General features: G+C 33.8%; 2 protein-coding genes across 2 annotated transcripts; one reads left to right on the top strand and one right to left on the bottom strand.

Annotated features, from left to right (window-relative positions):
- The first annotated feature begins 31,102 nt into the window (after window positions 1-31,102).
- On the top strand, window positions 31,103-32,119 carry LOC121224974 (uncharacterized mitochondrial protein AtMg00810-like). Its single transcript, XM_041108631.1, has one exon. It carries the CDS (start codon window positions 31,103-31,105, stop codon window positions 32,117-32,119), a length of 1,017 nt encoding a protein of 338 aa, XP_040964565.1.
- Window positions 32,120-65,258: 33,139 nt separating this feature from the next.
- On the bottom strand, window positions 65,259-69,481 carry LOC121225069 (protein HIGH ARSENIC CONTENT 1, mitochondrial). The gene is made up of 6 exons (XM_041108874.1): window positions 69,300-69,481; window positions 69,138-69,221; window positions 68,796-68,869; window positions 68,195-68,265; window positions 66,928-66,981; window positions 65,259-66,823 (listed from the first exon to the last, which is right to left on the bottom strand). The coding sequence occupies exons 1-6, from the start codon at window positions 69,314-69,316 to the stop codon at window positions 66,704-66,706; spliced, it is 420 nt and encodes a 139-aa protein (XP_040964808.1). The 5' UTR covers window positions 69,317-69,481; the 3' UTR covers window positions 65,259-66,703.
- Window positions 69,482-72,089: the final 2,608 nt, after the last annotated feature.

Below are 72,089 nucleotides of genomic sequence, written 5' to 3' on the forward strand. Positions count from 1 at the left end.
AATTAAAAAGCAACACGGAAATATTAAAAGGTGGATATCAATCTTTAAACTGTTTTTTTTCTTTTTTCTATTTTTTTTGCTTATTTTTTATTTTTTATTTTAGTGTATTTCATTTTACCCTTTTTTTTCTTTTTTCTTTTGCATTCAAAATAAAAAATATATAAGAAAAGAGAAGAATGAGAAACTCACCTCCCCGTGGTTGCTTGCCGTCGGCCACCGATACGTTACAGAACATGGAGAAGAAACAAAACGAGAGTTTCAGGCAGTACGCCCAACGATGGAGAGAGGTGGCAACGCAAGTCCAGCCACCCCTTTTAGAAAAAGAGGTCACCATGCTTTTTATCAATACTTTGAAAGCCCCATTCATCAACCACATGTTGGGGAGTGCTACCAAGAGCTTCTCGGATATGGTAATGTCTGGTGAAATGATTGAAAATGTAATAAAAAGCGGTAAAATAGACGCGAGGGAAAGCTCCAAAAGACCAGCCCCAAGGAAAAAGGAAAGCGAGGTGAACAACATAAGCACATATAGCAAGAGTTATTCGAAACCGATCACTGTTGGCCCTCCAAAAAGGTAGCCACTAGACACCAAGGCCCTCAAGGCAAGAGCCCAACACAAGGCCTAACACAGAGAGACTTCAATTCACACCCATTCCAATAACATACAAGGAACTGTATCAGAATCTATTCGATGCACACTGGTGTCTCCATTTTATCTGAAACCCATGCAACCTCCGTACCCCAAATGGTACGACGTGAATGCCCAATGTGAATACCATACAGGGATAATGGGGCACTCGATTAAGAACTGCACTGCGTTTAAGAAGGTGGTTGAAAGACTCATTAAGATGGGGATTGTAAAGCTTGACGACCCATCAGGACCAAACGTAGCAGGAAATCTATTACCCAATCATTCTGATAAAGGGGTAAACGCGATAATTGAGAGTGGGGAAAGGAGAATCAAAGATGACATACGGAGGTAAAGACCCCACTGAAATGGGTTTGGAAACAAATGATAAATGGAGGTTTAATCAAGCAAGAATCAAAGGAAAGACCCGAAGGAGCAAGAAAATATTGCGAGTTCCATGCCAACAAGGGCCATGATATTCAAAACTGCACTGAGTTCAGGGCCATGGTACAAAATCTGATGAACAACAAAGAGTTGGAGTTTTATGAAGAGATCAAAGGATTAAAGGAGGGAGAAGTTTATGCCTCGAATGTAGGATTTACTAGAAAAGCCCAAAAGGTTAATCACCCGGTGGTGATTATTTCGCGGCTAAGGAACACAGAAGCTGGAATACAAATGGCGCCGAGAGTCATAATCCAAAAACCTGTATCCTTTCCATACAGTGATAACAAAAGGGTTCCTTGGAATTATGACTGCAACGTGACGATCCCGGGAGAGGAGAACCTGGTAAACGCTTCAAACGAGGGAAATGATGTAGGCTTCTATACACGTAGTGGAAAACGCTATGATCCAGCAAATACAGGAGTGGAACCCATAAAAGGAAAAGCCTTGGCGGTTGAGCAAGAAAAAACAAAGACATCCAGAACTAAATCGCATGTTAACAAACCGGTGACTGAAAGCGAGGCTAGAGAATTCTTAAAATTCTTAAAGCATAGCGAGTATAGCGTGGTGGAACAACTGCATAAGCAACTGACTGACATCTCAGTGCTCGAGTTACTTTTAAGTTCGGAGACACCGTAATGCGTTGATAAAAGTGCTAAATGAGACTTATGTTGTTAACGATATCTCAGTGAACAAGTTGGATCGCCTAGTTAACAATATAAGTGCTGACAATTTCATCTTCTTTAGTGATGATGAAATACCGCCGAGGGGAAGAGGAGCCACCAAAGCTCTACATATCACCACTCGCTGCAAGGGATACACGTTGCCAGGGGTGTTAATCGATAATGGATCGGCTTTGAATGTCTTACCCTTATCCACCTTAAATAGGTTGCCAGTGGATGACTCTAACATGAAATCATGCCAGAATATAGTGAGAGCATTTGACGGCACTGAAATGACGGTAATGGAAAGAATAGAAATACCCCTTTTGATTGGCCCAAATACGTACGAGGTAGATTTCTTGGTGATGGATATCAAGCCTTCATATAATTGCTTGTTGGGAAGACCCTAGATTCATTCAGCAAGAGCGGTGCCTTCATCATTGCACCAAAAGTTGAAATTGGTGACTGAAGGTGGGCTGGTTACGATAAGCGCTGAAGAAGACATCATTGCGTCGGTAACCAGCGATGCGCCATATTTAGCAACGGACGATGAAACAATCGAATGTTCCTTTCGATCTTTGGAATTCGTAAATGCAACTTTTGTTGTTGAAGGGAATAAGATCCCAAGGCCCAACATATCCAAAACCACGAGGATGAGACTGCAAATGACAATTGGGAGAGGAGTCTTACTTGGGAAATGACTCGGAAGGTGCCTTCAAGGAAGGGTAGAGACACCAATAATGAAGGATAAACGAGACCGCTTTGGCTTAGGGTTTAAGCCAAATGCAAATCAAAGAAGAAAAGAGTTGGAAATGAGGCAATAAAAGAGAAGGGTGCGTCTGAGCGGAAGAAAAATTGATTGGAAACCTATGACCTTTCCCCACATATCCAGAACCTTCGTATTAGGGGGAACCATTTATCTTGAATGAAGGACACCAAAAAGAAATACTGCAGAAGAAATGTTAGAAAACCTGAACATCAATGCCATATTCAAAGAAGAACTCGAAGAAGAAAGTATGTTAGGCATCCGCCCTTACGAGCCTAGAAGTGTTCTAGATAACTGGACTATAGAAGAGATCCCTGTAACATTTAGAACTAATTCAGAGTAATATTTAAAACTCACTTATTGCTCTAAGCCTGAGGGCAACAAGAATCTTATGTAAAAGGCACATGTCTAAAATCTTATTTCAATGAAAACATATCATTCAGTCTCACTTTGAGCAAATATTCTTTCATTCTTTTCATTCCATTTATAATCATACTGTGCATACAACTATTCTTAGATTCTTCTTTCTTTGGACCTCCATTCGTCCTAATAACAGGTCTTCAGATATCAATGATGTAAGCGACGCTGTTACTAACTCAGGGTCCCTATTTGAACAAGACATGAGTACGGATGATCCTTAGGATTTTGAAGATGACCAAGACAGTGTTTTATCTACTAATTTGTTAAGAATGGTAGAGCAAGAAGAAAAACAAATCTTACCTTATAAGGAATCAGTAGAAGTCGTGAGCTTAGGAGAGGGAAGAGAGGTAAAAATTAGCGTTTGCATTGCCGAGGAAACAAGGCGAGACCTCGTTGGGTTGCTTCAAGAGTTTAAAGATGTCTTCGCATGGTCCTATCAAGACATGCCCGGCCTAAGTACCGAAATTATGGTACATCGACTACCCATAAAGGAAGAATGTAAACCAGTCCAACAAAAGCTCCGAAGGATGAGGCCTGATGTCTTGCTAAAAATAAAAGAAGAAGTTAAGAAGCAGTTTGATGATGGGTTCTTACAGGTGGTCAAGTATTCAGAATAGGTAGCCAACATAGTCCTTTATAATACCCCGAAAATTTCTACAGTAAGGAAAGTAAGATAATATCTCTGATATAGTAAAATAAGGAAATAAAGTGCTAAAAAGGGGTAATTTTGAGTTATGGCAATATTGGGAAGTATATTATAACATATTAATTCAAGAAAGGATTAAATTGCAAAAATGAGAAAAGTTTTGTTACCCAAGAGTAAATACTCAAAAGTTGAGGGGTTAAAGTATAAATATGAAAAAGTTGAAAGACTAATGATGTAAATATTTTAAGGGTGGAATAATCTAGAAAGTAAGAAAAATGGATGGATTGGGACCAAATTGAAAAAGGTGAAGAAGTTTGAGGGACTAAATCACAATTTTACCAAATTAAGTGATGACTTAAGGATGGAATTTTAAAAGATCATAAAGGGCAAAATGGTCAATTAGAAGAGAGAGAAATCTAGAAGATAATGATGATGTTGGAGATATTTTAGATTAATAAATAAATAAATATTAGTTTATTAATATTTTATTTTGATTTTTTTTGTAATAATAGACTAATTATTAATTATTATCACTGCTTACAATAAAGAAGCTGAGGAGCCTCTAACACAAAGGCAAAAGAAAACGACAAACAATAGCTGTCCAACATAAAACAAAGACATAGAGAGTATCGACCGAATAAACAGAAAAGCAAAATGAAACGCCTTAAAGCAGCAGCAGTGACTCTTCATCCTCCATAACCAGCCATATTGCTCTCCTCAAAATTTGTATCAAAATAAGTAAAAGAGGGAGCAAAGCTTTGAAAAATCCAGAGATTACAAAGAACCTTCTCCAAAAATCAAAGCACCAACATCAACATACTTAAGCCCTCTGTTCCCAGGCAAATCGATCCTTCCACACCATCAAACGAACTAACTCCGGTACGTCGGTAAACTCCCGCAACCACCTCTTCGCCGACCTTCCATCGCCAGAACGTGCGCTGCCTCATTAACCGCACGAGGCACAAAGGAATATGTAACCTCTGCAAAAAAAACCTGTCCATTTGTTAGATATGGCAGATAATCAGTCTCAGAACCGATTTATCCGCTTCTTTTTTCCTGACGGTTTTGATGACAGTTAAAGCATCACCTTCCACAATCAGCCGCTAAAGACGCAATTTCCTCGCGAAGATTAAAGCTCATTCACAAGCTCGTGCCTCTGCCACAAAAGAATCTGCAACGTTTTCAAAAAGATAAGTCTCTGCCCCAACAACATCACCTTTATAATTTCTAGCTAAGACTGTTGTGGTAGCTATCCCCTTCTCTTTGATAAACGATGTGTCAAAATTCATCTTAATAATACCCATATCCGAAAGCCTCCACAACTCATTAATCTCAGATTCGGTAAGAGAGCAGGGATTCACATGACTCAACCAGATATCCTATTCATATCCTCTAATAAATCCCACCATTTCATGCCTCGAGAATTTGACCCCTTCATGCACAAGCTTATTTCTATGAAACCAAAGGCTCCATAATGAAATAGCTATGATATTTTTATGACGGACATCTGCTGCAAGAAATGTTTTAATAAATCTGTCTTTTTGGCTCAGTCAATCAACCGACGAAGGAAGCCGAACGTGTAACATAACCCATATATCCTGTAGTACCTCACAAGACCACAATAAGTGCTCAGAATTCTCCAGGTCAATCGTGCATAGTGGACACACTTTTTCCCCACACAGAGTTCGACGCGCCAGATTACTATAATGAGGCATCAAGTTATTAAACAACCTCCACACATGTATTTTAATTTTCTCAGGAATTTTTAGCGACCACAAATCTGTGTAAAAACTCTTGTAATCCTGATCATTAGAGGATATATTAGATCTACTCTGTACTACCTCTGTCATTAGGGCCCGATAACCACTCTTAACCATGTAGTCCCCTGAGCCTTCGTACTTCCAGACCAAAAAGTCCTCCGGCCTACTTTCAGAAATGGGAATGGATAGAATTCTAGCTGCTGTATTAACATCAAATAACTTATGAATAAGCTCTCTGTCCCAGGTATTGCCCTCCGTCATAATTAATTGATTAACCGTTGTCCAAGTAGTCCGAATGTCCTGACCTTGGATTATGTTGTTCTCCCTTCCAGGTAGCCAGGGGTCGTTCCATATGTTAATACGATTACCCATCCCAACTCGCCACAGTATCCCATCTCTAATTAATTCACTCGTATTGTAAATGCTTCTCCAGGTAAATGAAGGGTAAGATCCTACCTTTGCTGATAAAATGTTTGAATGAGGAAAATAAAGGGCTTTGAAAACCTTGGCTAAGAGATTATTAAGACGGGATAACATACGCTAAACCTGTTTAGCTAATAATGCTTTATTAAACAGAAAAAAATCTTTAAATCCCATTCCTCCACTACATTTTAGCTTACAAAGCCTTTCCCAATTACTCTAATAAATGCCCTTCATAGATTTATTATTAATCCAGCAAAATCTGTTCATAATTCCCTCCAACTTTTGACATAATGTCTTAGGCAAGAGAAAGCATTGCATAGCATAAATTGCAGATGCCTGCAAAACTGATTTGATAAGGACCTCCTTACCCCCATCAACAAATAGCACAAATTCCACCCTTCAATCCTTTTTCTGAATCGATCCACAAAACTAGCAAAAGCCCACTTTTTCTTTCTCCCCACCATCATAGGTAAACCTAGGTACTTTTCAGGATTGGTAGCCACCCTAACGCCTAACATATTGACAACCTCCTCCTTAACACTAGCCTCCACATTTGCTTCGAAGTAGATAAAGGACTTTTCAAAATTCACACGTTGCCTTGAAGCCATCTCATACTCGCATATTACCTGTCTAACTACCCCAGCTCCTTCACTAGAGGCATCTCCAAACAATATACAATCATCAGCAAAGAATAAATGGTTTACTGCAAATTTTTCCCTACCAACAGGTGCTCCTACCATCCGTCCTTTAAATTTGGCATCCCGAATGACTGTCGAAAAACCTTCGGCACAAATTAGGAACAAATAGGGACTAAGGGGGTCTCCTTGTCGTAATCCTCTTGAGGGGGAGAACCATTCGCCATGATAACCATTCAGATTGACAGAATAAGAAACAGAACAAACACATCGCATAATAAGAACAATCCAATCCATATGGAAACCCAGATGCTTCATCATTCTTGCCAAAAAGTCTCATTCAACATGATCATATGCTTTACTCATATCAAGTTTAAGCGAAAAATGGCCTTTCTTACTGCGCTTCTTCATTTTTAGAGAATGAAGAATCTCGTAAGTAATCAACACGTTGTCCGAGATAAGCCTCCCTAGTATAAACGCCCCTTGAGCTTCATTGATGCAATACCCCAACATACCACTCATGCGATTCACCAAAACTGTCGCAATAATTTTGTAAACAACATTGCACAGACTTATGGGCCTGAAATGTGACATATCTTTTGGCTTTTCAATTTTTGGAATCAGAACGATGCGCGTTTTATTAAGATCTCCGAATTCAGCTTGACCATTCAGAATAGATAAACAAAACTGTGAGACATCCGAACCAACAATATGCCAATACTTTTGGAAAAAGATAGCAGAGAACCCATCAACCCCAGGTGCCTTCAATGGCGCCATCTGTTTAACTGCATATTCAATCTCCTCCTCAGTAAACACCTTCAATAATTTATCGTTCATGCTATCCGTGACTTGTCTCTCCACTAAGCTAAATAAGTGTTCATCCCATCCTATATCAGACGCAGAGAAAAGATTACCAAAAAAATCGGTTGCAATCTGTAAAAGCTCCTCGTGCGTATTCGCTTTCCTCCCACGATCATCCTGCAACTCCTTAATTCTACCTCGAAAATGACGTTGCACAGCAACCTTGTGGAAATAGCTGGTGTTCCGATCACCATTCTTTAGCCAATTCGCACGTGCCCATTGCTCCCAGAATAACTCTTCCTTATCAGCTTCCAAATTAAGCTCCACTTGGACCTCCGTAATTTTAGCTAACACCTCCTCAGAGATATCTTGATTATACAGCTTAGATAATCTGTCCTCTAGCTCAATTCTATTCCTTTTCTCTTTCCTGTCAGTAGCCCTACTCCACCTAAGTAAATGATGTCCCAATTTCTCCAATTTGCCCAAAACACTACCAGACTTCTCAGCCCACCATGTTTTAACCATCCCCTCAAATGAGCTATCTAAACACCACTTGGCTTCGAATCTAAATGACTTTCCAAAACTGTCTTCATTATTCCATGACACTCCCAAAGAGTCCAGCAAGATGGGACAGTGATCAGAAAATGAGTGATTCAAATGTTCAAGCCGATATCCAGGGAATAGGTTCACCCAACTCAACGTAGCAACCCCACGATCCAACCGTTCCCTTATATTCGTAGTTACAAATCGTCCTTGCTCCCATGTGAACCATCTGCCAGTAAAGCCTAGATCCATAAGATTACAATCCTCCAACACCTCACGAAAATCCTTCATTTGCCGCTCTGATCGAAGACGTCCACCCTTCTTTTAAAAAGAGTTCGCAATCTCGTTAAAGTCCCCCAAAACCACCCATGTGATAGCTTGATCATGATCCAACTGACGAAGAAGTTCCCACGATACAATTCTATTTCGTTCATCCGGGTTCCCATAGAACCCCGTAAACCTCCAAACATTGCCACATTCATTATCATAAATTTTAACATCAATATGAAACAAAAAAAAACTTTTAAGCTGCACTAAAGAATTACCTTTCCAGCCCAATGATAAACCCCCTTTTGTGCCCACAGCCCGCACATCGATTCCATTCTCAAAACCACATTTCATCCGTACTACCTCCATTCGTTTTGAACTTAACTTTGTCTCCATAAAAAATAAAATACAAGGATTTATGGCTCTTAATTTGTTTCTGAGCCTATTAACAGTTCGTGGTCTCCCCAAACCACGAGCGTTCCAGCTTAGTATTTTCATTGATCCCGGCTGCTCTGATCACCAGAGCTAGCCGAAATATCTATATATCCTAGCCCCACGATAGCATCCATAGGAACCCGTGAACTTTCCACAATTCTCTGCCATTTTTTTCCTTCCAACAAAGCAATTGGGTCATCTTCCTCATTCGAGACCAATTCGATGGCCCCAGTCTCAAATCCATCAGTTTTCCACAATTTGTTGCCCCCACTACACCTCTTATTTGGCCTACTACTATTGCCAACATGGCCATAACCTAAAGGAATCAGATTTGGGTTAATATTTTGATTCACCTCAACTCCCCTACCATTCCGCCTTAAGTCCTTCCCCTCATTGAACGAAAAATCCTGGTTAACCCTTGCAAAGTTTTCATTAATACACTGTGTCCCATCAGCTGCTCATAACCATCTGCTCATCGCCATATTACGACGCCTCCCTAACACCCGTATCGATAAATCCCAGCCAAATACGATTTTAGAAGGTTCAATTTGTAGTCGAAAAGGGCAAAAACTCTCCCCATGACTTAATTTTCCACAGATAAAACAAAACAAACTAAGCTTCTCATATTTAAACCTAGCATAAACAACCATCGTCTTCCCTATCAAGACTTTCTTCTTACGTTTCAATGGAGCAGTAACATCCAGACAAACACGAATCCGTAAATACGTCTGAAGCCCCAAAGTTGGTATGGAAGTGTCGTACTCAATGAAATTCCCACAGAAATCCCCAAATTGCTTCACCATCGATACATTCATCAGTCATGGCAGTAGATCATGAACTTGTACCCAAAACTCCGTCAATTTTAACTCCATCGCTGCCGGATTTCCCCCCAACGATTTTTTGCAATATAAGCAAATGATTATTAAAAAACCACGGTATTCCTGCAATTACTCTTGCACAGTCAATCTCATTAAAAATTTGAAAAAGATACCTTTTCTCTCCTACCTCCGTAATACGAATTTCCCCAATAGGATGCCAAAGATCCGCCAAGGTTTTGTGTAAAGAAGGGAAATGAACGATACTATCTGTTAAACACTGACCCGCCAGGCAAAATTGATAAGTAGTACTCACCACCCCTTCAACTTCTTGGATCGCTTCCTCCTCATCATCAATCAACCTTATATTTGCCATTGCATCTTCCATCGTAATCCCACAAAAGCAGCCACAGAATGACGGCGAAAACCTAGAACAGACTAAGAGAACACCGTGCCAAAAATGGCAGACTAAAGAGACGTGCCAAAATACAACAGACTTAAATGCTGTTAACTAAACAAAAATTTTATATTCACCATACACCATTTTTACTGTGAAGTTCTAAAGTAAATTGAAATCTTAATTTGATTTTTTTTAAATGATATTATTTTATTATTAATTTATATAGTATACATATGTGAAAAGAAGGATGAAAAGCATCCATCCTCACCATTTTTGCATGCATTAACGTGAGAAGAAGAGGAGAAGAAAGAAAGCTTTATTTTCTTTACAATTTGATCCTTTCACCAAAAATCCACCATTTTCACTTAGGAATCAAAGAAATCTCCATAGCCACCAAGAGAGAAAATTGACAAGGAGACTATGGGGAGCGAGAATATCAAGTTAGATTCAAGAAATAGAGGCTGGAGGAGACAGAAAATCAAGTTAAAGATTGAAGTCAATTGAGCAAGGTAAGAACATCATGATTTCAATATATTTTCGAGTTTGATATTATTGAAAAAGTATGAGATTGATGTTAATGTAGGGTTTTATTATATAAGGTTATATGTTCTTGATATGTTAGTGAAGAGAAAATAAGAGAAAGTGTTGAGAAATAGTGTAGAGAAGGAAAATAAGAGTGTTATAGACTTAGTAATCAACATTTTACACTAAAATAGTTTTGAAACAGCAGCAGTAGTCTGACTTTGAAAATCTACCAAAAATCGTATAAATTGAATTAGAGGATGAAAAAAATATAAAATTAAAGCTTATTGAGTCTTGTTTCTCATAAAAGAAATGGTGTAAGCAATGGAATTGTAAATTATGAGATATAATAGGTGTTGTGAGATAAGGTCAGAATGATTTCAGGTTCCCCTGTACTGACTTTGGACAATCATCAAAAATTGGAGAAAAATAATTAGAGGCTTAAATTTATATGTTTAAATAATTACTGAGTCTATTTTTAATATAAATAAACGGTAACATCATTCGAATTCTTTACGAGGAGATAGTTAATTTTTAGTGAAGAATGGTCAGAATTGTCAGACAACAGAATAGGGATGACTTTAAAGAATAAACTGTACTTATTGGCTAAACCAAAAATTCTCAAAATTTTATGGTAAGAAGATATGGAGTCTAGTTTCCAATAAAATTAACGGATCTTAATTTTGAGTTCTGTAGCTCAAGATATAAATAATTTAGTGACTACGACTCAAGTGGACAACTTTGAATGAATATATAAGGAAATGGTGAAATTATAGATAATGTTACCTATAAGCATGTTATATACATTAAGGATGTGGAATGGAGAGGGGGAGGAGGAGGAAAATATATGATTACTCAACTAGCATGAGTTTTCATTAAAAATGACCAATTTACATGTTTTAGGTTCAAGGACTAAATTGAACAAATGTGAAACTTTATGGGTAAATTTGTAAAAATGTAAAAAGTGCCAAATTGCATGAAATGAATTGTTTTATTATTTAAATTAGTAAACTGAATGAAATATTAATTTAGATCAAGATTGGGTGGAAATTCAAGAAAAAAAAATAGAAATTTTCCAAAATATCCCTGAATTTTGTTATTTCTGCAATTTAGCCTGGTAAGTTCGTATGAACTATATTTTGTATAATTTTAATAGAAGTGAATGCTATTTGGTAATGAATATTATATATGTGTGTGTTTTATTATTGGAATTGAATTATTATTGGTAATAGGTATAATTATTAGATGTTTTGAAATGATTATCGGAAGCTCGATTGGGTTGGAAGTTTGTTGGAGACATATCACATTATCCATTGGTTCTATTGGAAATTTTGAATGATTTGATTCTGGTTATAATGACTTGTATAACTTAAATTGGTTAATGTTAGCTCATAAATGTTTTGAATTTGATTGGTTATAAATATGAATGCTTGATGAGATGAAATGTCTGAAAATTAATTTGTAAACTCCGGTAATGCTCTATAACCCTATTTTGGGGAAGGATACGGATTAGGGGTGTTACATCCCTGTTCCTAAGAAAGATGGGAAAGTGCGAATGTGTGTGGACTAGAGAGATTTGAACAAAGCCAGTCCTAATAACAATTTCCTATTGCCCCATATCGATACCTTAGTCGACAACACGGCTGGATACTCACTGTTCTCTTTCATGGATGGTTTCTCCGGGTACAACCAAATTAGGATGCATCTTGCAGACATGGAGAAGACCACCTTCGTAATAATGTGGGGGACATTTTGCTACAAAGTGATGCCGTTTGGACTAAAAAATGCAGGAGCGACGTATCAGAAAGCCATGGTAACCTTGTTCCATGACATGATGCATAAAGAGATAGAACTCTATGTCGACGACATGATCGCAAATTCTAGAACAGAGGGGGAACATGTGCAAGTCCTGAGAAAACTATTCCTAAGGTTAAAAAAATTCCAGTTAAAGCTTAACCCAGCCAAATGCACTTTTGGGGCTAGATCGGGAAAGTTGCTAGGATTCTAAGTCAGCGAAAGGGGAATTAAGATTGACCCAGACAAAGTCAAAGCCATACAAGAATTGCCTCTGCCAAATACTCAGAAAGAAGTTCGAGGTTTTCTAGGAAGACTAAATTACATCGCTCGGTTTATTTCACAGTTAACTGAGAAATGTGACTTTATTTTTTGTCTCCTTAAGAAACACAACCTATGTAAATCAAAAGGCCGTAAAAGGGAGCACAATAGCAGATTTTCTAGCTAGTAGAGCCCTGGAAGATTATGAGCCTTTGAACTTCGATTTCCCAAATGAGGATCTGATGTATGTGGCAACTGCTAAGGCAAACACACAAGAAGGCAATGTTTGGAAATTGAACTTTGACGGAGCCTTAAATACTGTGGGTAACGAGATCGGGGTAGTCTTAGTATCTCCAGACGGTGATCATTATCTGTTCACTAGCAAATTAGATTTTGATTCCACAAATAACATGGCGGAGTATGAAGCATGTATCATGGGAATCCGTGCGACTATAGAATGCAAAATCAAGGTACTTAAGGTATATAGAGATTCTGCACTAGTGATTTATCAGGTCAAAGGCGAGTGGGAAACAAGAGACCCCAAGTTGACTAGTTATCGAAAGCTAGTCTTGGAATTAATTGAGGAGTTTGATGACATCACCTTCTGTTATCTCCCACAAGATGAGAATCAGATGGCCGACGCTTTGGCTACATTGGCTTCCATGATCAAAGTAAATAAACAAGAGGATGTGAAGCCTATCCAAATGAGTATTTATGAGGCTCCAACCCACTGTTGTAACATTGACGAAGAAGAAGGAAAAGACAACCACCCTTGGTATCAAGACATATTGCGATACGTGAAAAATAGTGAATACCCAGACCAAGCAACTGAGAATAACAAGAGAACGTTGAGGAGTCTGGCTAGTGACTACGTTTTAAATGGAGAGATCCTATACAAAAGAGGAAAGGATCAGGTGCTGCTAAGATGTATGGATGCTATTGAGGCTAAGCAAATATTAGAAGAGATCCACGATAGTGTCTGTGGAACATACGCTAACGGTTTTACAATGGCCAGGCAAGTCATGAGATTCAGATATTATTGGTCCACCATGGAAGGGGACTGCATTAAGTATGCCAAGAAATGCCATAAGTGCCAAATTTATGGGGACAAAATTCATGTACCTCCCTCACCTTTTCACGTCATGACTTCTCCCTGGCCTTTTTCCATGTGGGGCATGAACGTCATTAGGCTGATATCACCAAAAGCTTCAAATGGACATCATTTCATCTTTGTAGTGATTGACTACTTTACTAAGTAGTAGAAGCTACTTCTTACGCCAACATCACGAAATCGGCAGTCAGTAAATTTCTAAAAAAGGAGATCATATGTTAGTACGGGATGCCCGAAAGGATTATATCTGACAACGCGTTGAACTTGAATAACAGCATGATAGCGGAGGTCTATAGTCAATTCAAGATCAAGCACCTAACTCATCGCCATATCGCCGAAAAATGAATGGCGCGATGGAAGCAGCTAATAAGAACATCAACAAGATTGTGGGGAAAATGATAGAGACTTATAAATATTGGCATGAGAAGTTACCATTTTCCCTTTATGCTTATCGAACATCTGTCAGAACCTCTACCGGAGCAACTCTTTTCTCATTAGTCTATGGAATGGAGGAAATTTTGCCCATCGAAGTTGAGATTCCTTCCCTTTGAGTTTTATTAGAATTGCAACTAGATGAAGCAGAATAGATTCAATCCCGATATGATTAGCTGAACTTGATTGAAGAAAAGAGGTTAAGAGCTATCCGTCATGGTCAAATGTACTAGAAACGAATGATACGAGCTTACAATAAGAAAGTTCGTCCTAGGGAATTTCATGAAGGGGATTTGGTACTAGAGAAGATCTTTCCCATACAAAAAGACTCCAGAGGAAAGTGGATGCCAAACTGGGAAGGACCTTATGTAGTAAAGAAGGCCTTTTCTAGAGGAGCATTAATTTTGACTGAGATGGATGAAAAATGCCTACCTAATCCTGTGAATCCGAATTCAGTGAAAAAGTACTTTGCCTAAAAAAAAGGAGAGGCCAAGACGAAAACCCGCAAAGGGCGCATTGAGACTAAAGGGGTTTTGAATTGAAAACCCAGAAATGGACAATTCAAATTTTTTGATCAAAGGTGGGGCATGTGGTAGTCTTGCCCTCTCCAAATTAACAAGAAGGAGGGATGCTACATCACGAGGCATCAACAAAATCTTCTAGAACTTCTAAACACATATCAAGTTCAAAAGGGTCCTCAAGAAGTTTGGGCAGAGAAGCTCATGCTGCGATATTTGGGGAACCTATTTTATTCATTTTGTATTTTGGAAAAATACGCCATCTTAATTAGTTTATTCTCATTTTTGTATTCTAGCAAAATTTGCTATCTTGATTAAGTCATTCATTTCGAGCTTTGCTCTCAACGAAACTTTATCTTGTCCACTTTGATAATCTTTTTCAAGCATTTTTCATTGAAGTAACGATTAATGGACTGACAATATTCAAGCAGAAGGAGTTCTGTATATTACTCTGAAAGCTTCTAAATAGTACGAGGACCTGAAACAGGGTTATTATTTAGAACTAACCAACTTAAGGGTTAGAAGCATTGGAGAAAGAATAGTCTAAATTGTGATTATTTCTTTGGTTTTTCTGTCAAAGATACCAGCTGAACAAGAAGACATTAGTGATAGAACCTTGGTGAACAACGAGGAATGAGAACCCAAACTTTAAAAAGGGATCATTCTCGAAAAATGACATTCTGCATTCATGCAAATATTATACATACACATCTAGTTAGGAGCATTTGATTCATTATAATCGTAACATCCTAAACATTAGGCATAAATAGGTTCATGAAATGGATTTTGCAGGTTATGTTTTCCGGAGAACAAATCAATGAAGTTACCCATACCTCTGAAGTTGCAGTGGGATGGATTGAAGTCATCATATCAAGTCTTATCTCCCTGAAGTTGCAGCAGAGTAGACTAAAAACAACAGACCTTATCTTCCTATATTGGCAACGAAGTAGATCGAAGACACCAGCCTGACCTCATTGAGTTTGCAGCGGAGCAGACTGAAGATAGCAGATCTTTTCTTCCTGTATTGGCAGCGAAGTAGATCGAAGACATTAGTCTAACCTTCCTAAGTTTGCAGCGGAGCAGACTGAAGATAGCAGATCTTGTCTTCCTGTACCGGTAGCGAAATAGATCAAAGACACCAGCCTGACCTCCCTGAGTTTGCAGTGGAGCAGATTGAAGATAGCAAATCTTGTCTTCCTGTATTGGCAGCGAAGCAGATCGAAGACACCAGCCTCGCCTCCCTGAGTTTGCAGCGGAGCAGACCGGATATTGTAGATTTTGTCTTCTTGTACTGGCAGTGAAGTAGATTAAAGACACCAGTCCTATCTCTTTAGCATTATAGTGGAATAGATTGAAGCTACAATGGCGAATCTGACTTCCCTGGTGGTGCAGTGGAACAGATTGAAGCTACAATGGCGAATCTTGCTTCCCCGACATTGCAATTAAAATGATTGAAGCCATAACGGTGAATCTTACTTTCCTAGCGGTGCAGTGGAATAGATTGAAGCTACAACGGTGAATCTTGCTTCCCTGACATTGCAGTTAATTAGACTGAAGATAGCAAATCTTATTTCCCTGAAGTTGCAGTGGAATAGATTAAAGCTATAAATTACCGATCTTATCTCTCTGAAGTTGCAGTAGAGCAGATCGTATCAGGTCTTATCCTCCTGAAGTTGAAGTGGGGCAGACTGAAGATAGCGAGTATTATCTCCCTGAAGTTGCAGAGGAGCAGATTGAAGCTGCTAATCCTATCTCCCTGAAGTTGCAGTGGAGCAGATTAAAACGATGAATCATATACCTCTGAAGTTGCAGTAGGTCAAATTAGATCTAATCGTGTTAAACCTTATCTCCATGAAGTCACAGTGAACCAGGTTGAAACAACAAGTCCTATCTCCTTGACGTTGCAGTGGAGCAGACTAAAACCAAATCTTATCTCTATAGAGTTGCAGCAGAGTAGATTGAAGTCATATCTCTCTAAAGATGCCGTGAAGTGGATCAAAGTAATAAGACGCAGTGGACTAGAATAAAGCTACTTGAAAAGAGAGCACCAAAACAAATCAAGATCCGGTGAGACTGGGCAAAATTGGTCCTTTTTGAAGTCTTTGCTCTATTTCCGTTACACAACGAGCAAAGAAGGGCAGCTATAAGGCCTAAATTCTGCTCGGGCCCAAATTAAATAACCCAAAAAAATAAAAATAAAAATAAAAATAAAAATAAAATAAGCCCAAAAATACAATGGCCCAAATGGCCCAATGAAATAAAAACCCTAGCCCAAACAACATTAACATTTTCGGCAGAAAAGAGCAAGCCCTAACCCTCTTCAGCCGCCGCAGCTAGGCCTGCCATTGTTGCCGCCGCGCCGCCTCACGCAAAATAAAAAGGAGCTAGGCCGCCGCGCAGCTAGGCAGAAATTAATGCAAAGCAACAGAAGAATCTAGCAAAATAAAAAGCAAAAAGCAAAAAAGGATGAAAAGCAACAATTGTAATATGGCTATAAAAGCCGAAGCATCCGCTTGTAAATTTTTTTACGAACACTAGAAATTAAAAAGCAACACGAAAATATTAAAAGGTGGATATCAATCTTTGAACTAATTTTTTTCTTTTTTGCTTATTTTTTATTTATTATTTCAGTGTATTTTATTTTACCCTTTTTTTCTTTTTTCTTTTGCATTCAAAATAAAAAAAATATATAAGAAAAGAGAAGAATGAGAAACTCACCTCCCCGTGGTTGCTTGTCGTCGGCCACCGACCATAGTGGTGGTGCGGCGAACCATCGAGGTGACTCATCATTCGGTGTTAAGGGGATTCGAAACCCTAGCAGAGGGGGGAGACTTTTGAAAGTTTCTTCTTTTCTTTCTCTAATGCTGCAGCAAACCTTTTTTTTAAAAAAAAATTGGCCCTTTATAACACTAAAACGACAGTGTTTTGGGAACCCTCCCCAGACGCAAAACGACCTTGTTTTGGGGGGGAACCCGCGTAACCCGACTTGAATAGCTGGGGAACCCGCGTGTTTGGTTCTTTGGGGTTATTTATGTAAATAGTCCCTCTGCATTTTTTGTGCTTTTAATCCAGTCCATTTTTTTTACTTTCTTTCCTTTTAATTTACCCACATAATTTTTTTCTTATTTCGTTTTGGCCCATGTCAAAACGCACAACATAAGGGACTTCGGGCATTTATTATTTCTCCCCTTGATACTTTCAGCATGTGGCGAATCAGTCCCTTGTTCCATCTTTTAATTTTTAATTGAGCCCTTTAATTTTATCTTGGTTTCAATCACACCGTTGACCCTTTAGCCCCATTTTTTCCATATATACTTTTTTTTTTCTCTTTTTAAACTGCCTTCGTTTTTTTTATAGTATTTAGGAGTTCCTCTTATATGTTATTTAAACTATTTTAAATTCATCATTATTTATTTCAAGTTTTTTTATATACGTTATTTATTTTAAATATATATAAATTATCTACTTTAGTTCACTGTTTTGTTTAAAAAAATTTCTCGTCCTTTTTACATACTTATTTTAAGCTTTTATATGATATAAAAAATTTAGCTATTTATCTTAAGTACGTTATATATTATTTTATCTTATATTAGAATGCGTTATATACACTAATTATTTTAAAATTGTTTTATACCTTTTTCAACTCTACCATTTGTTTTGTTTTTTTATGTTTTATCTATTAGTCATTTTAAGGTCTTTTATAGGGCAAAATACCATTAAAAGCCCTTTTTTTTAAATTTACTGAAATGAGCCCGGTATTTTATTATTTACCAGAATGGGTCCTTTCCCCAAAAACGTGTCCACGTCAGCGCGATGTCAGGGGACATGTCAGCAAAACCCGTCCTTGAGGGCGCGCTTTGCTTACATGGACACAAAGCGCGCTTTGCTTACGTGGGCACAAAGCGCGCTTTGCTTACGTGGGCACAAAGCGCGCTTTGTTGCCATGTAGGCTAAGCGCGCCCTCAGGGACGCGTTTTATTGCCACGTAGCGTACCCTTGGGAATGCGTTTTCCCCGCGCGTAATAGTACAACGGTAATTTTTTTGACTGTAGCAAAAGCGCGTCCACGTGGGCGCGATTTCAGAAATTCTTCTGATAAAGCATCCTGCTTGAAGCGTTTTGTATACTATTTGCTCAGAAACATCAACTCGAAATTATTTTTTCAGGACCTACTGTAGCAAAAGCGCGTCCACGTGGGCGCGATTTCAAAAATTCTTCTGATAAAGCATCCTGCTTTGATTTTTCTTAAAAACCCATAAACACGAAACCTAATATAATTTTGAAAAAATTATAGTTAATTTAATTAAGAAACCCTAAACCCTAATCCCTTATTTGTTTAATTTTTTCTTTAAAACCCTAAAAATCCTAAAAACATTAAACCCTAACCCTAAAAACCCAAAACCTAACATGGGAGAAACGGCAAAAACGCGTCCCCAGGGGCGTGCTACGTGGCAGCAAAATGCGTCCTTGAGGGTGCGCTTTGCCTACATGGCAACAAAGCGCGTCCTCGTAAGTGCGTTTTGTGTCCACGTAAGCAAAGCGCGCCCTCAAGGACGCATTTTGCTGACACGTCCCCTGACATCGCGCTGAAGTGGACGAGTTTTCGGGGAAAAGGGCCCATTCCGATAAATAATAAAATACCTGGCCCATTTTGGTAAATTTAAAAAAAAAAGGGAATTTTTATTCATAAATTGATTGTATGTTCTATATTATCATCCCATTTCATTTCATCACTTCAAAAGTCGCATTCGATTTGTATATACCTATAGTAATAAACCGGTCTATTTTATCACGAACAAAACAAATACACCTCGTTCAAGTGTTGCACTCGTCATTATTCAAAAAAAAAATTTAAATAAGGTAATATTTTGCGTTTGGAAATTCGAGAAAATGTGCCCTAACGTGCTGGGTTTCGATTTCTCGTTTGACCAAATAGCCAAGTATCCTCTTAAAATTTTAAAGTATGGGTTCTAAAACCATAAGGTGATCTTGGTTTCGAGGGTTTAAAGTATCGTATTCTAACGTGCTGGATGTGATATTCCTTCAGAACAAGAGAATCTTAAATTTCAATCCATGTTATTCAAATTCTTTTTCAAGGATCGTATTTTTAAAACTCTTCAAAGTTTTCAATCTTCGACATTAAGACACTAATTAATCAACTAGGTACCAATTTTTGGGCGTTACGAGGGTGCTAATCCTTCCTCGTACGTAACCGACTCCCGAACCCGTTTTTCTGAATTTCGTGGACCAAAATCGTTGTTTTAATAAAATCAAATCATTTATTAAAAATAACTACTTTTCGAGGTGACCCGATCACACCTCATCAAAAAAGATTGGTGGCGACTCCCCTTTTTTTTCGATTTCAAAATTAAAGTCGACCCCATTCGAACAAAAAAATGGTGTCAACATTATTTTTTGTTGGTAAAAAATATTGTAGCAGTCAATGTATTAAATTTGGGATTGCATTTTAGTCCCTCTATTGAAAAATAGGCAAAATGATCATTGTATGTTAAATGAATGAACTAAATAGTCCATGGTTAAAATTGTGCATTAAATGCTTATTTATATAAGGCATAATAATAAATTTAACCCTTAACCTTTACATTTTTTTTTCTCAATTTGGCTCCTACTCTTCTATTTAGAGCAAAATGACCCTCAAGGTCTCAACCTTTTATTGATGATGTGGTCCTATTTTATTTTATATGTCATCACATAAAATAACTTAAAAATTATAAAAAAATTTAAAAATTATAAATAAAAAATACAATTTCAAAAATTATTAAAAACTCTTCAAATTAAAAAAATATATATTAAAAAAACGCAATTTTTTTCCAAATTTTCCATAAAAGATTTACCATTTTCTAACAATCTAAGGTGTGGTCATTTTACAGACTTAATAATACTACTATCAACAATTTCATGGCAGTTTTGTAGTGTGATACACATCCCATAACATGTGTATGTTATTTCACTTTCACTAATAGTTTTAAATATTTTTGTATTGAGATATATTTCCATCGAATTAATAAATAAATAAACATTATTTTTCAGTATTAATTAAAAACTTAGTGTATTCCTTTTATGCCTCATTCAATAATAAATATACAAATATACGTATGATATTTATAAAACTTATATAGAATAAGGGGAAAGCTTTATGTTAAATTATAATCTTTTTGGGAGCAACAATGTAAATTTACTTTACTTTTAGCAAATGATAAATAGTATATTGCAAAACTCATGCTTGCATTCTCTTAAAATCATAAGGACAAACAAAATGCATATACACAAAATTAATTGCAACAATGTATGACCAATTATACTTCTAACAACAGCCTGATTGATTTGATATATGATGAAATTAATTATGATCTTAATATCTACTAAATATAAATAACCTTAATATTTATAATAAAAAAATTATCAGTACTATAACATAGTGATGGATGGTTGAGGGTAAAAAAAAACACAGTTACATTAACAATTATAATTTAGTCTATTATATAATAACTCAATCCGGGATCTAACCTAAAGAATCGATCTACAGAACTCACTAAAATACAATTTCAAGACCCTTTTGAAAAAGAAACCACTCATCTCCATCTTTTTCACTACTTTCAATGTAGTGCATCAACAATTGGTGCGGTAAGCATTGATCAAATCCCTCAAAGAGTTTGTCGTTCTCTGTGATGTTGAGGTCTCTGTCATCGTCTCTTCAATACTGACAAAACTCCTTAGGTTTTCCATTTCTGGTTCAAAAAACAGCAGCTAAGAAGCAGTAGTGCCCAGTGGCGATGGGGAGATGTCGAGAGGAAGCGAACGGCATCGGCAAAAGATACATGCACCAATTGCGGTTTCACGGTTTCACGGTTTCACGGTTTTATGGTTTTCTGCTTTTCTGCTTCTAATCCCTTTTAAGCTCCCACATCCCTAATCTGATCTATTTATTCTCTAATTTAATCTATTTATTTCCTTTTTGAATTTGATTGTTTACTTAGCATTACATGGCTAGCACATTTCTAATCTGAGGATAAAGGGAACAACTTTTAATTTTTTCTGAAAACAGTAATACAGTAGTAACTACTACTATCTGAACTGATATAAAAGCTTCTCTACATCATACAATTTACATGTCACCAAAATCCTCAATCTTGGCTCAATTTAAAATTGGTTTGCTTTTACAGCGACCTGCATTTTATTTTTGGTTTGATATGCATTCCTTTTCTTGTAATTTGTACTTCTACTTCTTCCTTAAACTAGTCATCTTCTGAATTTACTTTCGGAGTTATCTATTTTGACTTTGTTTACGGGAAAGTGCTCAAATTTTTAACCATTAAGTTAGCTAGTTAATGGAAAAAGCTGATTTTAATGTGAATTTGCAGCCTCATCACTAGAGCGTCCCAGTTAAGTTTCCTTGCTCTCATGAAATTGCAAATTTTCTATCTTTAGCCAGAAAGTTTAATAACTTTTTTTGTAGCTGCCGAAGTTGAATGGTTGAATAAATTACAAAATCATTGGAGAGAACTCCTATATGGAATAAGGAAGGGAGTAGAAGCACCAAATATTGCAGCAGGAAAGAAAGAAGTTCATCGGAATTATAAAAATGCGGTGAACTAATATTTTTGGAAATTAGTGAATGTTCTAGATCTGATAGATTCTGCTTTGCGTATACTGTGTGTCTTCAAATCGTAGCGTCAAAACCAAATTAACTAACATTATTTTCTCTTTTAATTTTTAAACATTATTTCTTGCAATTAATGTTACCAACTTTTTTTTTTATAATATTCCATAATTAGTTTAATAAATATGAGTAGGTTTTCATATTTATTTGAAAATTTCTATATTTTATTTCCAAGTTTGCTGAAACTATAAATTATTAGTAGAAAACTAAATGAAGTGGTATACTATTTATTTAATTTTTGTTCTTAATAATACGTTTTCTAATTCCAACCAAATAAAATCGACAAAATTATTCATACAATATGGAAAGGAAACATTTGCATTAATTATCACAAAAATTAGTTTAATTACATCAGTCAATTAACCAAATAATTACGTTGAATATTGGAAATTAATTATCAGGTAAATTTTATAATTACACAAACATTTAAGCAAAAAAAAATACGGAAAAGAAACATTGCATAGCCAAAAATAAAATGATTATATCTTTTGCTCAACTTACAAAAGTAATTCACACCACTAACCCACACTTAAGGGGGGAAAAATAAGGTAAAATAAAGCAAAAGAAATTCAATTATATATTTTACCAAACTATTAGAAAGTAAAGTAAGTCAATTTTCTGTTAGTAGTTGGCCTATGATTAGTTAGGAGAACAGTTAAGTAACGGTTCTTGGGTTGTATTAAATATGTGTTTTCACTGATTGCTAAATGATATACAAAATTATTTTCTTCAAGTGCTATTCTATTATCTTAGCATGGTATCAAGAGCCAAGGTTCTCTTGGTATATTCATAATTTTTTTTTCTGGTTTTCTCTTCCTCTCATGGCCACCGATGCAGTCCCAGATGGTGTCCCTGCTGTTGAAACACCGCGTCACTCCTCCAATACTAGGGAGGCTGATCATTCGCAAGGCAACGGTATTGTTTGTGCATTGACAGTTCAATATTTCTCTAAACATGACACCATAAAACTTGCCTCGCATAATTTTCTCTGTTGGAAGCATCAAATCTTGTTGATTCTTGAAGGCTATGGGCTTGAAGGTTGTGTTAGGTACCACTCCATCTCCTCCTCTTGTTGTTCTTAGTTCAAATGGCCAGCAAGTTGACAATCCAGCGTTTCTTGTGCATTATAAGCAAGATAAGTTTCTTGCATCCTGGCTATTGTCGACTGTTACAGATGAGTTGTTAGTTCATCTCACGAATTCCAAAACCAGTTTTGATATATGGACTGTTATTGAACGGCGATTTAGTGCCAAGTCCAATCTCAAGATCTCAAGCATGTGACATGCGTTGTATTCCCTCAAGAAGTCAACTTTATCTGTTACAAACTATGTATCGAAGGTCAGACAACTAAGTGATGACTTGACTGCTACTGGTAGCTTCATCTCGGAGCAAGAACAAGTGAGCGTAATTTTGGCTGGTCTTTCAGTTGAATTCGAGTCAATCAGAATTTATGCTTCTGCTACTCCTTTGTCCCTTGACTTGTTGACAGAAATGCTGCTTGATTGTAAGTCACGACAGTTAGAATTGGTAACAGAAGGTTCTTGTCAAGCCAATCTCGCAACTCAACAACAAGGCACGGAGGATCATTTGAAACAGTCTAGTGATTCTCTTCAGCGACCTAAACTGGATTATAAAGGATCGGGTAGAGGTTGGTCTCGTGGTCGGTCTCGTGGAAATGGAAAGGGCTGGTCTCGTTCCAGGCCACAGTGTCAGTTATATGGCAAATTGGGGCACATGGTTCAAACATGTTATCACAGGTTTGATGAAAGTTTCTCTGGTGTTGCAGGGTCAAATTCTGTTGGAGCTGAGTGCAACAAATAGCAAGGTTCAACAATAAGATTGCCGAGCAAGAATCGAGACTTGCGGCAGAAACAAAGAAGAAAAATGAAATAAATTTTAAGCAAAGCTAAAATAGAGAGTATATGGATGAAATCTTGATTGAATTCATTCATTTTTTTTAAAATGGCATAAAGCCTATTTATACAAGCTTACAACTTGACAACTTAGTTGGAATACAACTAAGTTTCATCATTACATCCACTTAAAATAAATCACCACCTACTACCACTAACAAACTTAGTTGGAATACAACTAAGTTTCATCATTACATCCACTTAAAATAAATCACCACCTACTACCACTAACAAACTTAGTTGGAATACAACTAAGTTTCATCATTATATCCACTTAAAATAAATCACCACCTACTACCACTAACAAACTTAGTTGGAATACAACTAAGTTACATCATTACATCCAAATAATAATAATAATAATAATAATAATAATAATAATAATAATAAAACATGTGATTGCTACATGCTAACCATTGCTTCAATACTCCTCCTTGGTTTGCATGGAGCAAACACCTAGCTTCCTTCTTAGACATTCGAACCTTGTGACATTAAGGGCTTTAGTCAAAATGTCTGCAAGTTGATCCTCAGAATTACAATGGATCAGCTTCACTTCCTGAGCTTGCTCCATTTCTCGAACAACATGCAACTTGATGCTGAAATGCTTTGTTCTTCCATGGAACACTGGATTTTTAGCAATTGCAACTGAAGATTGGTTGTCACAGAAGATCTCAGTAGCTTCCTTTTGATGCACTTTCAAATTAGCTAAGATTTTCCTTAGCCAAATGGCTTGGTTGACAGCACTTGCAGCTGCCACATATTCTGCTTCAGCAGTAGATTGAGCCACCAGACTTTGCTTCTTCGAGCTCCAGCAAAACATGGCTGAACCAAGGTTGAAAGCATACCCTGAGGTGCTTTTCATGTCATCTATCGAGCCAGCCCAGTCACTATCAGTGTAGCCAACCAGCTTCAGATTTCCTTCCTTGCTGTACCTTAAACCATAGCCCAAAGTGCCTTTGACATATCTAAGCACTCTCTTAGCAGCTTGTAAATGCTTTTTATTGCAACAATGCAAGAACCTTGAGAGCAATCCTACAACATACATTATGTCTGGTCTAGTGGCAGTTAAATCTAACAGACAACCAACTAGACTTCTGTAGGTTGTTTCACAAACCTTCTTAAAATCACCTTGGCTCGATAGTTTTTCTCCAACAGCAACAGGTGTTTTAGTTGCTTTACTGTTTTGCATGGAGAACTTGGTCAGAATCTTTGTGGCAAAGTTTCTCTGACTTAGAAATATCCCATTTTGTGCTTGAGTCACCTCCATTCCAAGGAAATAAGACATTTCCCCTAGATCAGACATTTCAAATACTTCTTGCATCTTGGTCTTGAAATCGACCAGCACTGCTCGATCTCCTCCTGTCACCAGCAGGTCATCAACATATAGGGATACAATGAGCTGTGTTTGTGTCCCTTGCTTCTTGACATACAATGTTGGCTCACTCTTGCTTCGATCGAATCTCAAATTAGTCAAGTAGCCATCGATTCTACTGTACCAGGCCCTTGGAGCCTGTTTTAAGCCATATAGGGCCTTCTTCAGTTTGTAGACCATATGCTCTCTGCCAGTTATCTCAAACCCTTGTGGTTGTTCAACATAGATCTCTTCATCTAAGAAACCATTCAGAAAGGCTGATTTCACATCGAGTTGATGGATCTTCCACTCGAGCTGTGCTGCTAAGGCAATCAGTAATCTGATGGTGTCTAGCCTGGCCACTGGTGCAAAGGTCTCCAGGTAGTCCAGGCCATACCTCTGACTGAACCCCTTGACAACTAGCCTTGCTTTCAGTTTGTTCAAGGTACCATCAGCATTTTGCTTGGCTTTGTACACCCATTTCACCCCAATTATCTTCCTTTTGACTGGCCTTTCAACTAATTCCCAGGTCTGGTTCTTCTCAATCATGCTAATCTCCTCAGCCATTGCCTGCTTCCACTCTTGCTGAGCTTCAGCCTCTTCAAAATTGCTTGGTTCAGCTATGGCTACATGAGCTCTTTCATAAATCTCAGTCAATGGTCTTGTTCCTCTAACTGGTTCATCATCAATGTCCATTTCAGGAACATTTTGATCTGGCTCAGCTTGATCTGCTGCAAGTCCTTCTGAAACTTCCTCAGGTTCATGTTTTTCCCAGTTCCAACATGACTTTTCATCAAATACCACATCCCTACCGACTGACACTTTCTTTGTTGAAGGATCCAAGATCCTATAGCCCTTCTTAACAGTGCTGTAGCCTACCAAAATACCAGGTCGAGCCCTTTCAGACAATTTGTCCCTTTTGACAGCAGGTACATGAACACAACAGATGCATCCAAAGACCTTCAGATGAGCCAGTGATGGCTTGAATCCAAACCAGGCTTCGAATGGAGTCTTCTGATCCAAGGCCTTGGTTGGAAGCCTATTTTGAATGTAGTTTGCAGTGTTAACTGCATCTGCCCATAGTGCTTTAGGCAGATTCTTCTGAATCATCAAGCACCTGGCCATATCCATCAAACTCCTATTCTTCCTTTCACTTACACCATTTTGCTGAGGTGTATATGTGTTGGTAAGTTGATGTTTGATGCCTGCCTTATCACAGAAGGCTTGGAACTGAGCTGAGGTGTACTCAGTCCCATTATCAGACCTTATGGACTTCAGCTTGCAACCTGTTTCAGTCTCAGCAGCAGTCTTGAACTTCCAAAACACTGAGGCCGCCTCTGATTTCTGTTTTAGGAAGTAAAGCCAGCAATATCTTGAAAAATCATCAATGAACAGTATGAAGTACCTGTTTCCACTTAATGACTCAGTCCACATAGGGCCACACACATCAGTGTGCACCAGTTGGAGTTTTTCAGAGGCTCTTCAGGCTTGATTCGAGGGAAATGAGAGTCTGGCCTGCTTTCCTAGCTGACACACTTCACACACATCATCATGATCCACTGAGTTGATGAAGTTTTCAGCCAAGTCCTCTCTGACCATTCGAGCCATCGATCTGAAGTTGGCATGTCCCAGTCTTTGATGCTAAAGCTTGGATTCATCTGATGTGACTGTGTAGGCAATGTCTGACTCCCTGGTCCAGTCAACTACAAAACTCTTATTAGCCATAGGAACTGCCATCAGCTTGGATCCACTTGGATCATTGATTTGGCATTGGTTGTCTTTGAACACAACAGAATAACCTTTCTCCAGCAACTGAGCTATGCTGAGCAGGTTTCTGTCAATTTCAGGCACCAAAAGCACATTTGAAATCACTTTGGCACCTGTGGGGGTGCATATCAGCACATCACCCTTGCCTTCAGCTTAAATAAAATGTCCATTTCCTATCTTGACTTTAGTTCTGCAGCTTCTGTCTAAAGACTTGAAGATTGCAGCATCAGGTGTCATGTGGTTGGTGCATCCACTGTCTAGAAGCCAACCAGTTGAGAACCTTTCTTGAGCAGCTGAGCATAACACAGCAAAGACTTGCTCCTCTTGGTCACTGTCCTCCTTAGCTACTCGAGCCTCAGCTTTCTTCTGTTGAAACTGACTCTGCCTTGATTTGGCCTTGCTCTTGCAGACTCTCTCAACATGACCCTTCTTTTTACAATGCTGACATACAGCATCTGGATTGAACTAGCATTTTTCTTTTGGATGACCAGCCCTTCTGCAGTGCTTGCAAGTCTGACCCTCTTTTCTTGCAACATCAGTCCTTGGCTTGTCTCTCCAGGCCTTCTTGCCTTTGTAGGCAGTGTTTGTTCTTGCCTGAAAGGCACCTTCTTGATGCTCCTCCAGTCTGCTTGCTCTTCTTTGCTCTTGAGCATATAAAGCATTGATCAACTCTGTCAGGGAGATGGTGTACAGGTCCCTTGAGTCCTCGAGAGATGAGATTTTTGCCTCATACCTCTCGGGCAGAGTTGCAATAACCTTCTCCACTATCCTAGCTTCCTTGAGCTGCTCTCCAAGGAGCCTTATGCTGTTAACCACAGCCATAATCCTGTCAGAGTACTGCTTGATAGTTTCTTCTTCCTTCATCTTCAAATTCTCAAAATCTCTCATTAAGTTCAGCAACTGTTACTGCCTTGTCCTTTCTGTCCCTTGAAACTCCTCTTGCAACTTGTCCCAGACTTGTTTTGGTGATTCACAGGCCATAATCCTTGTGAAAATCACATCTGACACTGAGTTCTAGATGCAAGACATGGCTTTGTGCCTCTTGGTCCTCTCATCAGCATGCTGCCTGATTTGAGCCACTGTTGGATTGCCTCTAAGTGGCTCTGGTTCAACATCTGAGTTGACTACCTCCCACAGATCGAAAGCTTGTAGGTAGGTCTTCATTTTAACCACCCATATGTGGTAGCCTTCTCCATTGAAGACTTGAGGTGCAGCTGGTGAAAAGCTTGATGAAGCCATGAATTTGTATAACAGATCCCTTAAGAAATAGGCTCTGATACCAATTGTTGGAGCTGAGTGCAACAAATAGCAAGGTTCAACAATAAGATTGCCGAGCAAGAATCGAGACTTGCGGCAGAAACAAAGAAGAAAAATGAAATAAATTTTAAGCAAAGCTAAAATAGAGAGTATATGGATGAAATCTTGATTGAATTCATTCATTTTTTTTAAAATGGCATAAAGCCTATTTATACAAGCTTACAACTTGACAACTTAGTTGGAATACAACTAAGTTTCATCATTACATCCACTTAAAATAAATCACCACCTACTACCACTAACAAACTTAGTTGGAAAACAACTAAGTTTCATCATTACATCCACTTAAAATAAATCACCACCTACTACCACTAACAAACTTAGTTGGAATACAACTAAGTTTCATCATTATATCCACTTAAAATAAATCACCACCTACTACCACTAACAAACTTAGTTGGAATACAACTAAGTTACATCATTACATCCAAATAATAATAATAATAATAAAACATGTGATTGCTACATGCTAACCATTGCTTCAATAAATTCAGTTCAAGTTAACTGTCATCAATTGCATGGTTCTGGATGTCCGTCCACTATTTATTCTTGCCAAACGGGGGTTCATTGCTGTGGCTCATCTGGTCATTTGTCTCCTCCAGCTACATCTTCCTCACAGTCTGACTCAATTTGGTACCCTGACTCAGGTGCAACGAATCACATTACACCTGAGGTATCTAATCTCACAACAGCTACTCCGTATACAGGTAACAGCCATGTCACTATGGGTAATGGTAAATCCGTTTCTATTACTAATATAGGCTCCTCTTCTCTCTTAGCTGGGGCTAGACTACTGAAGCTTCAGAATGTTTTGCATGTTCCTACAGTGTGAAAGGACTTGATGTCTGTGGCACAGTTTGCCAAAGACAATGGTGTTTATTTTGAGTTTCACCCGATTTTATGTTTCGTGAAGGACATACAGACAAGGGTGACACTGCTCGAGGGCCACATGCATGAAGGGTTATACCGTTTTCATCTCACTAAGTCGACACCTACCGTTGCCTCGAAACCCAGTTCCAGATTGTTGAATAGTGCTGAACTTACTTCATTTTCCTTATGGCATAATAGACTCGGTCATCCGTGTAATAGTGTTCTTGCTTATGTCTTGAAGTTATGTAATATTTCCTTCAAACAAGATAGTTTACAACAATTATGTACAGCTTGTCAGCTTGGGAAAGCTCATAAGCTTCCCTTTTCAGCTTCAAAAATAGTATATACTTCTCCTTTTACACTTGTAGTGTCTAATGTGTGGGGCCTTGCTAGTGTGTCTTCAAATGGCTTTTGGTACTATGTTTCTTTTGTTGATGTCTATAGTAGGTATACTTGGATTTACTTTTTTAAAACCAAATCTGAAGTGGCTCAAAGTTTCCTGGACTTCCACCGTATGGTTACTGTTCAATTTGGCTGCTCCATTAAGATTCTTCAAACTGATGGGGGAGGTGAATATCGTGGCTTGACTGCTACTTTATCACGTCTTGGTGTGCAACACAGGACAACTTGTCCTTATACCTCGGAGCAAAACGGTATCGCTGAAAGAAAACATCGACAAATCGTTGATATGGGACTGTCCCTGTTAGCACAATCTCATATGCCATTGATGGTTTGGTTTTATGCATTTGTACATGCTATTTATTTGACTAATCGGTTGCCTACACCTGTCTTGAACCAGTCAAGTCCGTATGAAATGCTTTACAAAGTTAAGCTTGAGTATGGTTCCATGCGAGTTTTTGGGTATGCCTGCTTTCCTGATCTCAGGCCTTTACAATAGCACAAGTTCAGCTTCAGGTGTCAACGCTGTGTGTTCTTAGGCAGTGTTCCTATTACCAAAGGGTATCGTTGTCTTGCAAAAGATGGTCGAGTTTTCTTGTCTCGACATGTTCGGTTCGATGAGACCAAATTTCCTTTCAATGAGGGGTTTCAAAAAGAATCATCTTCTAGATGTGTGTCGAGGTGTTCTTCTCGTTTTGTTCTTCCTTTGGTTCTGACGGCTAATCCACCTGATTTTTCTCACTGTTTGCCTACTACAGCACCACCAAGTATCAGTACAGATACACATTTTGATGAGGGGCCTTCTTCTGAATAGTTACAACCCAGCCCAGTGTCTTCTCCTACTGGAGTTCTTGATGTAATGGTGGAGCCTATGAGTAATGGTCAGCATAATGGTCCTGTACCAGCTCAAATCCCTTCTGTACCTAGAAACTATCATTCTATGCAGACTCGTTCGAAGAATGGGATTTTCAGACCCAAGGTTTTTGCTTCTGTTATGGATGAGACTGAACCCACCAGCATTCATGAAGCATTTCAAAGTCCTGTGTGGACAAAAGCAGCCACTGCCGAGTATGAAGCCTTGATTGCCAATCATACGTGGGATATTGTTGCCTTACCAGAGGGTCGACGTGCTGTTGGTTGTAAGTGGATCTTCAAAATTAAAAGACATGCGGATGGTTCTATTGCCAGGTACAAAGGTAGGTTAGTTGTCAAAGGTTATCTACAGGAAGCTGGAGTGGACTTCCAAGAAATTTTCAGTCCTGTGGTCAAGCCAACCACTATCAGGGTTGTTCTTGCTTTGGCTATGTCCCTTAACTGGTCTCTTCGACAGATTGATATTAATAATGCATTTTTAAATAGAGATTTAAGTGAAGATATCTATATGTTTCAACCTCCAAGGTTTGAGTAAAGTGGGTTAAATGGTGAACCACTCGTATGTAAATTGAAGAAGGCATTATATGGCCTCAAACAAGCACCCCGTGCATGGTTTCAAAAGTTAAGAGATTTTCTGGTGGCTACGGGGTTTATGGTCTCAAAGGTAGATAACTCACTTTTCATTCTTCGATTGGGTGCTCGGGTGTTGTACGTCCTTGTTTATGTTGATGACATCATAGTCACTGGTAGTGATTCTCAGGCCATTGACAGTTTTGTCACTCAACTAAATGATCGGTTCTCCTTAAAATACCTAGGTAATTTAAACTACTTCCTTGGTATTGAGGTACAACACACGTCTGAAGGGATGGTTTTGTCTCAAACCAAATATGTTCGGGACTTACTTCGCAAAGCCTCTATGGATCGATCGAATAGCCTTCCAACTCCAATGGTCACCAATTGTCACTTGTCTGTTGGTGAAGGCAGTCCGGTCGAGGATCAACATTACTACAGAAGCATCATTGGTGCACTACAATATGTAGTAATCACTAGACCTGACATAGCTTATTTAGTGAACAAGGTCTGTCAGTTCATGCACAATCCCCTAGATGTACACTTCAAGGCTGTAAAACGGATATTGAGGTATTTACAAGGGACGTTGAGTTATGGTCTACGGTTTACTCGTGACTCAAAGTTTCTGTTAGAAGGCTATTCAGATGCCAGTTGGGGCTTTGATGTTGACGACCGACGGTCCACTTCAGGGTTTTGCGTCTTTCTCGGAGGTAATCCAGTTTCTTGGAGCTCTGAAAAACAGTCAGTGGTTTCTCGATCCACGGCCGAGGCGGAGTATAGAAGTGTTGCACATACAGCCGCGGAAATGATTTGGATCCAATCATTGTTGGCTGAATTATGCGTTCCTGTTTCATCGAAAGCTTTGATCTGGTGTGACAGTTCTGCTGCAGTTGCTGTAGCAGGGAATCCCGTTATGCACTCCAAGTTCAAACATGTGGAGTTGGATGTTTTCTTTGTTAGAGAAAAGGTGGCAGCTAGTATACTTCAGGTTGGGCATGTTCCAGGGTCCTATCAACTTGCAGATATCTTGACAAAGCCACTCTCAGCACCAATGTTCAATAAGTTTCGAAGTCAGCTTCGAGTAGTTAGTATTAGTTAAAAGAAGGTTGAAGAGCAGTAGAGAAGTATGAGGAATATTAGAAAGTAAAGTAAGTCAGTTTTCTGTTAGTAATTAGCCTTTGTTATGATTAGTTAGGAGAATAGTTAAGTAATGGTTCTTGGGTTGTATTAAATATGTGTTTTCACTGATTGCTAAATGATATACAGAATTCTTTTCTTCAAGTGCTATACTATTATCTTAGCACAAACATATAAAATTATAATAAATAAAAATGAATGGCATTAAACATTGTAATAAATGGTAAAAGTTTATGGGTTATGGGAAAAAGAATTTCTTTTTCAAATGCATGGCAAAAATGAAAAGCAAGGAAACAACAATTTTTAAAATAGAAGGGAACATAATCAAAGCATGAATTGTTTAGCCAAATTAGCCTTTGCTAAAAAGAAAGATTTACAATTCTTCAAATTTCCTCCTAAGGGAAACTTTAAAATTTCTTAAAGCAGGCCAGGAAAGGGATATTTTTATTCCTTAATTAATTCCTATGTAACTTAATATGATAATTTTATTAAAAAAATTGAGGGAGACAAATTTTACAAAGGAAACTCTGCATTTTTAAATTTTTTTCCAATTACTTTTGTAATTTAAATTTATTCATTTACCCCTCAAATTTTCCATTCTTTTAATTATTTGCAATTACAACAGTAAAATTACTACATTAGCCATTATACATGATAAGTTCATATAGGAGTTTTCTAATTTGACAAATTTTTTGAATTTATACAAAATTTATTTTTAATAACCAGTTTTTTAATATCACATAATATAATAGTAATTATTGTATAAGTATCTTAATTGAATTTCCACAAAAAAAATAATTTTTATATATTAATATGACTATTTAACTTATAAAATATTTATAAATTTAACAACTTTAGACATTCATTTTCATTTTAATTTTAATATACTTTATCTACACAAATTATATTGAATTTTATAAAATAGTATATATAGACAATCAATTCGTGTATAGCACAAAAATACAAACTAGTTTATAATTATAGTTTCATCCTTTAACTTTGTTTGAGTTTTCCTTTTATAAAACAAAACCCATATGTATTGATTGCTATATACCTTTTTTTTGCGACTAGTTAACACAATCAAATTTTTTATCTACTTAACATTTGTTTTTAAGTTTTTAAATGTGTTGAAGATTTTTAAAAAGAAATTATTTTCTTTTTAAAATATTTTATTAAAATTTAAAATATATATTTAAAATTTTAGAATTATTTATGTTTTATTTTTAATTCTAAACATGTTTATAATTTTTGAAATTTATAATTTTATTTATGATTTAATTTTTTAGAATTTTTTATCATAAAATATAAAACAAAATAGTGTAAACGCTGAAAGGTTGATAGTCAATTTGCTTCAAATAAAAGAATAGGGGCCAAAATGAATAAATATGTAAATGTTAAGGACTAAATTTGTTATTATACCTTATAAATGCAACACCGGAATAAGTATTTAATGGAAAATTTTTAACAGAGGGCTTTTTGCTCTTGCATCTAACGTATAATGATCAATTTGTCCATCTTTTCAGTAGAGGGACCAAAATGCAATCTAAAGTTTAGTACAGGGACTGCTTTGATACTTTTACTTTTTTTTTGTATAAATTGTAAATTCCAAAAATATTCATTATTATAAAATTATTAATACTATTTGAGAAAGCAAATCTTTTAAGCAAGTAACAATATTTAAAATCAAATCATTGTATATAATATATTAGTCCAAGAAAATAAAATTAACATATACTTTTTGGTACCATTGATTAGTCCTTGGTCAAGTATAAGTAACTAATAATTAATATTATGTAATTTAATTGTATCGAGTATAAAGGAGTTTATAATAAATACATGTAATTTAGTTAAGGTTAAAATATGCTCTAAGTCCTTGTATTATTTTTATATTTGGAACTTAATCTCTTTATTTTTTTTGTATTTTAAAATTTAGGTCCAATTGTTAACACCGTTAAAATTCTTTTATTAAGTTCATTATTGTGACATTGTGAAATTAAAGAAATATTGGCTTGGTAGCCATGTAAAAAATTGTCGTAATTGACTTGAATTTAACACAAATATTTTAATGGTCTTAACTGTTGAAATTGCAATTTTAAATTTAAAAAATAAATAGACTAAATTCTTGAAATAAAAGTAAGAAAACTAATTTCTAAATGTATAAAGGGTATAAAAACTTTGAGTATATTTTAAGTTTTAATTAATTATTTAGTAGGTGAAAATGTGTTGGATAGGAGGGAAGAAAGGTTATCAAATAGGATGGGGTTTAGAATTCTATGGCATGCATTGATTTTAAAATAGTCTCTGCCCTTAAAAGCAAGGTATTTCCCTAATGGACAAAGTGGTGGCATGTGGGTTGAAAGTTGGCTTCCTGCGTGGAATCTCAAAATGAGGACTTGCCGTTTTTGACGCCAAGCCATGTGACCTTATTAATTTTGGAATGCAAAACTGATGTAATAAAGATGGGATTTGACAAGGATGAAGCAGATTTAGTTTGCAGCATCCCACTGCATAAGGCTGAGATTGCACATATGTTGGCTTGACATTTTTCGAAAGATGGTCAATACATGATGAGATGCGGTTACGGGTGATGCTTCTGCTTGTTCCAATGGCAAAGAAAGTACCGATGGTTCCAGCTGATGCTTCTTCCAATCCTAAATAGGTTGCTTTTATGTTCATTTTTATTCAATGCAGCTTTAATCACCATTTAAAAATATGACTTTGATAATTCGTCCTATATATTTTAATGGCGATAATAAGTGTGTTGAAAAGTAATGGATGACATCCCAACTCATCACAAAGAAGCATATCCCAACAATTACGAGTTAAATTGCAGATTTTTATTCAAATTTTTTGTTACCGAATGGTTCCAAGACTATCAAAATTAGGTTTCTTGCGTCAAAAATCAAGACTGGAATGGGAAGAACTTATGCACTTTAATTGAATAAAGTCGTCATTTATTTATTTTTATTAAATAAAGTCATATGATTGTTCTATGATTTTATTAATTGACACTAGCATGATATCACTATGATGTATTAAGATTTCTTTTAATTGGTAACTTAACTTATTACATGAGTTATATATATATTAAAGATGTAATTTGTATTTCCCTACAATGCATAGGTGAGTTGTATATATTAAATTTATTATTTTTATAATTTGAGTTTTTTCAAACTTTTAATGAATTTTTGTAAAAAAAATATTAAAAAATTCAAAGTTAATGCAATTACAAAATATTTTAAAATATTTAATTAATTTAAAAATAAATTATATTAATGTTATTTAATTTTAAAAATATTTAATATTAGAAGAATAAAAAATTATGGTTTGAATATTAATATATTAGAATTTAAATAATATTATTAATAAATTCTTACATGTTATTTATTATATATTGTTAAATTCATTTGTTTTAATGTTAAAATTATTAATATTCTATTTTTTTAATAATTTTACAATTATCTTTGCTCTACTTTAATCAATGAATGTAATTATCTCTTATTATATTTGAAAAACATAAATTTAATTTGATAAATGTTATTCATATGTGTCTTTTTTAAAACTATATTTTAAGCCTAATAATTTAATATTCATTAATTTTAATATTATAATATCAAAAATTAATTCAATTAGGTAAAATATTAAAATAAATAGATAACTTATATAAAATTAACTTTATATTTAACATATAAAAAAATTATAAAGAAAAATTTTAACAAAAGGCATGAAATAACTTAAAAAATATAAAAGGCAATGAGTAAAAGAGTGATTTACCCAAATTGTAAATAAGTGCTTCAAATAGTGTCATGTGTCAAAAAACTATAATGTGAACATGACTATTTATTTCCTTTTTTAACCACACATTGCTATAGTATATGAGATTGGTTGTATTTACTAATTTAAATACATTAAATTATTTTATATAAATATTTATTTTTATTAAAAACTATGAAACTGGTAATTTGGTGCTAGAGAGAATGCTCACTCCTCTAGCCACCAAAATTGTGAGAAGACAATTTTCATATTTGATGTGTTGACAATTTATTGAACTATGTATATGGGCTATGCTGAGTATATGGACGATATCTAGCTCATCAATGAAGATCATATCACTTGAGGAAATATATTTTGGAGATTGAATCGAATCGATTCACCCTTATCTAATCCATTGAATCAAGGAAGTTGGATTGTATTGAATCACAAAAGACTTGGCTGCCAAAATTTTTTGTTTATCTTGTTCATTATTATTGTCACATCCCAAAAATCAGGTTAGAAAAAGTTGAGTTAGTGAAACCAAGAATGGTCACGTCCTAAATTTTGAGTTAAGATTGTAAAAATTTATGTCAAGTGAAGTTATTTGGTTTAATGGTTAAATATTGTGTTAGTGTATGTGAGGTTTCGGGTTCAAATCTTTTTTTTTGTTTGAATTTTTGTTTTAACCTCTATCCTCGATCATCTGATGTGAATTGGTCAATTAACGTTAAGAATAAGTTTACTAGTTCAGTAGAAAGGTATTAACTTACTCTTAGGTCTTATGTTCAAATCCCTAAGTGAGCAAAATAAAATTATTTTTGCTAACTTATTTGCGGCTCATCTAGGAGAATTTGGGTTAAATTTAAATTTTTGGGAAACTGTTTAGATGTGGATCAGATAGTGGAGTTGTATGTAGTTGGGATTTGTTTTTAATTTAATTTTTTTAAAGTAAATAAATAAATAATAATTTGTTTCCTAAATTTTTTCCAAATTTTGTTCCCACGTTTTCCACTACTTTTTTTTCTATTGTCCCTTTTGTTACATTTCCCAAAATTTTTCCTTTTCAATTTTTGTTTCTCCCAATCTTTTCACCAAAATTGTTAGCACTCAAAACTGTTGCTTTTAAGTCCTTCTCTTTTTCTAAATTTGGTGCGTTTTTGTGGTTAAAGGTAAGTTTTATTATTCTTTTTGGTTTGGGTTTAATTATTGATTAATGGGTTCTTTGTGAAAGAAGGGAGTTTAATGTTTAGATTATGTACTATGTTACAATTAGGAGAAGATCGTGTGACAGTTGATTCTCCAATGAATTAAGTCTTCTTCTTAAGTTGTCGTTTTGTTCGCTATTGTAAAAGTCGTTTTATTCTATGATTTGGTTTGTTTGATGATATTACATCGATTTGTTCAATCGAGTTTCGTAAAATTGAGTTAATTAATTCTGGTGAGTGGTCAATTTTAAGTTTTGGAATCTCGTGGGTGAATTTGCATCAAGAGCAGACAAGGTGTGTAATGAAAAACACGAAAAACAACGAGCAATGTGAAACCAAAATTGTAACTGTCGATGCCACACAGTCGTGTGTCAGGCCGTGGGTGCCACACGATCGTGTACTAGACCATGTAACACGATCTGGGTCAATTGTGCCGTGTGGGCCATACGACCATATGTGAGGTCATGTATCAGGCCGTATGGACCACACAGGTTGGCTAGTTGGGCACTATGGGCCACATAGGAGTGTGGACCAATTTTATGAAAATATTCATCTAGGCTCATTTTGACCTGTGATACGTATTTAGACTCTCCGTAGGGTCCATACTGCATAAATATGGCGTAAAAACATTATATTTGTTAATATGCTATCGTAGGTGATATGATTAAGGTATGTGAATTAAGCACGCTTGATCTGACTGCTGTTAATTCTGATGGCATGTTTCTATTTTGCTATGTTTTTTATGAGCATATGATGTCTGAATATGTAATCTGTATTTTTTTGAATCTGTTATATAACCATTCATGTGACGTTATGGTGAAACTAATTTGCTTCTGTTGGGTTGTGATATATCTATCTTCAAAACATGTAATCATATGCTTATTGGTTTCTATTAAAAAATATGAATGCATGTTCAACATGTTTATAATTCTATTTCTGTATTTGCATGTCATGTCACATTGCATGGGGTTGGGATAATATGGTATGGAGGAAGTTCTGGCAATTTAATGATCTGCATTATCTGGTGGTTTATCCATAATTTTGTCTGGAAGCTTGGCTGCAATATGGTGGTTTGACCACATATATTTGATCGGATAGTTTTAACAGCAACTCAGTGGCATTGTCCACAATTATTTGTTGGTGTGGTTTTGTTGGACGAGTTCCCTACTTTGGTGTGTAGCGGAGTTGAGTAGGAAGTTTTCTAAAAAATATGTATTATGATTTTCTGAAAAATATCGCATTGGCATAATCATACATTCTCAGTTTTGTTTTATTTATCGTTATGAGATTCTCTATGATACTCTAATTTGTATATTGTGTTTTGTATGATCTCTGTTTGAGTTTAGTTACATATTATGCTTTATAGCTCACCCCTTTGTTTTATTTCTGACTTTTCAAGTAATCTTTGAGTTTAGGGTCGGATGACGTGCGGGAGCTCGGATTGTTTCTTGGTTAATTTAATAAGATAGTTTATGTTTTTTTTAAAAATTATTTTAGGACTGTAAATTTGTTTTAGACTTTGCATTTGGTTTTTGTTTTGTTTGCTTGTTTTTGAGTATTTTAACATGAAGTGCAAAACCACACAAGTTAAAAATTTTAAAATTTAGTTTTCAAAACTAAAACTTTGAAAATTTTCCACTGTAAAATTCAGTAACCTCTTAAGTTTTTTTTTTGGAAATAAACAAATATTTTTAATGAATGTTTGCCTTAAAGCTGGGAATGACTTGCCAAAATTATTACTCTAAAAAAACACAGTTTTGAATTCAAATCTTGGGTTTGAAATAAGTGATTTTGGACTTAAATGTTCTAAATGTTGTAAGAGCTTTGTCAAATTTTTATGCTTTCAAAATGCACTAAGTTTAATTAAGTCAAAATTTTTTAAATAAATAATGTAATTCCTCAAAATTCGGTCTAACGTCTAGGCCGGGTTTGAGGTGTTACAATTATTATATTGTATTCAACTTATATAGTGGTTGTTTATAAGGATTGTGATAGATCTTCTAATGTAAGCAAGTCTCGATAAATTTTATAAATTGTGAGACTTGTATAGGTTTATGTACGGAGAGAATTAAACACTTAATCTATTCTGAATGAGGACTCTTACTGTATGAGTGTATATTGATAGTAAAACCTTTGTGTTGTGGTTTTACTTACTGAATTTACAATAGGTAAATTTAATGGTGAGAGTATCAAGTCTTCAAAGTATAAGGGTGAGGGAAATTATCACGGGCTGTGATTGAGAATATTCTCTTTGTGTAATTATTAAAGAGAGTGGATATTCCTTACTAAGCTAGGCTCCGCAAACGTAGGGAAGCTAAACTGCATAATCATCTTCTTGTGTCTTGTGTGATTCATGTTTTTCATTTAGTACCTGGAGGAGTGCCCACCATCTCAAACACCAATTTAGTTGTGTAGCTTCTATTCTTAACAACAACTAAATTGTTAACAATTCGTATAAAAGCCTCCCAGTTATAGTAGCTAGTGAAGACTCATGGTGTTGCTACATTCAAGTTATGGAAGGTTATTCTGCTTCAAACCTCTTATCCTAGAGGTTGGCAATTATGCTTACTGCAAACCACACATTAAAGCATACATTTATGTCAATTGATGAGAGTACATGGAGAGCTGTGTTGATTGGATGAGAGTAATTCCAAATAGACACTGAGAATTGTAGATTTGTCAAGCTAGAAGCATAGTGGATTATAGTTGAAGAAAGGCTTGCAAGTGCAAACTCTAAGGTCTTATATGCAATATTTTGTGGAGTGAATATACAGGAGTTTAAGAGAATTGTTAAATGCACAGTTGCAAAGGCTTCTTGGGATATATTGGAGATTGCTCATGAAGGTACCTCCACTGTTAAACAATCGAAGATGTAAATGTTAACATCCATATTTTAGAGCAAGAGAATGTTGGAATTAGAAACTATTGGAGAGTACTATGCAAAGTTATGTGATCTTTCAAATCAAGCATTCACATTAAGAGAAGAATATTCAAACACCAAGCTTGTTAGAATGGTGTTGAGGTCTCTCCGTGAGAGATTTTCTATTAAGGTCATTGTTATTGAGGAGGCTAAAGATCTTGAAAGTTTTGCAATCAATGAATTTGTTAGCTATTTGCAAACTTTCAAGATGAACCTTGAAGATGTCAAACACAATAAGACAAAAGGTGATTGAAACATTGCTTTCCAAGTGGGTGAGGGAGTGCCAACTTCTGAAAATGCTTTGAGAAATTCCAGGAACATATTGCCTCACTCATAGAGAACTTCAACAAAGCATTCAAGAAGCATTTAAGTAGAATAAAGAAGTTCAAAGCCATCACAAATGTTCCCCAAAATGAATCCAATGGGTGGTAATCAAAGAGGAATCTGAGAAAGATGAGAAGAAATGAATCCAATGCTATAATTGTCAAGGATATGGTCATATCCAATCTAAGTGTACTAACACTCTAAAGAAGAAGAAAAAGTCATTTTCTGTATCTTGAAGTGGTGAGGACTTATCTAGTGGATCTGGCTTAGAGGAGGATCAACGCAAATAATAACAAACTTGATGAGATCTTAGTGATTGGGAAGAGAGATCCAGGAAGAGGAAGACTAAGCTTTGTTAATAAAGGTAAAGCTGTTATGACTAGTCCTACATTTTTTGAGAAAACTTCTAGTTCAAAGAAAGTTGGTGAAAGTTCAAAGCATGTGATACTCAAGCCATCCAAGAAGAATGTTCATTCCCATAAGGTGATTTGTCACTATTGTGGTGCCCTTCGTCATATAAGACCACATTGCTTCAAGATGCTCCATGATCTGAGATAGAGGAAATTGGTGCCCACTTCCCATGGCACAACTACTAGAAAAGTGTAGGAAAAAGTATGGGTGAAGAAAAAAGCCAAATGTTTGTTTGCTGCACATCATTCCCTAAAGTTCACTTTTGATGGATTATAGTATTTAAACAATGGTCATTCTAGTAACATGGCAGGTAACCAATCCTATTTGATTGATTTTAAATATTCCCCTACTAGAGAGATGACCTTTGAAGATGGGAAGAAAGGCTAAATACTTGGTAAATGCACTCTGAATGTTCTTGGAATGTATTGTTTGAAGAATGTTTAGTTAGTGGATGATCTTAAAGCCAATTTGTAAGCATCAATCAACTATGTGATCAAGGTATGCTTGTGAATTTCACTAAAAACAAGTGTATTGTTAGTAATGATTCCGATGAAGTGATCATAGAAGGAGGTCATACTTTTGATAATTGTTGAAAGGTGATGTTGGCTGTAATTACAATAGTGCTACAAATTTAGGATTGAAGATATGGTATAAGATGTTTGAACTTAAGAACTCTAATCTAGCCAAGACACCTATACCTATTAATGAGAAACTGTATGCTAATGTTAAGGGAGTGCCACTCCCCAGACCACTTACAGAAGCAGGATCAACAGTCTACTTTATCTCACGGCTACCTGTCTCTATTTGAGTTTTAGTGTTAATTTTTGTGACAGATACCAAGCCAATCCTAAAGAATCTCTTTTTAAGATAGATAAATGAAACATTAGGTACATTTATTGTACATTTGATCTTGACATTCTGTTTAATAAAGACAACTCAATGTGTTTAACAGGTTACAATATGAACAATCGTGAAAGACAAGTGGAAAGAAGTATGTGTCTACTCAAAGCCTGCTAGATAATTTTTTCACAAAAGCCTTGGATTCCAACAAGTTTGAGAGCTTGAGAAGCTCAATTGGAATTTTCCAAGCATAAGGTGTGTTGACTGATTATGGAAGGCATTCACATGATAATGCTTGATGCCACTTTGATGTATTTGGGGTAATTATGTTGCTAATTGATTTACTCAGACTTTTGAGGATTGTGAAATAATATTTGACCCTATTTTATTTTTGGTGGGAGTTAGTCTTTAGAGATATTTCTCTCTTCATATATTGGAGGAAATTTGAGTTATTTTTGAAGTGATAACTTTTCTTGTTATAAATATCCAAAGAAATATTTTTTCCTATGATTATGGCTTATGTAAAAATTATATCTACTTAAGAGTATGAGAAACAACATCAATCACAACAAACTATTGGTGAGGGGGTATTCAACAGAACAAACTATTGGTGAGGGGGTATTCAATCCTCTTATTGAGAAAATTGGTGAGGGAACCAAATGAGTTTCCACTCCCCAAGCACATTACACTAAGAGGTAACTCAAACTACACCTACACCTCTTGTGTCTTACCTTTCCTTTGAAGTTTTCGTTCCAATCACACTAAAAGGCGAATAAAGGTCTAATCTGGAATAGAGACAAAAATTGTTGGGCCATCTCGAGCTATTTAGCAAGTACTAGACAAAATTGATGCCTTGTTGAATATTCCACCGATGTTCAAGCATGCTAACAATCTTGATAGAACAATCCATGTTATTATTCAAGAAATATTGAGTCGGAGTGTACATGTCTCAATCATTGACAACATTTTAGTGAATGTTGTTACTGCTTTTGTTGAACCCTTATTGATTAGTAGGCTCATTGATGTAGGAGCTTCTATCACCAATATTCAAGATCGATGATTAATTAACATATAGGGTGTTTAACAAATGTACTTAAAGGGTCAATATAGTGGTTGATGATGACTGAGTCCATGAGATGTATAGAGATGATGATAAAGACAAGGCTTGTAGTACCCTAATCCCAAATACGGAGTACTCGAATACTAAGGAGCTACATCAGGTCACCAAAGCAACCCAACGAAATTCTGAAATAATTTAAAACATTGAAATACATTTTATATAAGAGAAAATACCATACATGGTTATATTGAAAATAGTAATAAAAGTAGTTATACAAAACATGTGGAGCTCCAATATCATCGTAAATCAAAATAGTTAAAATAACAAAAATGATAAATGAGTTACAGACCTACAAAAAAAATGCAAGTAAGGCATTAGGAATACAATGCCCACAAATAGATAACGTACTGTACTCTACATACATGATGCAAGAAGTCTCTCGTCAATGATGTTCCTCGGACATGAACAAAAGTCTACAAATTTGAACATGAAGATAATTCGAAGGTTGAGCTTTACAGACTCAATGGTACACAACAAATCTACCATACTTCAAGCAATTCATAAATATAAGCATGCAAATCAAATGTATACATAAAAGTATGACATGAGTATCGAATAATTAAATCATGAGTCATTAAATCTACATAACCAAATCACTTGCATATCAAACTTGTCAAACTTGTTAGTTTGCACATACTGCTCAAATAATTAGGTATCTGGATAGTCTGTGCCACTCATGGCCGTTAGTCAAATAATCTTGGGTGTCCGTAGGGTTATCCCAAACGCCACTCATAGCCGCTAGTTAGGTTAAAGCCCGAAGGCTGAGCGCAAAAAAACATCAAACATATAATCACAAAAATAAAACCATGACATTCAAGTCTCATACTCATTTCAACTTGCTTATCATTCCAGGTAAAATATTAACTAATGAGATGTGACAGTCTGCTACTTTGACATTCTAACCTTTTCTCATTCAAAAATTAATAACTCTTGATATATAACTCTAAATCGAGCACTGTTTATTTTAAATGAAACTAAACTTCTGTATGGTTATAGAGATATAAGGCTCACTTCCTATTTTATCTTGTAAAATTTTTGGTGATTTTTCAAAGTCACTACTAAATTTGTTTTATAAGAATTCTGTTGCTAGATTTTTATGACCTTTCAACACTCAAAAATTTATATATTTTAAAATACAAATCAAAATCAATCTTCGTTTGTTCTAAACAATGACTCATGGTTACAACAATGTATAGATCACTTCTTAATTATTTTTATAGAATTTATGGCAAATTTTCAAAATTACTATTCATGTAATAATTTGTTTCTGGCAAATTTCACAACTAAGTTTTTAGCTTCATTTTAATCATCCAAACATGATTTCCACCCAAAAACATATAACATGCATGCATTATCACACAAGTATCATATTTATGACTTATAAAGAAGTATAGGAGAGTTAGAGGGTATCACCTTAATGGAAGAACACCAACAAAGTTTCTTATTTAGCTCTCCACCACTTTGTCTTTACCCTTAGCTTTAGAAGATTCACCACCCTCTTTACCTAATAACCATGTAACACATAAGATTTCCTACAAAAAATAAGAGTCAATAGGATGCAAAAATACATGCTTTAAATAAATAAATATGAGAAGATGGATAGAGACTTCCTCAAACTCAAACCCTCCCAAACACCTAATAACCTCCACCTTCATCCTTGAAGAACATAAATTTTTTTCCCATGGAACTTTAAAAAAAAGCTAGATCAAGATCCTTACTTTCTTTGAGATTTGGAGGATGAAAAATGGTGTGAACTCACTCAAATCTCTCTCCCTTTACACGGGTTGCTTAGGAAAATAGATGGAGAAAAAAAGAAAAAACTGAAAAAATGTAGAAAGAAGAAAAAAATAGGGTGATTATAATATAGGGAAAAATTGAGACAAATCCACTTTATCCCACACCTCAATCTGCCGAACCATCTTCTTTCATTAATTGGTAAAATCACCATATTATCCATCCATCTTCCCCTTACTTCACACAAGCTTCCCAACATCCTTAATTTCTTATAAAAAGGTCTAAAATTCACCAAATTAATTCCAACAAAATCGAATCTCAAAATAAATTTATCCATCGCCAACCCAAGTCAACGCTCAAATGTTGACTCGAGAATTTGGGGCCATTACAAGGCTTCTAATTTAATGCCTAAGGGAGTGCCCACTCCTATTGACACTACTAAGCCTAAAGAAAAGTCCAAAGTAGAAAGCCAAGATGTTAAAGTTATTGATCAAATCTATGATTAGTCCAATGATGATGAGCCACTTCAACCTTCAGCAAGAGTTAGGAAGAATTACTCACCTACTAGTATAATTAGTGATGTTCATAATGTAATCAAAACAAGGGGTAGACATAAACAAAACTACAAAAACATGGTTCGTTTGGTATGTTACACCTCCCAGTTTGAGCTAAATAATGTTAATGAAAGTCCTATCTCCCAAATTTGAGAAGATGGTCAAATCTAATTTTTGATGTTGAGATCGCTAAAAGAGTGCCCATTCCCTCAAACCCTACCTAAGCATGATGTTAAAGTGAAGAACAAAGTATTTCTTGATACTTTTTTGTTCTAAAAGGTATGTCATTATACTCAAAAAGAATTTTGTAGAAGAGATTAGTTTTGCTGATTATGGCATGGATATACTTATTAAAAATAGTGGTTATGAAACTTTATGCTATTTTTTACGAAGTATTTGTGCCAAAGATAGTAAGTTGCATTAGAAGATACTTATACATGAAGAATGGCATGAATTTAACCCTACAATGATAAGGAAAGTCCTGAATTGTTATTGTCAGGATATGGTGTTGTTGTTGAGGGGGAGAAAGGATGCTAAGAAACTACCATTGAGGAGGAGATGAGATGTTTATTTGGTTTACTATTGAGAGGCAGTAACTTTGTTATGATGATGCTAAGTATGATGAAGTATCTCAAACCCAGAAAGTGCCCACTATCACAGACACCAAACCCGTCGCTTTGAGCATGAGGAAAAGGATAATTAATAAACTCAACTTCTTTAATGAATTAAATCAATAGGCTATTCTTGAGGGGGAGACTATTGAATGAGGGATTTTTTTAGGAGAATTATGTTGCTATATTGAGAGTGGAAGTTTTCATTCTTTTGAATTTCAGTTTATTTGCTTCTACTATCGCTACCTCCTTTTGATGATGATATTGCTAGTGAACTGATTGGTGAGCTGATTCAGAACTACTAGAGAACTTATATTTCTTATGAATTTCATTTACTTTAATGCATTATCTCATTAATTGGTTAGCTTACTTAGTTATAATTATGGTTGGTTGGTTATTGATGCAAAGTTGATTAGGCATTGATGATTAATTTACTTAATTGTTTTCTAAGTCAAGTCTATTGAGTTAATGAGAATATGCTAAGGGAGAGTTAAGGTTACTTGATGTTATAGCTTCTTGCTTTATGTATGTTTTATTCAACAAATTGTCAAAGGGGGAGATTGTTGAAAATATGAAACTAGGAATTTGGTGCTAGAAAGAGTGCCTACTCTTATAGCCACCAAAACTATGAGAAGTTTCCATATTTGATGTGTTGGCAATTTATTGAGCTATGTATATGGGTTATGTTGAGTATATGGACGGTACCTAACCCATCAATGAAGATCATATCACTTGGGGTAACATGTTTTGGATATTGGATCGTATCGATTCATCTTTCTCTAATCTTTTGAAGTAAATAAGGTTGATTGGATTGAATCACTAAAGGCTTAGCTACCAAGAATCATTGTTTATCTTGTTCAGTATTATTATATTGTATTCAACTTATATAGTGGTTGTTTTATAGGGATTGTGATAGATCTTCTTATATAAGTCTCAATAAACTCTATATAATTTACGTACCTGTATAGGTTTATGTATGGAGAGAATTGAACACTTAATTTGTTCTAAGTGAGGAATCTTACTGTATGAGTACATATTGATAGTAAAACCTATGTGTTGTGGTTTTACTTGTTGAATTTATAAGGGGTAAATTTAGTGGTGAGAGTATAAAGCCTTCAAAGTACAAGGGTGAGAGAAATTATCACGGGGTGTGATTGAGTGGTTCACTTTGTGTAATTGTTGAAGAGAGTTGATATTTCTCACTGAGCTAAACTCCTTAGATGTAAGGAAATTGAATTGCATAATCATCTTCCTATATCTTGTATGATTACTATTTGTCATTTAGTGCTTGGAAGAGTGTTCACCATATCAAGCCCCAATTTGGTTATGTAGATTCTATTCTTAAAATCAATTGAATTATTAACAATTTTTATAGATAATACACATGATACGATAAAAATAAATTATAACATTCAAAAAAAAATGAAAATTAGTTAGTACACTGCTAGTGGAGTTTTTAGACTCCACAAATAATATCAGGAGATTAGTAAGTACCTTATAGGAGTATAGTAAAATATTTAAAAAACATATATCAATTTTTTAAAACTCCTTATTAAATAAAAAAAATGCATTGCTAACGTACCAAGCAATTTCCCTTTAAAAATTTCAAAAGATATTATATTATATCATTCAAAACACGTATTACAATTATAAACATGCTGGTGAGTCAATAAATGTTTAATATTATATGAAAATCTTGCCACATATATAATAATTAAGATTTTATATATGAAAATTTGAAAGGTTAGTGATTATTAAAGGAAAATCAATATTTACAATATAATTTTTATAATATTTTTATTTAAAAACAATTAAAATACTTTTATATCCTTCATAAATGGAATAATAAAATACTAAATAACTTAATAATAATTAAATCAATTAAAAATTAGGGGTGAGCAAAACTCAATTCAATTCGAAAAAATAAAATAAAAAATCGAATTTCGAGTTAATCAAATTGAGTTGTTTGAGTTATTCAAGTCAACTCGAATAAGTAATTTGAGTTTTGAGTTCAAGTCAAGTTGAATTTTACAACTCGAATAATTCGAATAATAGATTGGTGTAAATACCCCTTTAGTCTTTATCAATTTTGAAAATAAGCAAATTGGTCTCTCTGAACAAAAATTACAAAAAAAATTTAAAATAATTTAAAAAATTCAAAATATTTATAAAAAATTCTAAAATTTATATTTATAAAAATTATAAAATTTTAACAAAAGTTCTAAAGAATATACAAAGAATATTTAAAAATTTTCTAAAATAATATTTTTGGGACCTAAATAAGTTAATTAATTATTCAAGTTTATCATACTAAAGTATTTTATTTTTATTATTTTATATTGAGAACGTTCTCAAATATATATGGTTTCAAATTTATGTGCTCTATCATGGAATTAGTTATATTGTAACAAGATTTTAATTTGACATATTTAATTTTTAATTTAACTCGAACAATTTCACTCGATTTGACTCGACTCAAATTTCATTTTTCACTCGACTCGATTCGAAAAAAAATCAAATCGAGTTATGATTATAAAATATGACTCCATAACTCGAAATTTTTCACTCGATTCGATCGAATGTGTTGAGGATCGACTCGTATAAATAATGAAAAAAATAGAGAAGATCAAATACACAAATTTTATGTGGAAAACTCCTCCGAAGAGGATAAAAATCACAGGCAAAGAAAACTTCACTAATGTGGCAAACTAACCTAAAAGAGGAAAACCCAAAGCCTGAATACAATCCTCTCTCAAAAACTCTCCCCAAAATTCTTGATCGAATCTCACATAAGAGATGTTCTATTAACTCTCTAAAATAGGGTTACAAATACCTTTTAAATAGACTAATATTAAATTCCTAATATGACTAAAATATTCCTAGATTAGTCAAAGTTCAATTGGGAAAAGATAACATAATTTAATCAGGAGAAAAGAGCCGATTTATGTGGGAACACGTCTCCACATTGTGAACTCATCCATTGTGTAGTCTCGATGTCCCAACGCTCTTTGTCGTGATGTTGAGCCTATTTTTTCCTTCCTTCGATTGCTCGTCAATTTTCTTTCTAAGTGCCTGCAAAAAGTCTGATAAATGCGATGCACACCCCCACAAACCTCTACCTTAACTCATATCTAACACGTCTTTTTTGCCAATGCCCACCATGGGTCTAGCTTGATCTTTGTAGGATATTAACCGAGTCCAAGCAATGCTTGTACTTTGAAGCTGGAAGACTTTTAGTTTTTTGAATTGCCAAATCAAAGTTGACTCATGTCTGCTTCCCATAAACGCAATGCTCTGTCTTTCCAACTCTTGCACCCGAGAGAGAAAATCTTTTAGTCAAAACGATCATACCTTTTTTGCTTATACGACCAAGTTGCCTATGCCTCAAATGAGTTGATTTCGACTCCTTAACAAACGAGAAAATTATTGCTTTACCAGTCACCGTTGAAACCTACAGAACATAAAGATTGTCAGTCTTTCAACCTCTTATCAGAATGAGAGCTCTACGAGATACCTTAATAACACTTGACTCAATGGTGATCCCACAACCCTTCGAGTCTAAATTTCCCAAGGAGATGAGATTTTTCTTTAAATCAGACACATGCTTGACATCTTACAGTGTCCTAATGATCCCGTTGTACATCCTAATCTGAACGATGTAACAACCCATTTTTCAGTTGTGTCAAAAATAATAGTTTTGGGACCACAATTATGATGAGTGAGTACATAATATTTATGAGCCAATTATTATGATATAGTGAATTTTATCTGATAATTTTTATTTAATTGGATAATTAGTTAAGTATAAGTGGGTTTTCCCAAAAGTTAAGTGATCCTGAGAAATGAGGTTTGGGGACCTTACTTCTATAAATCGAGCCCGTAAATATTTTCATTAAATATTTATGGAGTTAATATATAGGTATATTAAATCTTGGTCTAAAATTTTTAACGATTGAATAGTTAATTAAGTAAAAAGGAATAATTGTAAAAATTGTAAAACTTTATCGCTATTGATTTTTATTTGATAAAAGGGTTAAATATTATTAGATTGAGGTTCTAAATGAAAATAAGACCATTTTTATTACGAGTGGCTTGTTTGATGGATTAAGTTAAAGAAATAAAATTTAAATTTTATATAATTGTATTAAATAAAGGAATAAAACATAAAAGTAAAGTTGTCATCTTCCATTTGCTAATTCTCCATCATTTGGAAGGAAAGAAAAATTAAGAAGTTATTGACGAGCTTCAAGTAACCTTCGGCCCTCTTGTTTGGTAAGCAAACCAATCCCGTTTCTTGTAATATTTATGTTTTTGAGATCGTTGCAACTAGGTCCAACTAACTTATATCTCCGATTTCAAAATTGTTAAAGATTTTAAAACTTGTCGTTAATAAATCTTAGGTGCTTTTGATAGAAAATGATAGATTTGGAAGCTATGAAATGTTTAAGGACTAATTTACAAAGTGATTTGTGTTAATTTTGAATATAAGAACTAAATTGTTAATATATTGAAATTGATATGTAACTTTTGAAATTTTTAATGATAGGTGGTTGTAATTGAATGTGTTTGAAGTTGGTTTAAAGTTTGAAGTCCAAATTGGGACGTTCTGATAAGTTTGATTTTATGGACTAAATTGAATAAAATGCAAAAGTTTAGAAAAATCATGTAAAATGAAATTAAAATATTGTAAGCATGAATTTAAGTGTTATTATGAGATCGATATTGATATTTTGAATCTTAACTATTATATAGATCAAGTTGTTGACTTATGCGAAAAAAAGAAAAATGTCGAATAGTCCATGATAGCTAAATTGCTATAGTTTTGTCAAGTAAGTTCATACTACTTATGTGATTATAATTTGTTATTAATTTTTGTTAATTATGTAAATATAAATTGTTGAAATTGGAATCAAAATATGTGATAATGAATTGAATTATGACATAATTTCGATGGACTGAGTAAAAGTCTCATATACGAGGTTTCAGATTGATTCTTGATTGGACTGAGATCCAACATTTGTTGCGGACTCGGATATACATGTGACATTGATTTACCCTGGACTGATAATCTATTATCATTTTAAAGGTTTAGCTTGGACTGGTAACCGTATATGTATTTATAGCCCTAATCAGGCTATTTTTTGTGTTGTCACTGGTTTAGCACGAACGGGTAACCTGACACATATATTTCTATATATGACTAGCTCAGACATGCATCATATGTTACCCTCACTTGTGTACTAAGTTCTTTTACAAAGTTCCATTGGAAAATCAAAGGATATATAGTGTGAAATTGTATCGTTAATGTGGACAAAATGCAAACTTTGAATACCCATATGTTCGTTATTTATTGACCCAAAATTTTTTAAACTATGTCGTGATAGGGATAATATTTTGAATAATTTGCAATTAACTATTAAATGAGTAAGGTAAGTTGTTGAATTGACTTGTATGAGCTTACTAAGTATTTTATACACTTACTTCTGTTATTATGTTCTGTAGATTTTGAATACTTTGAACGTGTCAATCGGATCAGTAGCAGCTCACACCTACCATCTTCTAACTCGGTAGTTTTTGAAGTTTGAAAGTGTGGTTACTTGTGGCATGTATATAGGGTGTCTACTTTGCAAATTAATGATCATGTTTTAGTACTTTGGTTATGAAGAAGATTATAAGTAACCTTGATATATTAAGTGCTTGGTACCTAATTGACATTTAGTAAGTTGATGATGTTAGCCAATATTTGAATGGCATTATGTGTAAGTTTAGGTAATAACATGACTTGATATTGAATGTTGGTAATTGTTGATGTTTGGAGTAAATGGCTTGAATGGTATAGAATGGTCAAAGGCATAGTTTAATAAGGTATGCATAAATTGTGATCATAGATTCTTATGTTTTAGGTCACTTATTGAACTTTGCACATTGATATCTTAGTTAAAGTAAGGATGATTGTATAAGAATGTTTAGGCATGATAAATCTTTGTAACACCCCTATCCCGTAACCGTCGCCGGAATAGGTAAGGGGCATTACCGGACTTGTAACTCATGTCAGAACAGTAAAATTTTGAACTTTTTCTTGAAATAAAGATCATTCATTTAAATAAGTACTAAGCACAGCCAGGGATAAAATTTAAACTTCTCTAAGTAAACATTCAAAAGATGCCATTTTCGCATGGCTTATATACATTAACCAAAAATATTCTTCCGCCACTAGTCTATTCTATACATGCCATAAGATAATCCAAAACGTAGCAGTACCAAACAGTGGATAGTGATAGTGTGACTAGTTGCTGATGATCCCGAGCCTGTAGCTTCCAAATGAGATCTATAAAACAGAGGAAACAGAGTAAACGGAGTAAGCATTACAATGCTTAGTAAGTTTTAAGCAGTGTCAACAGATAACAATCAAATTATAACATAGTTGTTCGTATTTTTATTTCACTCTTCCTTCGGGCATACCATCCCTTTACCGAATATGCACATCTCATCATATACAATAGGCAGATAAACTTTCACATAAAAGTGAGCTCATGTGACATAGATATATCGTATGATTTCACATAACCTCTCACACTGATCCGATGTCACATAATCATAGGAATAGTCTCATAGATTGCTCTCGTATGCATCACATAACTACCTTATGATTTAGTGCAAATCAAGCTCACATATAAACTTGGAGTACATACCTGTTTAACCTTTCGCATTGAATATATTTATAAGCAATTCTTATTATGAAGTCTTACCCAGACATAATCTCCACACGAAGTTATCGGGTCTTACCCGGACAAAATCCCCACACGTAGTCATCAGGTCTTTAGAGCTCGGATATAGTACGAGCACGAAGCTTACGGACATTAATCAGTGATAATATTCTCGCATAAAGCCTGCGGGGTTTTAACCCGGATATAGTACTGACACAAATGCCCTTCGGGACTTATCACATTTATACACTTTCACATCCATCACGTTGGCCACTCGGCCCTGTCACATATATACACTTTCACATTCATCACATCGGCCATTAGGCCTTATCACATATATACACTTTCACATTCATCACATCGGCCATTAGGCCTTATCACATACATATACTTTCACATTCATCACATCGGCCATTAGGCCTTATCACATATATATACACTTTCACATTCATCACATCGGCCATTAGGCCTTATCACATATATATACACTTTCACATTCATCACATCGGCCATTAGGCATTATCACATATATATACACTTTCACATTCATCACATCGGCCATTAGGCCTTATCACATATATACACTTTCACATTCATCACATCGGCCATTAGGCCTTATCACATATATATACACTTTCACATTCATCACATCAGCCATTAGGCCTTATTACATATATACACTTTCACATTCATCACATCGGCCATTAGGCCTTATCACATATATACACTTTCACATTCATCACATCGGCCATTAGGCCTTATCACATATATATACACTTTCACATTCATCACATTGGCCATTAGGCCTTATCACATATATACACTTTCACATTCATCACATCGGCCATTAGGCCTTATCACATATATATACGGCCATTAGGCCTTATCACATATATATACACTTTCACATTCATCACATCGGCCATTAGGCCTTATCACATATATATACACTTTCACATTCATCACATCGGCCATTAGGCCTTATCACATATATACACTTTCTTGGCTGAATCTACATCTATCATTTTCCAATATCACAATTTAGAATTCACGTATGGGTTTAATCAATAGCTTATGAGCAACTAAAACAAGTTTATCAAGGTTTACAACACAATCTCAAATTCAGCATAAGCTGTTTTTCCTGAGCAATAGTCACTAAATTATTTATAACTGGAGCTACAAAACTCCAAATCACTTTCCGTTAATTTTTTCTGATATAGACTCGTATATCTTCCATCCATAAAATTTCCAGAATTTTAGGTTTGGCCAATCAATACCAGATTTTTCTTAAAGTTTCCCCTGTTTCACTGTTTGACTAATCTGACCACACTTCACTACGAATCAAATTTCTCATTTTACAGAATTCAAAATGTGTTGTATTTGATTTAATTTGAAATTAGACTCATTAAGGAGTCTAAGCATATAAATTTTATCTTATAACCATTTTTGTACAATTTATAATGATTTTCTAAAAATAGAACAGAGGATTACAGTGTCATTCTGCGCTGTCTCACACAACTTTAAGTATCTCATTATCAGAAATTCTTTTGCTTACACGATTTCTTTTATAAGAAACTAGACTCATTAAGCTTTAATTTCATGTCTCATTCAGCCTCTAATTCAAATCCATAAATTTATGGTGATTTTCTAAAGTCACGTTACTGCTGCTGTCCTAAGCAAACTATTTCAAATTACCCTTAAATTCCCAAGCTCAAACACTTAAGAACTTACCATTTGAGCTTAGAACATATCATGGCCACATCATATCTTATTAAATCAACTCATCATGTCTTATTATAATTGAATTTACTCAACGTTTAATCACTTAAAACTTACCTCGGATGTTGTTGAACGATTTCGGCGGCTATTCGATCACTTTTTCCTTTCCTTTATCCAACTTTGGTCCTCTAAGCTCTTGAGCTAATTCAAACAAATTTAACTTATTAAAGTCTCATTATGCTAGCTTATGGCCGAATATGACAATGAATTTGATAGGTCATGTGGCCACCTTTAGCTCAAATACAAAATGGTCATACGCATTTTTAATCACATTAAGCAATTTAGTACAATTAATCAAACATTTCCTCATGTGCACCTTTAGGACCAAATACACACATCATTAACCTAATATCAATTAACTAAGCACTTAACAAATTCTCCTTGAGCCGATTGTCTAAGTCAAGATAGGATCATCATTATGCTTACCTATAGCCGAATGTACAACATCAATCTATGCATTCATTCGTGTGGCCGAACATGCATGTCTATGTTGAGGCTGATTGCATACTTAATACATTCTACAAGTATGGTCACTTGTATTGACCAAATACCATTTTGTTTCAAGTTCAAAACTTGGCTAATACACATATATGCACTATTAAAACATCCTCTCCATTCCATCAATTCAACACATGCATTACTCATTAATATACAAAATTATATTCGGCCTTAGCACACCTCTTGCTGGCCGAATTTTTTTTCTCCATCTAGCAACATTTTATGTACTATGCCGAACCAAAAAGATCAAACACCTAGCTTAATCATTTCCAAAACACTTAACCGGCCTTTGACCAAGACTTTAAACAAAGTCTATGTTCGACTATCACACATATGGGCATTATTAGTTCAAAGTTTTAACAAGATTAATTTCTTTGATCTTAACCTAAATGACAACCCCCATTGTTCATCTAGATTTAGCATGAAACAAACACCAACCAAGAAAACAACACCCATGGCCGAGTATCATCTTCATCACATAGCAAGATTTAAACCATAGGCTAGGTAGAACTCAAACTAACATAAAAAATATGCATGAATCTCATGGAACAACATCAAACTTACCTTAACCTAGCTACAAGCATGGCCGAATCTCTTCAACATTTCCTCCTCCTAAACACCAACCAACCGAACATGAAGCAAGAAAATCCTCTTCTTCTTCCTTCTTCCTTAGAATTTTCGGCCAAAAGAAATGTTAAAGGATGAACACTTTTTTTTCTTTGTTTTCATCACGGCAATGGGGGGGGGACAATCACACACTTTTTTTTTGTTTTCATCATATTCCCTTTCATTATTTTATTCCCATGCTCCTTATTTTATCATACTTCCCATGAAACACTAACTTAACATGTTTATGACATGTTCTTGCCCATCACACTTGGTCTACCATACTTGTCATGGCCGGCCACTACTAATTAGGGGGGAAATTGACATGCAAGTCCCCCCTTTTTATTTCATGCACTAATAGATCCTTATGCTTTGACCTATCACATTTCAAAATTTTCTCACATAAGTCCTATTTACTAAAATTCACCTACAATTAAACAAAATTCAAATATGAAATTTTCACACATGCATATATACATATAATAAGCATCAAATATGACAGCTAATTATTTTTATGACTCGGTTTAGCGGTCCCGAAACCACTTCCCGACTAGGGTCACTTTAGGGGTGTCACAATCTTGGCATGAATGTTAATGTTTTAGATGGTTGTTTCATGATTGTATTGTGATTCCATTAAGGGCATATTGGTTAGGTTTAGATTGAATGTTTAATTAGCATGTTTTGGCATGTTTTAATGAGTTTTGAATTGGTATAAATAGATGTAAATGGTATAGCTTGATTTCTAAGAAAAGATGGACGACATTGTTTGTGTTTAAAGCTATTTTGGATACACACAGTCTGTCATACGGTCGTGTGCCCCACACAGTTCTGTACACAGTTGGTAACATGTCTATGTGCTTGGTTTAAATTTTGAAATTTTAGGTCTACACGGCATCAATCAGTTACATGGTTTGGAGACACGGCCGTGTATTTCCTTCCACACAGTCTAAGCTCTGTCACATGGTTTGGCCACACGTCCATCTCCTTACACCACATGGTCTTTACCCTGTCACATGACCTGGCCACATAGCCATGTGACCTTTATTTTCATTATTTACTTATATTTTTGTAAAAGTTTCAATTTAATTTAGAATTGATTCTGGTTTGTTTTAAATGTTCCTTAAGTTCGATTTAGGTCCTGCTATGATTGAATAACATGGTAATGGTTGTAATTTATTATGAATTGATCCTTTTGGCTTTGTTTGAGTGGTTGGTGACCATTGTTTTGTATTTTACATGTAATTTTGTAAATGTTTCAGATTGGTCTCGATTTAGTTCTGAACTTGTTCAAAGGTTTTCCTAAGTCAACTAAGACTCGTATTTGATTGTAATACATTTATTAATTATTGAGTAATATTGAATAAATTGCTTATGAATGTTTCGATTTATTAATGTAGCATCATATAGCTCGAGCCCGGCGACTGGACCAGGTATAGGGTGTTACAAATGGTACCAACACCGATTACCTTACAAGGTGAATTGTTCCATATAAACACAACTCTACCTTCAACTGGACTATATGTGGAGAAAAAGTCCTTGTTTGGACACATATTGAAAGAGCATCCAGAATCTAGAATCCACTCGGACGTAAGTTGAGACCTTTCGATTGTAGACACTAACAACCAATCATCACCCTTGTCCTCGACCACACTAGCATCGACTACATCAGCCTTTTGTTCTTTGTCACTCTCAATAGCTCTCTTGTTTTTATTTTCCAACTTATAACATTTTGCCTTTATGTGACCCAACTTTTGTAACATCCCGATTTCGACTCTAATCGGACATAGTGGTTTCGGGACCACAAGTCCGAGTCAAAAAATATTTTAATATTATTTTGTGTGTTTATTTTGTGTGCATTTGAATGTGTGAAATTTTCGTGTTTTAATTTCGTCGTTTAAGCGTCTGATTTAATAAAAGGGCTTAATCGCATAAAATGAAAATTTAGGGGTTAATTATAAAAGCACCTAATTGTTGATGTCTTTTTAAATGGGAGGATTTATGATGCAATAAGACCATAAAGTAGATAGTGGGTGGCATATGACATAATTGACCTTAATATATATGTTATATATATTTATTATAATAAGGTTAATTTAGTCAATTATTAAATTAAACATTATAATTAAAAATAAATGATGAAAAGATGAATGTTTTCATCTTTTCTTAGCCGAATGTTAAGCATGAAGAACCCAACAATGGCATTCTAAAATTCGGCACTTTCATAGCTTGATTGAGGTTAGTTTTGTTTCGTTTTTTTTATAATTTTTACGTTTTTGAGATCGTTGCTTTGTGTACTACAAGACCCATGCTTTAATTTTAGAATTTGATGGTGATTTTGAGATATGCCATTGATGAATGTTTGAGCTTTTCGATAGTTGATGATGAAATATGAAAGATGGGTGAAAGATTAAAATGTTTTGTCTTTGAATTTTTAGTGAAATTGAGTAAATAGGGATAAATTGTGAAATTAAATTTTTGGGGGACTAAAATGTGAAATAAATGAAATGTGTGGACTTTTATGAGAACCATGAATATTCGGCCCTTGTGTGGTATGGGCAAATTTTGTGTAAATTGTGTTTTATGCAATAGGGAGTAAATTGTAAAAAGTGTAAATATTAGGGGCAAAATAGTAATTTGCCAAATTATGTGTTTTTGGACTAAATTGAATGTGTTAATAAATAAATTATCTCATTTTGAATATATTTAGATCGAGAACCAAAGAAATTGGAGTTAGATCGGGGAAAAGCCAAATTAGTCGAATAATCGTCCGACTTCGATTTTCTATCGTCCGAGGTAAGTCTATTAGCAATTTAATGTTATTAAATCAGTATATATATATGTATATCTATTGTATATTTGATGAGCTATAATTAAAAATATATGAATTGAAATTAGTTAAGTATGAATGTTATATATATGCATAAATGAAGTTCGAATATATGTAAATATTTATGTATATCTATTGTATATTTGATGAGCTATAATTGAAAGTATATAAATTGAAATTAGTTAAGTATGAATGTTATATATATGCATAAATGAATTTCGAATATGTATATATGAATATGTATAAGATCTTGAGTTTAATTAAAGGTATGGATGATATATTTATATATATAAGGTTTGAATATATATATGTATATACATGTATAAGTTTTTGAATGGAATTAAAAGTATGAATTCTATATTTTCATGCATATGTGTAAGGTTTGAATATATAGTTATGTGTATATATATAAGTTTTTGAAATGAATGTAAAGTATGGACTTTACATATGCATGTGTGTGGTTCGAATAGATATAAATACATATACAAATACTTGAGTTTGATTAAAAGTATAATTTGTAAATGCTTGTATGCTTCGAACATGGATTACAAATTTTCTGGAGAAAAAGTTGAGGTTGTGAATTATACATAAATGTTATGAACATGTGTTGCTATTAAGAAATGTACGAGGAATCATCTTTGTATCTGTGAAATTGAAATTTTCAGGCTAAGCGCCTAGCAGGCTTAATGCCGGTGAATTTTTCGGACTTTACGTCTAGCAGGCTAAGTGTCAGTGATCTGAAACAGGCTATAAGTCTAGCAGGCTAAGTGCCGGTGATCTGAATCAGGTTATAAACCTAGCAGGCTAAGTGCCGGTGATCTGAATCAGGCTATAAGCTTAGCAGGTTAAGTGCCGGTGAATATGTTAAATTAAGTGATTATATGCATTTGATATATATAAATATGTAAATGATTTTGGGTTATATAATGGATAAGTATATGAACATTTATTTATATGTATTTGATGAGCATATAAATGTTTGGATCTATGTGTTTAGTGAATAGGCACATATATATTGGTTGTTATGAAGATTGTTGAATATACATGTAGGCATTCGGCACATGTGGATTAGAAGTATAAATGTGCATTTGGTTCATGAAGTTGATAAGTAAAAATATAAGCTTTTAACATATGTATTGAAAAGATCATAGAAATGCATTTGATGAAATCCAAATGATAAGTATATTAGAAATTAGTATATGCAATTAATGATTATGTCTGTAACTTGATTATAAGCATATAATGTTTATACATATGTTCGTTTATATGTATTTTTAATTTTCCATAAACTTACTAAGCTATAAAAGCTTACTTTGATTGTTTTTGTCCATTTGTTTTATAGATTTTGGAGTTGCGTTACGAGCTCGGGGATCATCAACATAGTCTATCACACTATCGACTTCTTTTGGTATTTTGTTAAGTTGATCTCGATTTTATGGCATGTATAGACTTGAGTTTGTTTTTGGTTAGTTTTGGATCATAAAATATAAATAGCCATGCGAAAATGGTTTAATTTCCATGTTTGTGATCAGTTTGGTTAAAAAAATGTTTTGTTCGTGATCATTTTGTTTAAATTGGGTTTTATATGTTTTCGAATGTGTGCTTTGTTTAGAAATGCCTCGTAACTCTAATCCGGGCGATGGACGCGGGTCAGGGTGTTACAAATTCTTGCAGTAGTTACATGTCTTGTCACGATTCATTGACTTCGATCTTGACCAATATTTGTTCTAATCTCAATCCTTAGATTGTTGCCTGCATCTAGCAACCAAACCCGAGGCTTGACTACCAGACTTACTACTTGAACCTAACTCATTATCGAGTTTTTCCTTTCTCAACAAGTTCCCCTTCACATCCTTAAATGAGAGTTTATCTCTACTATAAATCAAGGTCTCTTTGAAAGTTTTATACAAAGAGGGCAAATAGCACAATAATAGCATAGCCTGATCTTCATCATCTACATTGACCTCGACATTCTTTAGATAATTTAAGAGACTAACAAATTGACTGATGTGACCTCTAAGGTTCTGACCTTTATCCATACGGTACGTGTATAAGCGTTGTTTCAACACCAATCGATTCGCCAGAGACTTTGTCATATAAAGGGTTTCTAATTTTCTCCATAAGGCTATTGTCATTTTTTCTATAAGCACCTTTTGCAATACATTGTTCGTGAGACACAATTGTATTGTTGACAAGGCCTCTCATCAAACTCTTTCCATTTTGACTAGTCCAGATTTTAGGGCTTTTGCCCAGTAACAACCCTTTTTAAGTCGTTCTAAACTAGATTTGTCGTCATCCCAACTTGCCATAAACTGAAACTTGTGATCTCATCAGACTTCTTGATATTGAATCTCATTATTGCCATCCTGAACGAGCCGATTGTGAATTCCGTACCAAACTCTGATATCAGTTTGTTAGGGATCGACCAATATAAACAACGAAATAGAAAAACAAAGAAGATTGAACACACAAATTTTATGTGGAAAACTCCTCCGAAAAGGATAAAAACCACGGGCAAAGGAAGTTTTGACTTTTCACTAAATGAGTAAACAAACAAGAGTAAAATATGGAGAAAAAACCTACAAACCCAAACCTCGAAAAATAAAACTCTAACTCGGGAACAAAATTCTCCCCATAGCTACCATGATAACTCTCACCAAAACTCATCTACAACTACATCTTGTCGCCCCCAAAAGAAAAGCCCTATAGTACTACATCTTTATTTGCCTTTTAATTAGCCTTTCAAAATAGGGATACAAAGACCCTTTAAATAGGCTAATATTAAAGTCCTAATATGACTAAAATATTCCTAAATTAATTAGAGTTCAACTGGGAAAAGATAGCAGAGTTTAATTGGGAGAAAAGACCCGATTTATGTGGGAACATGTCGTCACGTCATTTATCGACTCATTGTGACGTCATCCAGGCGTCCTGACGTCCCAATGCTCCACATAATGATGTCGAGCCTGTTTTAGTCATTCTTTGATTGCTCATCGATTGTCTTTCTAAATACTTGCAAAGAGTCCAATAAATGTAAAATGCACCTTACAAAACGTTCACCAGTAATAAAACTTTATGAACATGAATTCATTATTTATGCACAAATAAATATTTGTATAAAAATTATAAATTCTAAAATAAAGACAAAGTTACGATAATCATATAAATATGGAAACTCCCATAAAGCAAAATTTTATGAAAAAATTTAAAGTAATACCTTAATATTGCGAACTATTATAAAAAAGATAGTTTAGAAAAAATTAATTAATTACCTGTGGGGCTTTGTCTTGGTTTTCATATAACTATATATTTAGTTTATAGTTACCAATATTTATCAATACATCATAATTCTCGATTGGATACATCAAAATTCTGTTCATTATTTTAAATTATTACCTTTAATTTAGATTTTATATAAATATGTGAAAATTCGTAATAAATATTTAATATTGGTAATCAATTGTAAAAGAAATAATTACCGATAGTATGAAAAAACATTAGATATTGATTAGTAATCAATAAAACAAATTCATTTTTACCAATAATATGAAAGTTTTAAAAGGTATAATTGATATATACATTAAAAAGTTATACTAACAAATTTATTGAAAAGTGCATTTTATTTACTTTGATTTAAAGTTATAACATTAATTAATTGATTTTAAGATAATTTAATTTCATTTCCATATTTTTTGAGCTAAATCAATTTTATATCAAAGGCTTAATTAGGGTGTTGGCAGGGGCTCGACCTCCTTAAAATAAAAAAAAAATTCATTTAAGTTCTTTAAATTTTTTAAAATTTTAAATTAATAAATTTAAAATTATACTTTACCCCTAAAAAAGATAAAAATTTTGATTTTATTCTTTAAAAATTATAAAGATATAAAATATAAAAATAATAAAATTATATTTTTACAATTGTAAAAATTATAATTTTCATTTTAATCCCTAAAAGAATTTTCTGACTTCACCCCTAAACACTAATAAGATTGTATATAACATTTAACAAACAATCCCAGTAAGAGTTATAAAACTGATTATAAACCTATACAAATATATATTATTTTTATAGTGATATGAAAGGTAAATATTATTTTTAGGAAGTATTATTACTTATATCCATTAGGAGTATTAAAATTGGTTTTAAAATGAACAAATTGGAATTAAGAAATCAATTATTTCTAATTAAGATTTCATAAATAATATTTAAAGAATAAAGATATATATAATTTAGATAAACAAAATAAAAAAAATTACAGCATTAATTGATAAATTTAAATTCATTCTCTAATTTCTTATTTAAGATACTTTAGTAAATTAAGAATATAATTTTTAGTAATAATAATATCTAAAATTTAGTGTGAATTTTACTAACTTTCGCTACAAAGAAACTTTAATGCAAATCTCTTAATAAAAAGCAAACATATATTAGTAGGAGATTGAAGGTCTCTATGACCTAGTATGGAGGAATTGTCTACACAACTACATGGCTCCTGTCTACATTTGGTATTCGCGATGTGTTCCTATGGCAGCTTTTGCAGAGCCAGAAGCTGATTTGGTACACTGTGTGGAGGAAATACTTGCAGAGGATACAACAATTGATGAGCAAAAGGTTTGGTCTACTCTGGAATCATATCTATGTGGTTGTAAGTCCAAAGTGATGCACTTCTATTTTGTTGCTCTAATCAAACCAAAGAAGAAGTTGACTGAAAGCTACAAGAGTTCGAGATGATTATCACCTCTACAATGGTGAAATTTGGTATTGGGTAAACTATCAAAATAGTCACTTTTATTTACTTCAGATTACATTTTAGTCACTTATATTTGAAATGTTATATTTTAGTAATTTATGTTTGAAATGTTATATTTTAGTCACTTACGTTACAGTATTGTAACATTTTAATCACCTAGCGTTAATTGCTGTTAACAGTGTAACGATAAGCTGATGCGACACGTTAAATCACCATTTCAAACGAAAATTTTAGGTCAAATTATACAATTGGTCCCTATAATTTTTTTCATTTTGTGCAATTTAATTTTTTTCTTTTATGTTTTTTGAACTTTCTTTTTTTTTTCTTTATTTTCCATTCTCTTCTCATTCTCCCTCTATTTTCCTCCCTTCTCCATTTATTTTAATGCAGTTTTTCTATGTTTTCTATTTGTTAAAAAAAGTCCTTATATTTTTATTTTTTTGAACAATTTAATTTTTTTCATTTTTTTCTTCTTCCCCTTTATTTTTCTCTCTTGTCACATTATTCATTGCAGAAACATAATCTTTGTCCACCAAATAAACCAAGTCCTTGTTTCTTTCACATGATTCCTAAATTAAATTTCACTCAAAACCGAATATCAATAATTCTTTATCAAATCTCGATTTGAGTATAACCTAATTTTGAAACTAAAATTGGATATAACTAATCAATATAAAAAACCACATCCTTAATCAAATCTAAACATAATTTGAATTCTTTATATTTAAAAAAAATTTTCCATTTTCAAATTTTTACAGAATTATGTAGATTATTCATTTGCTTTTCTTTTATTTTCTGATAAATAAAATTAAGCAAACGATAAAATTGATCTAAACCTTCTTGGATATCCCCAAGCAAACTTGGTTGAAAGCTAAGCATGGATGAATCGAAGAGAGAAAGGGAGCATGAAGCCAAACTGGTTTGGGTAAAGTTGAGGGTAAGTTTCGTATGATGGTCGTTTTAGTCATTGAAAGTGTAGAGCTCATTTTGAAGAATCCTTGAAATAACATAGTTTTGAGAGGTCAAGAATGTTGTAGGTAAGATAGATAAGGTGGCCGCGGAGGTTGGTTAGGAGGTCAAGGTAACGGGCTCGGGAAACTTTGTTGAGGGTGGATTGGCATAAGTCACGATTGGCAAGGTTTTCGAGTGATGCAAGCTTGTGGACTAGGTCATTGAGAGATCCAAATTGGTTTGTTAAAGTGATGACGGATGAAGAGGGTTTGTAATTGTGGGGTGAGAATATGCGAAGCAAGTTTTATTTTGGTTCCAGCTTTCACCTTTTCTTTTTTCATAAACATAAAAAAGTTTTAACAAATGGAAAATTTAAAAAAACTATATTAAAAGAGATGGAGAAATGAGAAAAACAGATGGAGAAGCACAAGAGAATGTAAAATAAAGAGGAAAAAAGTTAAAAGAATGTAAAAGAAAAAAATTAAATTGCTCAAAATGAAAAATATGAAGACCAATTGTATAATTTAACCTAAAATATTTTTTTAAAATGATGATTTAATATGCCACGTTAGCTTACGTTACACTGTTAACAATAATTAATGGGTCAGTGACTAAAATATTACACCACGTTAATGTAAAGACTAAAATGTAATATTTCAAACATACATGACTAAAATATAACCTGAAGCATACAAAAGTGACTATTTTGATAATTTACCTTTGTTATTTGGTTAAAAATAGAGTGAGATTTCGTTTGTAAAATAATGAATGTGTGATTGTATGATTTTTTTTCCAAAAAATCATTTATGAGCATAACGAAAATGGAATAATTACAAATTAAGAAAAAAATTATGAGTAAATTAAAAATATATAATAATTTCTATGTTTGACCAAAATATTTTCTATATAATACTATTTTAAAATGAATTTTGCATATAAAATAAAGTATATGAAGTTTTACCCATAACATAGTCCATAAATATTAAATGATTTTTGTTTAGAAAGAATAAAAATTATTTAATAAAATCAAATCAAACGAAAGAAGCTTATTGTAAGAAAAATGGCATTAAAACATTTTCACTAATTTAGATCTTTATATCCAATTTTTCTATAATAATAATTATTATTATTATGTATCTTTCAATTTTTTAGACATCCCTATGAAACGTGTCACTCAATAGCTATTACCACTTTTCAAAAAATCTGAAGCCACCTAAGCATGCTTTCTTATTTGTATAAATTGTTATATATATATGATATAATTCGGTCAATAGAAGGATTATTTCCTTGATTCCCAGGTAATTTAAATCTGTATAGAAGATATTATCTTTTGTAGAGAGTACAACTTTGAGAATTAAGTCCATTTTTTAGAGGTAAAGGATGGGTTAATTTCTGTAACTTAATTTTATATATAAGAATAAATTGTATAATTTTTATTTTCATTTCTTAGAATGTTTTCAATCTTGATTTTTAATGAAAGAAATTAAAATTTGACTGTCTCAGGCTAGAGTTTTTGTTTTTGTTAAAAGGATGACATCGTTGATTATAATAATTGTACAAAGATAAGGGATACAAAAGGTAAGCTCAGTGAAAATTACAATTAAAGACATATTCATTATAGAAAGAGCAAACAACGGTTCATGACAACCAAGATCCCAAACGGTCATCCCTCTGAAACTAGAAATGAGGAGTCATCACCATTCACATAAGTGCCAAATATTAATGAGAACATTATTGCGTATGATCCCCGTTATCGGGTGCCTCTATTTTCCAATTAAGACCTTGCTTACAAAGAGAGAGAGAAACAATGAAGCACGAGATAGAGCCAAGCATCCTCAATCATCCACCCGACACTGTAAGAGAGCAGAGGCTCGGAACCACCTAGATTGACTGAAATCAGCCATTGATGACACCTAAGCCAGAACAACACCCAAAAAATGACTAAATTGGCGAAGATCTTGGATCTGACAAAAACAGAAAAACAAGAAAAGTAGCATCTGGAGGCGTTTAGAACTGGCACCCATCCACCATCCGAGAGTTGCAACAAAACTCTCACAAAAAGCATAACACCACATCAGTTCTTCCTTAATAAAGGTTCGCTTGGGAGAAGAAAAAAGAACTAAGGAAGCTTAGACAAGGCCCCCAAAAGGGATTATTAAATCAAGAGGAGGGCATCAAAAAATAGAGCAGAACAAGGAGAAAGACGACTAACCATCGGCAGCATGTGGTTGGCCGTTTAAATCGAGAAACAAAAAGAAAGGGTTGGAAGCTAAGTGTGGTGCTAGAAAGTGTTGAAAATGATTTGATAAACAGAAGCATAGATTGGTTGGAAGACTTGGGCAAGAAGGAATTGAGAGATTTGTAATTACATTATCGGCGTTACAGGACTCAAGAAATGGGGATAAGTTTTGGAATATTAAAGACAACAGCAAGAATAGTGGAAAGGGCAACACGCACGCACAAGTGCATTCAAGGGAAGTTACACCCAAGGAACCGTACCTAAAGGCGAATTAGGATGAAAGTTTTGATTAAAACAACACATCAGGAGGAGATTTTGAATGCTTTGCTTTTGGGCTGCAATAAGGTAGACATTGAAATCGGCTCGAAGCATAAGTTTTGGTGTTTCAATTTCATGTTCATCATGCAAGCATTTAAACCTGTTTTACTTCTATTTATGAAATCCATTTCTAAACTCAATCCATAAACAAATATATTTAAACAAAACTCAGAACCTGGTATAGCAAAATTCAACGAAATTAATGGACTATACCATACTTATTATTTAAAAATCAAGGGAAACTAAAAATATAAAAACCAGATTAAATTAAACAGAAGTACGTATAAGAAAACAACTATAAGATGAGCCATAGTCTATAGTATGGCAAAATTGAACATGATTTTGATTTATTTATTTATTTTCCCAAACATTGATACAAAGGTGGAATTTAATTTTAATTAAGGTCGAAATTTGCAAAAAGTTTTGAGCTCTTCAGCAGGTTTATCCCCGGCAGGTTTGAGTCCAGCGTCGACCCAAGCTGAATAACCACCTTCCATGTTACTCACATTCTCATAGCCCTGTCTCCAACAATAAACATCCCTTCATTTACTTGTATTTTCTAAACCCATTTTAATCCAAATGTTGGACAACATAAATTATTATAATAAATATATAAACTCACAGCCTCGATAAGATCAACACAAGCACGGACACCTCGTCCTCCACTGTTGCAACCCTGCCAATTATTTTTACATCAACTCAATTTTCTAAAATATATGTAACTTTTACAAAATCATATTTATATTTTGGTTCAACTCTATTGAAGGTTATATATCATATGTTATTTCCTCCATTTAATCTCTTTATTATAATTTCATAATTTTTTTCATTAATTTTACTAAATACTTTGATTCGATTATTTTTTAAAATATATGACGATGAGATATATACATCTTGATATTATTGTAGTATTAGACAAATTGTTTGCACATTTGAAAAAGGCAAAAAAGAGAGAATGCATAATACTTTGTTCAATTATACGCCACATCTTAATTAAAAAAAATAAGACACGTCAAATTATTGACCTCAAAATTAAAAATACACATGTTGGATAAAAAAATAGAAAAACTCAAATGATCAGATCATAATCAAGGAATTAAATCTTATATTCATGCATTGATAACATATGTATATTCATACACAATCAATAAATTAAATGATATTATATTATTATAAATATTTAAAATAAATACTAAAAATTCTATCACATGCCTCTACGTGTATGAACTATGTATTTAGAATACAAAGATGTGATAATATAAAATAAATAATAAAACACATGGTTTGAAATTAATTAATAATAATACATGAAATATGTACAGTTACAATAAATTATACACATTAAAATAAAAATATATAAAAAAAATCAAAACGAAGTTTTGGTTAAGTGGTAAATTTAAAGTTATATTTATCTAATTGATGTGGGGTTCAAATTTCACTATATGCATATTATTATTATTATTATTATTTAAAAAAAGATTAAACCATTCTCAAATGAGATTAAATTGACTCCTAACACCCAATCAATAAAGGGCTTTATAAATAATAAGTACATATATACAACTGATAGGGATAATAAATTTTACATATTAAAATAAAAATGTATAAAATATATGAAAATGGAGCTTTGATTGAGTAGTGAATATAAGGTTTTATCTGTGCAATTAATGTGAGTTTAAATGTATACATATTTTTATTAATTTTTATTAAAATAAAAAAATTAAAGTACCCTCAGTTTAATTATAGAAAGATATTTGTATAACCTCTGTAATTAAATTGGTGGTAAATTGAACTCAATCAAAATTTAAATAATAGTATAAATAAACAAAATTTTAATGAAATAATATGATGAGCATATATAAATGATGAAACATAAAATATTATGTTACCACAATTATGTGATCATCCTTTTTCAAGATCAAGGAGACCTCCTTCAGGAACTCTGGATTTTTCACTCTACCTAAAGATGAATTAGATATATAAGTTTAGTAAAGGCAAATATGAAAGTCTTCAACATAATTTATTTATTGTTATTAATTTCATTCTGCATCTCTAGCTTTTCACATTTTCAAGACTTATACATGCTAACCATTTAAAACATGTGACATCAATGAATTGGATATTTGAGCTACCCATCCAAATAACTTGTATAAAAGTCAAACCAACAAATTATTGGTTTAAATTTAATTTAAATATCAACAACTGAGACCAGTACCAATTAAATAAACATCATCAGTTAATTAAATTATCTAAACCTCTTAAATATGCCATTGTTGAAGTCAACTCTTTTACTAATATAATAAACTTAATCTTTAATTTTCATTTCATTGTTTTTCGGATGAAAAAATTATAACAAATCAAAATAAATTCTAAGATTGATTCAATTATTTAAAATGGATGGATTGATTACCCCCCCAAAAAAAAAACTCCAACTTGAAATTGCCATTCTCTAATTAATAAAATAAATATTAGATAATCTAAATGAATTACCTTCTTGTGTGATGAACATGTAAGGAACATTGAAAGCATGGTGAATATGACTTTTACTGAACTCCTCGGGTGTCCTATTAACAAAAACAATATTTATTTTTTTAAGTAATGTTGTAGAAATTAATGATAAATTTCAAAAAGTAAGTAAGAAATTTATTTTTCAGGTAGCATTTAAATATATGAATAAAAAGTGTGGTCAAATATTTTCTTTGAATGAGGTTGAGGCATGCGAAAACAACCAAACTTCTTTCTTTTGCCATGCAAATACATACAAGTTAGCTTACTTTAATCACATCACTTCTTCAGAAATTAGAGAAAAGTAAGCATAGAAAAAGGAGAGACCTCACATCCAAATAGCAGTGGTTTGATCCAAGCAAATCTTTTGCAGCTATTACATTCACAGTGGCAACATCTTCAGGCGTACAACTATTACCAAAAACACTAGGTTAGGTGGTGGTTCAAAAACCACAGAATTATAAGCTTAGCTAGAAATAAAAGAATCACCTCTTAGGGGCATCCATGAAAAATGATAATGAATTTCTCTTCAGCTTTTGCAGATCCCAAGTCAATTCTCTGAGGGCTTTATATAACAAATCTCATCTGCTTTTCCCTTCTACTTGTTAACCATTGTGCACAGAGTTGACTTTATCATTTCTATCATTTTCTTACATAATAATTTATAGTATACATATGTAATCATGACTATTATATATATCACCCTTGAAATTGAAATTGTGTCTGACAAAAAGAATGATAATAAATTGCTAAAATTTTCCTATTGTATGGTGAATAAGTTGTAGGTTTAGTACTTATATTATAATTTAACCATTATCATTGAAATTAAGATTGAATTACAAAATTAAAAAAAATATATGAATTAAAAATGTTTAAATTGAAAAATAAAGACTAAACTCATAACTTCTACATAAAACGAGATTAATAATAGAATCTGAAGTAATGGATTTAACTGCTACCATTTTGATTAGGATTGAAATTTTTAAATTTTTTAAAAAAATACGAAAAATTAAAATTAATCAAATTAAAATAACATAGACTAAATCGGTATAGAGAATAATAGTAGAATTTTCACTAATAAATTTCTTTTCAACTTAGTAGATCTGCAACTGAATTTTCCGGCGGTTTTATATACAAATCTCATTTGGCAATATTTTGGTTGTTATTTACAGTGTATTCTTTTAATTAAAAAAAATTGTAATATACTCCTTTCTTTTTATATATTTACTTTATATCATAAAATCACATTTCACCCTCTCAATTTTTCTAGTAAAAAATTTAAGACCTATTTATAACCTTCCAAATGATTTTCCATCTTTTTGAAGGTACTGGAGTTTATAAAATTATGAAGGATATTTTATTTATGATATAATATTTTATAGTATGCATCATGCAATTTTTAATTTTCCCTTTTTATAATATAGATTTTAGTTTCTTGCTTAAGTTACGCTAAAGTCACTTCGCAAGTTCAATGTTGTTTTACATCGCTGGCCCTTAGACTTTAGTGCGTAGGCCTGAGGCACGTCTAATTTATAAGATTTGACTTTTTTTAACAAGTAAGATTTGACTTTTTAATTATGCTTTAACAATCAAGCAAGGTATAAAAAATCGAATTAAAAAATTTTAAGGTAGTTTTTGTGAACTTAAATCGTAAAATTTATATTTGGATTTTAAGAATAGGGTTAATTGAGTAATAACACATATAAAAATGTAGTATTTATGACTATATCTCAAATTCATAGATTTATTCTATGCCCATATAAAAGTGATATTTTGAAAATGGACCACTTATATTGGTGTAAAAATTAACATAGTTTTATTTAATAATTCGAGTTCAACTTTGGAGTTGCAATTATCTAATATGAGAGGGTAAATTGAACTTAAGCCAATAGTGTAACACTCCTAATTCGACCTAGATGTTATGATCGGATCCTGAGAGTTACACTGATTACTCAAAATAGATTATTTGCTTCCCAAAATGTTGCTTATTCTTGCATTAGTAATTTTGCAAAAAGTCGTTTTCATTTATTTCCTTAAAAAACTTAACTATTGTCAAATAAGTGTTTTCCAAAACATACATTATTTACCACCAAGTTAAATTAAAAGTTATAATATTAACTTATTTTATCTTCCTGAAAACTCAATTATTCATTTTGTTTTATAGCAAAAAAATCCATAACTAATTAAATTTTGAAAGCAAACTTCCTATTTAATCAACCGTCAAACATGCAATTTGTTTAAACTAATTTACTAAAACTAAAAAACGAAGAAGACAAAACCAAAAATAAAGTTCGAAAATTTATCTAACAGTCTAAAAATTCCATAACTTTCATTTAAAATTTTTCTTAAGAATTGTAAGAATATCCAATCCGAGCTTTCGCAATCCTAAGTCTGCGGATTACCTAAGATGATAAAATATTTGGGTGAACTAGAAGCCCAATGTGTGACTTAGCCCACATACATAACATATAGCATATTAATACAAAAATGCACATATCAGAACAAAATAATCAAATAACAAGAAATGCTTAAAAATGCAATGACGTACAAAATAATTCCTACCCCCAACTGCTACACACCATCTCCGTCTCACCCAACACACCAATTAGGATAATTAAGCACCCATCCAACCGTACACCAATTAGTGGTCATGTGCCACTAAAATAATATGTAGACAAGATGCCAGAAATAACGCGTGAGGCCGCCAGAAATAATTAATGCAATTTAACTGCCAGAATTAGACTTTGCGGGTAAATCGTCAAAATTGCAAATCAAAACTACCCGAACTTCCTCCATATCTTATTTATATCCCACCCCAATGCATATACGAAAACATACTACATGTTCAAAAATATACTCATTTTAAACATGCTACATATAAACACAACAGATTGGAAACATGACAACATTACATACGAGTTGATAGATCATAAGCATACTGATTAACTTGTTCAGAGTTCTATACAGAGACATGCTCACACAATTACACATACAAACAAGTCTATGAATTTACCAAATCTAACATGTTCACAAAATGTTTGAATCTAACGTCATGCATAACAGAATAATCTTATCAGACGTAATCACATAACCCATCACATAGTTTTGCTAACTCGCACATCTAACCCAACTAAACTGTTCGAAATGGGCCCACATGACTAGGCACACGCTCGTGTCTCTCACATGACCATGCACATACCCGTGTGGCATTGACTATCACTTTCGGTTTTGCACAGTTTCACTGATTTTCGGGTTAGAGTCACACACCTAATCATTTTT

This window comes from Gossypium hirsutum, chromosome D13, assembly GCF_007990345.1.
Source record: "Gossypium hirsutum isolate 1008001.06 chromosome D13, Gossypium_hirsutum_v2.1, whole genome shotgun sequence".
In the NCBI taxonomy this organism is placed as follows: Eukaryota; Viridiplantae; Streptophyta; class Magnoliopsida; order Malvales; family Malvaceae; genus Gossypium; species Gossypium hirsutum.

Excerpts from the sequence above, each read along its gene's own strand:
- LOC121224974 (XM_041108631.1), top strand. The coding sequence starts at position 31,103 with ATGGTCTCAAAGGTAGATAACTCACTTTTCATTCTTCGATTGGGTGCT.
- LOC121225069 (XM_041108874.1), bottom strand. Across the intron at positions 68,266-68,795 it reads CATGTTCATCACACAAGAAG|GTAGAGTGAAAAATCCAGAG; the intron begins GTAATTCATTTA and ends ATTCATCTTTAG. Across the intron at positions 66,824-66,927 it reads GTGTTGATCTTATCGAGGCT|GGCTATGAGAATGTGAGTAA; the intron begins GTGAGTTTATAT and ends TGTTGGAGACAG.